The 61,216-nt window shown below is 42.6% G+C and overlaps 3 protein-coding genes across 3 annotated transcripts; 1 reads left to right on the forward strand and 2 right to left on the reverse strand.

Annotated features, from left to right (window-relative positions):
• Positions 1-15,602: 15,602 nt before the first annotated feature.
• LOC121533088 (CST complex subunit STN1) lies at positions 15,603-18,639 on the reverse strand. The gene is made up of 9 exons (XM_041838853.2): positions 17,853-18,639; positions 17,667-17,762; positions 17,475-17,537; positions 17,223-17,399; positions 16,923-17,049; positions 16,644-16,794; positions 16,363-16,500; positions 16,081-16,153; positions 15,603-15,965 (listed from the first exon to the last, which is right to left on the reverse strand). Exons 1-9 carry the CDS (start codon positions 17,998-18,000, stop codon positions 15,808-15,810), a joined length of 1,131 nt encoding a protein of 376 aa, XP_041694787.2. The 5' UTR covers positions 18,001-18,639; the 3' UTR covers positions 15,603-15,807.
• A 151-nt stretch (positions 18,640-18,790) lies between these two features.
• Positions 18,791-54,023, forward strand: LOC121533089 (serine/threonine-protein kinase 10). The gene is made up of 18 exons (XM_045218378.1): positions 18,791-19,595; positions 21,237-21,401; positions 25,203-25,251; positions 25,682-25,831; positions 32,765-32,837; positions 33,171-33,365; positions 33,658-33,739; positions 36,944-37,075; positions 37,346-38,203; positions 38,438-38,568; positions 38,966-39,089; positions 39,648-39,827; positions 44,810-44,939; positions 47,589-47,713; positions 48,098-48,289; positions 48,645-48,770; positions 50,799-50,912; positions 51,381-54,023. Exons 1-18 carry the CDS (start codon positions 19,443-19,445, stop codon positions 51,525-51,527), a joined length of 3,126 nt encoding a protein of 1,041 aa, XP_045074313.1. The 5' UTR covers positions 18,791-19,442; the 3' UTR covers positions 51,528-54,023.
• An 83-nt stretch (positions 54,024-54,106) lies between these two features.
• On the reverse strand, positions 54,107-56,540 carry LOC123487220 (collagen alpha-1(XVII) chain-like). The gene is made up of 6 exons (XM_045218379.1): positions 56,400-56,540; positions 55,806-56,000; positions 55,329-55,490; positions 55,052-55,132; positions 54,816-54,887; positions 54,107-54,601 (listed from the first exon to the last, which is right to left on the reverse strand). Exons 2-6 carry the CDS (start codon positions 55,978-55,980, stop codon positions 54,555-54,557), a joined length of 537 nt encoding a protein of 178 aa, XP_045074314.1. The 5' UTR covers positions 55,981-56,000; positions 56,400-56,540; the 3' UTR covers positions 54,107-54,554.
• Between the last annotated feature and the right edge of the window lie 4,676 nt (positions 56,541-61,216).

Raw genomic sequence — 61,216 nt, forward strand, 5'->3', positions numbered from 1 at the left:
ATCTTTCTGTTGGTAACTGAGTGGCTCTGTGTCAAACCATCCACAACCCATTAGAGGCCATTAACTCCCAAGCAGCAATTTGAAACCCTTGTGTGTGTGTGTGTGTGTGTGTGTGTGTGTGTGTGTGTATGTGTGTGTGTGTGTGTGTGTATGTGTGTGTGTGTGTGTGTGTGCACTTTTGTGTGTATGTGTGTGTGTGTGTGCGCGTGTGCTCACCTACAGTTGAAGTCGGAAGTTTACATACACCTTAGCCAAATACATTTAAACTCAGTTTTTCACAATTCCTGACATTTAATCCTAGTAACAATTCCCTGTCTTAGGTCAGTTAGGATCACCACTTTATTTTAAGAATGTGAAATGTCAGAATAATATTAGAGAGAATGATTTATTTCAGCTTTTATTTCTTTCATCACATTCCCAGTGGGTCAGAAGTTTACATACACTCAATTAGTATTTGGTAGCATTGCCTTTAAATTGTTTAACTTGGGTCAAACGTTTCGGGTAGCCTTCCACAAGCTTCCCACAATAAGTTGGGTGAATTTTGGCCCATTCCTCCTGACAGAGCTGGTGTAACTGAGTCAGGTTTGTAGGCCTCCTTGCTCGCACATGCTTTTTCAGTTCTGCCCACACATTTTCTATAGGATTGAGGTCAGGGCTTTGTGATGGCCACTCCTATACCTTGACTTTGTTGTCCTTAAGCCATTTTGCCACAACTTTGGAAGTATGCTTGGGGTCATTGTCCATTTGGAAGACCAATTTGCGATCAAGCTTTAACTTCCTGACTGATGTCTTGAGATGTTGCTTCAATATATCCACATAATTTTCCTTCCTCATGATGCCATCTATTTTGTGAAGTGCACCAGTCCCTCCTGCAGCAAAGCACCCCCACAGCATGATGCTGCCACTCCCGTGCTTAACGGTTGTGATGGTGTTCCTCGGCTTGCAAGCAACCCCCTTTTTCCTCCAAACATAACAATGGTCATTATGGCCAAACAGTTGTATTTTTGTTTCATCAGACCAGAGGACATTTCTCCAAAAAGTACGATCTTTGTCCCCATGTGCAGTTGCAAACTGTAGTCTGGCTTTTTTTATGGCGGTTTTGGAACAGTGGCTTCTTCCTTGCTGAGCGGCCTTTCAGGTTATGTCGATATAGGACTCGTTTTACTGTGGATATAGATACTTTTGTACCTGTTTCCTCCAGCATCTTGACAAGGTCCTTTGCTGTTGTTCTGGGATTGATTTGCACTTGTCGCACCAATGTACGTTAATCTCTAGGAGACAGAATGCGTCTCCTTCCTGAGCGGTATGATGGCTGTGTGGTCCCATGGTGTTTATACTTGCGTACTATTGTTTGTACAGATGAACGTGGTACCTTCAGGCGTTTGGAAATTGCTCCCAAGGATGAACCAGACTTGTGGAGGTCTACAATTTTTTTCTGAGGTCTTGGCTGATTTCTTTTGATTTTCCCATGATGTCAAGCAAAGAGGCACTGAGTTTGAAGGTAGGCCTTGAAATACATTGACAGGTACACCTCCAATTGACTCAAATTATGTCAATTAGCTTATCAGAAGCTTCTAAAGCCATGACATCATTTTCTGGAATTTTCCAAGCTGTTTAAAGTCACAGTCAATTTAGTGTATGTAAACTTCTGACCCACTGGAATTTTGATACAGTTCATTATAAGTGAAATAATCTGTCTGTAAACAATTGTTGGAATAATTACTTGTGTCATGCACAAAGTAGATGTCCTAACCGACTTGCCAAAACTATAGTTTGTTAACAATAAATGTGTGGAGTGGTTGAAAAATGAGTTTTAATGACTCCAACCTAAGTGTATGTAAACTTCCAACGTACATTTACATTTTACATTTACGTCATTTAGCAGACGCTCTTATCCAGAGCGACTTACAAATTGGTGCATTCACCTTATAGCCATTGGGATAACCACTTTACAAGATGTTATTTTAAAAAATGTTCAACTGTATATCTCCTCATAGCCTACATTTCAGCAGTGGAACCAAGATACAAACTTCCTCAGTCAACCCTGTTTATTATTCTACCTTTGCTTTATTCCACATTGGGAGTAATCACTTCCAAGGGGGAGGCTATTTTCCGTTGCACCCACTGGTTATCAATAGGACCTTTGAGGGTAGGAACCTGATTGAAACATAATTTCCTGCCAGGCTGCACACTAAGGCTATTGAGATCAACCCAAGTCTTTCTGTATGTATGGCTCTTTCATATTGACCAGAATGACCGGGAGACCCCAAGACCTCTGTTGCTATTCAGCCTATCAGCTTGCAAAAAGCTGGGGTGCAGAGAGTGTATGTACACACACACATACACACACACAAACACACACTCTCTCTCCTCAACCTGCAGGGTTTTTACTGCAGCAGCCCAACTCCCATTCCAAAGAAAATACAGGTCTAAACTGAAGGGTAGTCTTGGCATGTTAAACATAAGAGTCATGTAAGCTTATATGTGAAACACTCCAACAGTCACCACACACACACACACACACACACATCACCCGAGAGTCCCTCGGCAGGCCGCTATAAAACATGCTACATTCAATTGATTTCCATGTGGATTTCTCTTATACTATAAAACAGCCTGTCAGCTCCTTGACGTTTTGGGGCCAAGGCAGAGATTAGTGTGTGTCCTGTGTGCGTGTGCGTGTGTGTGTGTGCGTATGTGTTGTAGCACTACTGTGTCTCTGAGGCTACAAGAGATACAGACCATACCTCTCCCCCACTCCCCGACCAATTACTAACACTCACATTGATTCACTGACTCAACCATGTGTGGAGAATACTAGTGCATGTTCTTAGAGAATAATCACTCACAACGCTTGGAGTATAATCCCCCAAAAAGGGACAGTGTTCTAATCTGTTATGATTATGTCTCAACAACACCAGATGTTTGGATATAAATACATATATATCCACTAAAGAGTGTAGGAGAGGACAGGACAGGAGAGAGTTAACATTACCTGAAGGTCAAAGAATTTGCTGTATCTCCTGTAGATTATGTGGGAGGTGTTGTCAGAGTATGTGACGTTGATGAGATACACCTGCAATGAGAGAAAACGAATGGTTAACACTGTGGTCCCGACACACAGCATACCAAGACACCAACCCCTGCACTTCAAAGGTCAATGACACGCACATACATCTGTCAAGGTGTAATAGTGGGTGAACATAATGGTGATCTCATTCACCTTCTCCACACATTGACCCTCTGCCCTTACTGCCTCAGCCATCAGTTAGAATTAGAACAGACATTCCCATTCAAGTGGACGGGGCTTTGTCTGAGGGGCTTTGTCCCTTCTAGTAATTATATTGATATGATAGATGACGTATAGAAACAGACCCTTATGTTCCGGACCCAGAGGGTTGGTAATGTAATTGATGCTGATATCATCTCAGCTTTAATCTAATATTGGAAACATAGGAAAGATATCAAGGAGTCTGGAAAATTCCCATAAAAGAGGTCAGTCAGGAGGGTTGAATGGGTTGGACCTCAGTTTAGGATGGATATCTAGAGAGGAAGTGTTGTGCCAATATAAAGTAAGATATCTGGTGAAATGCCTATTTGAAGTCACGAAATAGCAAGCAACAAACATAACTTTGAAACTTGACTGTTAAAATCAAGGCTAACTGCTACTTTCACAGTTCTAATATGCTATAGTACTGAGGACATTGAGGTTAAGTCACAAACCTAAACCATTGGCCATTTGGCTTAATTGTTCTCAGCCTAATCTCCACTACAAAAACACACACAATTTGTTGAAGTTCATAGAGTTTCCAAATACTTCATAATCATAAAGCATGTCAAACATGTTTACATCTGTTGTTTACTCAAAATGAGGGCAAAGATTGCTAACAAAAACAGCCATTGTCAAATAATTTACAATCAAATAAGATTTTGTCAGCCATCAAAATAGGCTAATTGAAGCTACAGCACTGTGTAGGCCTATGGTTCCACTTTGAGAACTAACTGTTGTCGACTTGTCAATATAGGAACAATTCACCTTATGCAGTATCACCATCTTGAATATGCCTAAAGCTGAAATTCACCTCATGATATGTAGGCCATTGAAAATCAAGTTCCCCTTGTGATGTCTCAGACACAGGCGTTTCCCTAATCCCCTGACCTAGTAGCAAAGGTTAACCCACGTCCTAATATATCTTACACATTAGTCCCTGCAGCAACCTGCCAAGAACAGTCATGACAGCTTGCCTCAGAAGAATTAGCCCAAATGAAAGAGACCTGACGTAAGAGAATCAGCCACTCGAAACAAAATACTCTCCCAAGAACAAAGCTCTGTGTTAAAAGGCCTTGTTGCTCCTGGAAAGACACCAGCTATTGCTGGCTAGCTTCCAACACTAGTGTTTTCACAATTCAATCCCATGGAAATGTTACGCTAACATCCAAGCCACTGGAAGTATGTCATGCTAATGCTAAGGTAATGACGTGATAGTGACTCCATAGGGTTAGTTTCAACGGCTTGGCTTGGTTTTTATTGTGTTCGCGAGTAGCGGCTCCAGCACTAGCCTTTTCACTCCCATGTAAATGTTGTGCTAACATCAAAGCCACTGGAAGTCTGTTATGCTCTGCTAATGACCTGTTAGCGACTCCCATGACCATGCTAGCATGGTAAACCACTTGAAGTCTGTCATGCTATGCTATGCTAGCTAATGATGTGTTAGTGACTCCATAGGGTCACACTGTCAATGGCTTGGCTTGATTTGTATTGTGGCTGCCAAGGTCAGTGGTACCGGAGGGGTGGTGAATTTACAGAGTCTGTAGTCAGACAGTTAAATTATTCTGTAAGGACTTTACATGTTGTGTTCTGAAGGTGGAACACTATACATCACCAAACATTAAACCATATTTTTACAGCTCAAGGCCGAACAAGAAACTACGTAATCAATCAAAAGCCAAAACTAAGGGAGGTTAGATGAATGAAGGAACTGGTGAATGAATGAGGTCAAGCAACAAGCGTGCATACAACGTCAGTCAGTCTGATACTGAGTAAAGGCCTTATCCCAAATACCCAAAATATCTTCATGCTGTTAGTGCATAGCAATCCACATAGATATGGACTTTATCTGACACGATTTGCCTTGGAGGGGCTGGAAGAGCTGCATGTCCGCCTGAACTTGTACTGGTGTGTGTGCGTGCCTAACGCCTATGAGCGTGTGTGTACCCCACAAGTGTGTGTGTGTGTGTGTGTGTGTGTGTGTGTGTACGCCTCAAGCAAGTGTGTGTGGGCTTGCCCTGACTTCCAGCGAGTGGGTGTGTTGTTCTATAAATGCTTTTGACCTGAATGGCATGTTGTCATCCTCCCTCCTCTACCACCCGATGCCACTTGGCCGCTTAATTTGACTGTGGAGCAAAACCTCTCTGGGATGGGCCAACGGAGCGAGGGAGGGAGGGAAGAGGAAGGAAGATGCGGACTCAGTTAAAACGATCCAATCCCAACCAACAGAACAGATGGATCTGTCCTCATAGCAACCACAATGGAAAACAGAACTAGTCTATCCACACCACACACAACCCACGCCCAAAATATCAAGTTTAAACCTAATGCCCTCGTCCAACCTAAAATAGACTATATCATCCCTCAGGGATTGAATGTGAGTTAACAGCCTAGTACACCCCATCACTACCTAAAAGCAAAATAAACCTATACTGTAGGTGTCACCTCAATGATATTTCTGGATTGATATAAGATTGACTGTGAAGAATAGTGCTGTTTGACAGCTTGAAAAGTTATTTTTTGGTCGACTCTCAGATCAGGGTAAAACATGCCAGCAACATTTTAAAATAGCATCTTGATGCTTTGTGGGTTGACTCATGGTTCAAGTACAGCCAGTTGTGAGCGGCTGTCAGTCCACACAGCCAAAACGCTCTGAATCCTGCTTTTAGGGAACCAAACACACACACACACACATAAAGTTACTCACTAATTGTCAGTTAGAGGGAGTTAGATTTGTTTTCTAATGTTACACAGGTTAAACACATTTGAACAACACGGTGTTATAAGAGTGAGTTGTCTTCACAGCAACAGAAGGTGTGCTGACGGAATCCCAGATGGTGTGTAGTCAAGTGTTGCTGCACCGTTCAAATCAAGATAAAATCCTGGCCTTGCCATACGTTTAGACATTCTTGAATGGTATGCATGTCTGTCCAAATCAAACAATGTTGCAATTCCAAAACAGAAAACAAAAGTGACAAAGTAGACAAAACAAAAAGTTTACAACATCTATAAATAAGTCTATACATTACCCAACATTACCTTTACTGTATAAAACTCTCTATTCTACTATACTGTACTTACAGTACACAAAGAACCAAGATTTAACACCATTAAACATTTCCTGCATAATCACTTTTGGCAATCCAGTCGTAAACCTGTACTGGCTGGCACGCTAGCCCTAGCTTCTAAAGACCACCTGTTACCATCAGACCCACGTCTGGGTTTGGCAACAGGAACATTTAACAGCTAAATGGGTGGGGGAGATTTATGGAAACAATGGGCCCAACCTAAATCGTAAATCACTGTAGCAGACTACATAATCTAGGTAGAGAGTCATATAAATACGAGGTTAAGGTAATTAGATCTGATATAAATGGCGATTCAGACATTTATTACTGTTATTTTAAGTATTTACAGTAGTTTATTACAATATAATGACATTTATTACTCTCTGAATACCCTGTGACATCAGCAACTAAAGGAAATACAGAAAATATATATTCTGTTCTGTTCTATTCCATTTCTATTCTATTATTCTGCACTCATGTCAACAGCCAAAGGGGTTTGATGATACATTCAAAAACAAAGAGAGAAAGTACATGCATGGACAAATACAAATGAATCCAACAAGTTTGTGTCCCAGACGCCCAGTGTCCCAGATCTAGCAAGAGAAAGCCCTTGTTCGTCATCATCTCTTGTTGTGATGCAGATGGTTTCAGCTTGGGAGACAAACGTTTCATTCATGCCCGAGATTTGGGAGAAACGTGAATAAGATCAAATTGGATCTCTGATTATTTAAATGAATCAGCCATGAATCATAGGCTATACAGCTATGATTAGGTTAGCTATTGTTTGACAGCTTTTATTCAGCTTTTCACTAATTACTCACCTTTTCCTACCACATTTAGTGACTAGTAACCACAATAGAAGACTCTAAATAAACCAAACTACAATAGTTTATGTCTATGAATGGAGAAAATGACTTACTGTCTCGGTCTCTGTAGAACCCTTGTGTTCCCCAGTTTCCCAGTTCAAGACTGAGGAAGGCTAAGCAGAGTGCTTGGTGGAGCATAGACTGTGGGCCTAGCCACAAAATTACACTGAACCCCGCCTAAAACACTATACTTAACCTAACTTATAAAACAGAAAGGCATTACATACTGCTAACCAGATGACTTTTATATGGATTATGCGCAGGGATTGAATGAAGTACAAGGATGGAAAGACTACCAACTTTCCATAGTAACCACAACTAAGCTAAATATGGTTATTTTACATTTACATTTTAGTCATTTAGCAGACGCTCTTATCCAGAGCGACTTACAGTTAGTGAATACCTTCTTTTTTTTTTATACTGGCCCCCCGTGGGAATCGAACCCACAACCCTGGCGTTGCAAACGCCATGCTCTATCAACTGAGCTACATCCCTGCCGGCCATTCCCTCCCCTACCCTGGACGACGCTGGGCCAATTTTCTAATAGAGACAGATTTATGAATCTAACCGGTAAAAATAGGTTACGGACAACAAAACAGCTTGAAGATGTGTGTATGTGCATGCGTGTCTGTGGCACCTTAATTGGGGAGGACGGGCTAAAGGTAACGGCTGGAATGGAATAAATGGAATGGTATCGAACTCATCAAGCACATGGGTAGAGGAGATACACACACATGGACCACAGGAGGCTGCTGAGGGCGGCTCATAATGGATGGAATGGAGTGAATGGAATGGTATCTCATTCCGTTTCATTGACTCCATTCCAGCCATTATTATAAGCCTCCCTCAGCAGCCTCCTGTGGTCCATGTGTGTGTATCTCCTCTACTCATTCACAAGGTCATACTGTACCAAGAGAACAAAAACGACCAGCCTGCCTTCCAAGTCAAAGTTTAACCAGACCAAGGGCTTTGGTTTGGTAGTGGCTCTATGGTGGGAAACCCCTTTAATACAGGTTTGCATAAGCTCTGCCAATATACTGCCCTTGATCGCCCAACAACCCAACCACCCCTCCTAAAACTGTGGTCTCTTCCAGTATTTACGTCCTCCCCCTCTCTCTACCTTCTCTACCCAGGCAATAGGAAGTGCAGGCCTCCTTTCTCTCTCTCTTCCGCTCTCTACCCACACTCTTAGAAAAAAAGGTGCCATCTAGAACCGAAAAGGGTTCTTCAGCTGTCCCCATAGGATAACCCTTTGAAGAACCCTTTTGGGTTCCATGTAGAACCCTTTCCCCAGAGGGTTCTACATGGAACCTGAAAGAATTCTACCTGGAACCAAAAAGGGTTCTCCTATGGGGACAGCCGAAGAACCCTTTTGGAACCCTTTTTTCTAAGAGTGCAGCAGCCAGCAGGAAACAGGAATTGCAGGCATGGACCAGGCAAACAGAGGTTTTTCTGAGAGGGATAAGGAAAAAGAGGTCATTTCCTCCTCTGTCTCTCCCTCCATCTCTCTCTCCCCCTATCTCTCCCACTCACTGCTTTCAGTCTTGTCATGTAGAGTTGAACAATTCACATAGAGTTGTCCATTGTATCCTGTTTCAATCAGTACAGCTCGGTTACGCAATCCTAGAGGCCTCACTTTGAAATTGCCACATTGCTAGACTACACACACAATGAGGTACAGTTATGGCCATTTTCTCACGGTAAGGGCAAGGACTACCATTGCAAGCCCCACATATTGCCCACACATGTTGTCCGTTTTCGCATCGTGATTCCTGAATGTGTCGACATACAGAAATAACATGGAGCCAGACGCAATGTTTCATGTGGTTTACTGGATATCAAAAGAATAGGATGTGCTACATATTTTATATTGTAAAAAAACGGTTTGTACAGGTTGGTGATGATTAGGACGTGTTGCCTAATAGACATCCCATCATGAAGACATAGGTTGAAGAAGACTTTCCACTGTTCCAGACATGTAAAGTTCTCCACAGTCATTAGACAACATCTGTCTGTTGTTGAGCCATTCAGCAGCATGTGTTCAGGGCTCCAGTAATAACTAACCCCTCCTTTTTATTTTATTTATTTAACCTTTATTTAACCAGGCAAGTCAATTCAGAACAAATTCTTATTTATGCTGAACAAAATTATAAACGCAAGATGCAACAATTTGAAAGATTTTACTGCGTTACAGTTCATATAAGGAAATCAGTCAATTGAAATAAATTCATTATGCCCTAATACAGATACATTATATATAGAAAAGTATGTGGACACACCTTCCAATTAATGAATTCGGCTATTTCAGCCACACCTGTTGATGACAGGTGTATAAAATCGAGCACACAGCCAGGCAATCTCCATAGACAAACATTGGCAGTAGAATGGCCTTACTGAAGAGCTCAGTGACTTTCAACGTGGCACCGTCATAGGATGCCACCTTTCCAACAAGTCACTTCGTCAAATTTCTGCCCTGCTAGAGCTGCCCCGGTCAACTGTAAGTGCTGTTATTGTGAAGTAGAAACGTCTAGGAGCAACAACGGCTCAGCCGCGAAGTGGTAGGCCACACAAGCTCACAGAACGGGACCGCAGAGTGCTTTAAGCCCGTAGCGTGTGAAAATCGTCTGTCCTCGGTTGCAACACTCACTACCGAGTTCCAAACTGCCTCTGGAAGCAATGTCAGCACAATAACTGTTCGTCGGGAGCTTCATGAAATGGGTTTCCATGGCCAAGCAGCCGCACACAAGCCTAAGATCACCATGTGCAATGCCAAGCGTCGGCTGGAGTGGTGTAAAGCTCGCCGCCATTGGACTCTGGAGCAGTGGAAACGCGTTCTCTGGCGGGATGAATCACGCTTTACCATCTGGCATTCCAATGGATGAATCTGGGTTTGGTCGGATGCCAGGAGAACGCTACCTGCCCCAATGCATAGTGCCAACTGAGAAGTTTGGTGCAGGAGGAATAATGGTCTGGGGCTGTTTTTCATGGTTCAGGCTAGGCCCCTTAGTTCCAGCGAAGGGAAATCTTAACGCTACAGCATACAATGACATTCTAGATGATTCTGTGCTTCCAACTTTGTGGCAACAATTTGGGGAAGGCCCTTTCCTGTTTCAGCATAACAATGCCCCTGTGCACAAAGCGAGGTCCATACAGAAATGGTTTGTCGAGATTGGTGTGGAAGAACTTGACTGGCCTGCACGGAGCCCTGACCTCAACCCCATCGAACACCTTTGGGATGAATTGGAACGCAGACTGCGATCCAGGCCTATTCGCCCAACATCAGTGCCCGATCTCACTAAGGCTCTTGTGGCTGAATGGAAGCAAGTCCCAGCAGCAATGTTCCAACATCTAGTGGAAAGCCTTCCCAGAAGAGTGGAGGCTGTTATAGCAGCAAAGGGGGGACCAACTCCATATTAATGCCCATGATTTTGGAACGAGATGTTCGACGAGCAGGTGTCTACATACTTTTGGTCATGTAGTGTATGCATCTGTTGGTCACAGATACCTTAACAAAAGTAGGGGCATAGATCAGAAAACCAGTCAGTATCTGGTGTGAACACCATTTGCCTCATGCAGCGTGACACATCTCCTTCGCATAGAGTTGATCAGGCTGTTGATTGTGGGCTGTGGAATGTTGTCCCACTCCTCTTCAACGGCTGTGCGAAGTTGCTGGATATTGGCGGGACGTGGAACACGCTGTCGTACACGTCCACCCAGAGCATCCCAAACATGCTCAATGGGTGACATGTCTGGTGATGCAGGCTATGGAAGAACTGGGACATTTTCAGCTTTGTTTCAGAACATTACATTATCCGGCAACAGCTCTGGTGGACATTCCTGCAGTCAGCATGACAATTGCACGCTCCCTCAAAACTTGAGACATCTGTGGCATTGTGTTGTGTGACAAAACTGCACATTTTAGAGTGGCCTTTCATTGTCCGCAGCAAAAGGTGCACCTGTGTAATCAATGACCATGCTGTTTAATCAGCATCTTGATATGCCACACCTGTCAGGTGGATGAATTATCTTGGCAAAGCATAAATGCTCACTACCAGGGATGTAAACACATTTGTGCACAAAATCTGAGAGAAATAAGCTTTTTTGTTCATTGAACATTTCTGGGATCTTTTATTTCAGCTCATGAAACATGGGACCAACACTTTACATGTTCCGTTTATATGTTTGTTCAGCGTACAATGACGGCCTGGCAAGAGTAAAAAAAGCTTCATGTGGAGACGGGGGATATGGTTAAAGACTATGTAAGACAAAACAGACAACACAGACAGAAGTCACTGGCAACAGCACAAATACAACAGCAAACAAACATTAGATGTATCTGTGTGCATGTAGGCATGTGTGTTGTGTGTGTGATTTAAAACCACATGCTTCCTTACAAGGCAATGCAAACTAGTGACAACTAGAAACAACTACATGTCATAACTATCTGTTCATCTCTTTGTCCTTTGAACCTCTCCAGGGACACCAGGTCCTGGAGTTTTAGGTTGGCTTGGAGGGAATTTTAAGACCAGCGGGCTGAGTAATGAAAGGACCTTTTTCCATGCTTGGTTCTATCTTTCGGGACTGTTAGCATAAAACAAGATTGAGATCTGAGCTTGTATGTGTTTTCATTTTGAGCTGGAAGAGAGGATGGATAAAATGGCACACATAATCAAATGTAACGCACGCACGCACACACACACACACACACACACTCCCCCACCACACACACACTTCCAAGGCATCTTGTTCAGTGACAGGGTGAGCCTGTGTGAAGTGAACAGAGTACAATGACTTCACTGATGACAGCCGTCAGCACAGCCCCCTGACTCACACACATACAGACAGCTCGCTCTTTCCTGCTGGACCCTATCGTCATCAAACTGAGGAAAACAATGGGCCAAGCCAAAAACCCTTCCTAATAAAAACCCTCAAACGTGATTCTCACAGTGAGCAGTAACCATTCGAAAACAGAGACCTTTTCACTCAGATCATCATTCTGTTTTTGATGGCTCAATAAATATTTGAGTAGGAAACAACACCCTGAAGGCCTGTTTTATGATGCTAAACAACAACTAGCACCGCTGGTTCTGACTAAAGGGACATCCGAGGGGTTTCCAAATGTTGTTGGGCTTATTGAGCAGCGGTGGCTGCATTTTAAAAGTAAACTATTTGGATTGCTACCAGCTCTTTTAACACTTGTCTCACCTGAAAAATAAAGAAGCGGTATTGGAAGATTTTCTGTGTCTAAGCAGATATGTGTCCCGTCCCCCCCCCCGGGTCAAATGATCACTTCACCCCTGACAATGACTTGTGTCTCATTCCCCCCCTCTCTCTCTCAGTCTGTTTTAATAGGATAAGCATTTCCAGCTGTTTTCACAAACATAGTGTTGAGATTGGTGGAGGGAGATAACATCTCTCTCTCTCTCCCTCTCCCTCTCCCTCTCTCTCTCTCTTTCACACACACACACACACACACAGTGAGACACGGTCTGGGCATTACTCCCTCCAGTTTCTTCTCACAGTGACTAGCTAGCGGTGATCCCAGGGGCACGGTAGCTACGGAAACTAGGCCAGAGACAGGCCCATGAGACTGCACAGCCCCAAAACACAACTGAACACAACCCTGGCCTGGGAAGCACCAGCAACAGCTAACAACTTGCAATACATGTAGGATGCCTAATGGTTGAGTAGGTCTATGTGGATCTGATGGCTATTGGTGCATTATGTTCCTTGCAGGTTAGGTATAATAACTTGTCTGTAAGCTTGGACATCCCAAAAGTCTGCATGTGTGTAAATCCTAAAGAGATATTGATTTATAAGCACACTACAGGGAAATTCTGAAAATATAATATATTTGCCTGAGTGCATGATTATGTTTGAGTTGACAACATATAGTATGATCGTATTTAATGAGTGTTTATAATAACTTGTTTGTTAGCTATGTATAGAGTCCCACGAGTCTGGAGTGAAATGAGATATTGATTCATATGCCTGCTGTAGGCAAAGTTCAAAGATATCACTTTCCCAAGAGTACAGTAAGCTGCCTTGAGGGACCCATAGGTAGACTACAGTAGCTCTGTGTTCAATTGTACAACACAGAGGATGACCACTAAACTAATAGATTAGTATATGATACACATATAAGGGTAGCCTATCCAATCATTCACTTTGGCTAATACTTGCATGATTCTAGAGGTCCTGTACTAACAGTAAATCTGTCTAATCAGATTCGTTTTAGCTTGAATTGGCAATAAACTATGTCAGGTCTTGTGATTTATAATATAATATATGCCATTTAGCAGACGCTTTTATCCAAAGCGACTTACAGTCATGCCTGCATTCATTTTTAGACTGGGTGGCCCCGGGAATCAAACCCACAACCCTGGCGGTGCAAGCGCCATGCTCTATCAACTGAGCCATACAGGACCACTTATGTCATAAGTAGTATGTCACCCACCATTTATGACACAGGTTGTTATCATTCTCATGACATAGTCTCTACAGATGTGGTATTCTAAGAAACTCCCAGATATACAAACTAGGCTATATTAGTTCCAGTTGAATAATGCATTACTGTTCGGTTCCCATGTTATTGAAAAGGACGTGCCACAGTTGTAACCTGTCATTACTTATATTGTGGGTATTGTCACTAGTTATAATCCTTCTTTATATTCATTGGTTAGGCTATAACACATTCAAATGAATGACAAGAATAGATATGTTCTAAGAGGCCAGTGCCATACACAGAATATCCCATCTCCTACACCATTTGATAAATGGAGATATTGATTGCAGACTGAATCAATAACTCGTGAATCATAGGCTAGTTGAATCAACACTGTGATGAGCTGCAATGACTGGTATATGCTATAAGTGGTGAAACCTTTCCTCGTGTATTATATTCATAAATAGATACAGAATAGATTACGTAGTCACTGTAGTTCGGATTTTGAATGGACCCAGGTAGGTAGATAAATGGTGAGGGGGGTATCCTACTCACGTAATGTTTGGATGGATTGCGCCGCTTCTCCACGTCCACGACTTTTACATCCAACACTGTCCGAAACTGCATCTTGACGTTGGAAATGGCTACAGCATACACACACAATAAATGCAATATTCCAGTTCCTGTAGCAGGCTATAGCCTCTGCAGTTCAAAAAACGTTGGAGAAGAATATAAAAAGAACATTCATTGAGTGGGTTGTCGATTATAGCTAATGTTCCGGCGCAAGAAATCAAATGTCTTGCCTTGAACATGCGTAATATACCCAAATGCTGAATATATCATAGTCCCTATCAATTCAGAATCTATCTTTATATCCCTAAAACATTCTGCCAGAAATCCAAAAGGCGAGATCTTCACGTTGGACAACAAGGCAGGCTGGCCAGCGGTCGCATGCTGAGAAGGAGGTCACCTCAAATAGGAAAGTGGAGCGAGTTCCTTTGTGTGGACCACAATACCTTCGGCGAGGGGTGCATACCTGAAGGCTATATAGGGTTGGGGTAGGCAAAAAAAAAGCCACCGAATTCACCGCCAAATGCCTCCGGAAGCAAGCAAGGCGCAGAGCAATTTGGGGTGGGGGGGGTCGATCGAGTGGGATGGGCTTGCTTGTCGTGCCTCCTCCAGTTGGATGAAGCACTTGGGGTAAACTGTGTTGTAGAAGGTTGAAGTCCCATTCCAACTCATAGTTTATGGAATACTTGCATGTAGTTTTGTGTATTTTGGCATTGTCTATATGTTTGTAAACATTTAGATTTGATTTTGGAAAAGATGTGTAATCATTGTAATAATATTTACGCAGCTGTAATGTTTCCTTAAAGTGCCCCGAAGAGTGGCTACAATGTAGTTAATTACAAACAAATGTTGGACATCACACTGCGCTTGGACCATGTAAGGATAATTTTTATTAATGTGATTGGTTTCAGCATTACAATTAAATTATCTCCATTATCCAAAGCATTTATGTTAAAATAACCATTAAAAAGGCTACGAATAGCTATAACAACCTATTTGTTCCTTAGGCCTAAATAGCATAAACTATTCCATATTGCTTCTCATGGCTCGCAGTTTATTTGACAGCGGTGGCAACTGAGTCATAAGCCGCTATAGGCTGCTCTCATCAATAGCTTGGACGTATGGATACAGATGTTTCAAAGTGGACCAATCAGCGACGCGGGAGCATATAAACGACGAAATACTGCCCCCGTGTGCAGAATGAACATATGCTCCAAATTGAATTCTAAATTCAGGTATTATCCACATCATTTACACAACTTTAGCACATTTATTTAAAAAAAATATATATATATATATATTGTACAAAACAGCTTGTCCTGTACTCTTTAAATATACATTCATACATATGTACATAGCTCTAGCATGATTGATAGCAACTGATATCTTGAAGATGGCCATGTTTATTAATAATCAAATGTAGTAAATATTCATTAAGCCAGGGTCATAATTATTAGGGCACACAGTATATATCTTTTTGCAACAGAAAACGAAAACATGCATTTCTTATTGGGCAAGTTCGGATAGTACCTCCCCGTTTCACTCCATTTCAGACAGTTTGTGGAATGTCCCAGAATGTCTAAGTCAGCATCAGAGGATAGTGTAATGACTGTCGCTGGTGCTGATAATGTCACTATTACACTCCAGAGCTTTGAGGACCAGCTCCAAGGCTGCCTTGCTCACATTGCGACTGTAACTCTGTCTCACACTGGACAGGACATGCAGGATGTGGCATCCCTTTTCCGCATCTGGCAACGTGAGAGAAAGACCATCAATACATATTATAATACACTGGTATAGCACTGGTGGAGCAGTATATTGTAAAGTACTCTACAGAAGTAAGAAGAGGGGAAATTTCCTTACATTTCTCTCGTCTGCAATCTTCCCTAAGAATGTCTCTGATGGCCATGAGAAGATCTTTGTCCTGTTCCGTTACCTAAAGGGGAGAAACATAGTAAAACTTGTGTTATTCCTTCAGTCACCACAATACAATGAAAGATCAGTCTCAAAATCTTTCATTCTGGTATGCTGAGCACTTTGCTTGTGTCCCACATCCCATGAGCGTTAGCGTTAATGTGTTTGATGAGCTTCACATAGCAATTAGTTCCTCTGTGATATCTATCTTCATGTGCTGCTGCTGCTTACATGGTAGACTTCATCCTGAGATTTGACCTTGCGGAACACCAAGCCTTCGTCCTCCAGGATCTGAAGGCTCTTCTGGAGGAGCTCCCTGAGCTGTTTGAAGGATGTTGATGGACCTGATGATGGACCAGCCTCAGGCTCCTAGCATCAAGTCAGATTTCAAAAAATACGGTCCCACTTTAAATGAACAACAACTTAAAAGCTTAATGATGCCTTCATAAACTCTTTATAAGGCCTACATAGATGTTTCACAAATGATCAAGGCTATATGCATATATGTGTACTTGTTCTGCTGCTATCGTCTGAGGTTGTCTGGAGACCAGAGGCTGTAGAAGGTCCTGGACATCATAGGGTCTGAACCTGGTGACATCTTTCTCTTTCAGGAAGTCCTTCAGGATACGAGTGGCTCTGCCAAGCAGGTAGGAAGCAGAACCACTGCAGGAACGCCAAATAAGCCATAAAGATATTCACAAAAATGTCTATAAATCAAAGTTTTAATTAAATATCATATATAATAGCCAAAATGATGCTGCTCCTTACTGACCAGCAATTATTCAGCCTACCCTTTAATGTTTGGGTTCTGTGCACTGCCGTCCAGTTGGAATGGTTTATCATAGCACTGTCTGTAGAGCTGAGGAACCTCCATCATCCAGGATATCTGGACCGCCATCACCGGGTCTGACACTTTATCTACAACCAACATATTGGGGGGCCAATAAAGATTGTATGGACAAAAATGTCAGGTTTAATAAACTGTTTATAGTTGCGAAATGCACAAGTGTGTGTGCGTGTCCATATGCGCATGACTGTGCATGCCTGCGTCTGAGTGACCATATTCATATGCGTGTCACCTCTCCACTCACAGTAAGTAGAGGCCATTATCTCTCTCTGTTGTCTGGAGGTCTTGACGGGCCCTCTCACCCTGAGCAGTTCTCCTATCTCCAGGTGGGAGCTGCTGTGTTGGGCTTGCCGTAGTTTCTTCAGCTCATTGGCTGGGTTGAAGTCTCCACGGGCGCTGCTACCGAGAGACCTTGCTCCTGCTGAAGATGATACAGCCAACAATGAATATGAACAGGGCTGACACACACAGTTAGAATGAGAATACCTGTACTTACATTGATCCCTCCACTGTTCATCTTTCCAGCAAAGGCTGTTTATAACACCAGTACCATCATCAACTGTAAAGCAATTATAACACCCAACCATATTAGATTTACATGTACTCAATATTTGCATGTGAATAACAGTTTGATATGAAGAGGCTAAGTAGGAACATTTAAAATGAATAAATTGAGCTTCATCATTACCTCCATAACAGAAGAAGTCTTCTCTCTCTCGCTTGTACACCACAGTCCCAAGCACATCAACTTTGAATATCGGGTGAGAGTTGTAGAAGTATATCCCTAGGATAGAGGAAATGAAATGTGTTAGCTAGTAAAGTTTAATAAACATGACAGTAGCATTAATGTTGTCAAAACTGAAGTTAACAATACCTGGCACTTGACAGGACTCTCTCATCTGTAGGATGTCTTTGACATAGAGCCTGGTGAATGAGTTGAACATTGGGTCCAGTCCCCACAGCATTGAAGATGGTTCCTCCCATACACTATCCTCCTCTGGATCCTTCGCTTCAGGCTGCATACCATCATCGGCCACTCACCACACGCGACGAAAGACAACCAAAAGTGGCAAGCTAACCTACTTACGACAGCTTACTTATCTCTCCCTCGCTTGATTAGTTTGTTTCGCATCATTTCCCCGGGAAATGCTTTGAGATTTGAGCAAATATTTGCACAGCTTCCGCAAAAGTCCAAGTTTCCGGTCACGTGAATTTTCCACACGTAAATGTATACATAAAGAAATGAAAATAGAACAGATTAAATAAACCATGTATTTATGTAAACATATTTTAACCGTGAATGACGATTATTAATAGATGTACATGTGGTAAAGACAACAATGTTGAAAAGTTTGCTCCTGTACGTGCGAGTGCACGTCTCGCATGGGTATCTGGGACATGTCGTTTTAAGCAATAGAACGAGAGAAGAAAGAAACCCATCACTGTATCTGAGACTGGACTCTCTCTCATATTGATGCAATTAGAATTTAACATTTTCAATATTAGGGGAAATGTGCAATCATTTTTAATGAGGCTATATGGCTTTTCTTTCTCGTTTAATTTAACTTATGATTTACAAAATGTTGCAGGGCTGAACAATAGGCCTAGGCTAGAAATGCATTGAATAGGCTTCTACAAAATGTCATACTCTTTAAAAGTTTTCTTGAAATAATGAATAATTTATAACACTTATCATGCTGGCCTCCAGTGCTGACGATGGAAGCAACGCGCTCTAGATGCTCTTTCTTCCACCGTCAATCAAGAGTGAAGCGAAAGAACTACAGTTGCGCGCTCATGAACGCGCATTTGACACCAAATCCGCTAGATTACTGGACCCCGTGCCTCGCCAAGGGAAAGAAGATTGTTTTACCATACCAACGGTGTTTTTATTCGCTATATATACATTCAAGAGACTTTGGGCGATCGAAATTCAAGTTCATGGATATAATTATTTGGAAGGGTTGTTTCTTTACCTTCTCTATCTGCTCTTTGGTTGAGGAAAGAGCCCTGCCGCATGCGTTGTCAGGCCAGTGTTGGTTGTTCTGAGTTAAGGAACAACAGCAGCTTCCCGTGCTTACTTTGCACTGTGGAAGTCTATTCTTTGGACGGAAATACAATGCCAGGAGACATCAATGTGAATATTGTTGTTGTAAGAATCAACAATAGCCCATGATGTGGACTGAACTTCATTTTGTTATGGGATAACGGTGATATCGTTGCCATAATAACGGGTTGATCAAGAATGATTTGAGTTTAACAGTATTTGAAAGAATTCTGAATTGTTATAATACTGTAACATATTGAATATGCCACCTCAGGGTCTGCTTGACTCACAAGAACACACCAAGGGACCTAAGTAAACACAACAATTCAAGTCCTATGCAGTAGAATGCACTGGTGATCTTCGTATTGCTGGATATTCATTCCTTTGTCAACTATCTATCTGAAGAAGGCAGGCTTGAAAATGGCATCCTTTTTCAATTTCCGTAAAATCTTTAAATTGGGTGCTGAGAAGAAGAAGAAACAGTATGAGCATGTCCACAGAGATGAGAACCCAGAGGAGATATGGGAGATCATTGGAGAACTGGGGGATGGAGCCTTTGGAAAAGTCTACAAGGTATGAAGGGTCCTTTTGGGTCATTGTAGATCTCTTCTGATTCATTGTAGCAATGATGATGACACGTTACAATTACAGTTTGGTACCATGTTTCAAGAATCATCAATCATGTCATGTGTGTGTTCATCTCAGTCCACTCTCTGCTGTAACCAATTGGAGTAAAATAGCCTACATCCTGTTCCTTGGAATTCCTCTCTTAGGCTATAACAGGATGTGTTACCCCTTACACTATGTTTAGGACTAAACCCAACATTGGATTAATGACTGCCATTCTTTTCATTTTGGTCAACATTGTCAACTACACTGCCTCCAGTCCACACACATGCACACACACACACACAGCTATTTCTTCCCTAACTCTGATTGTTAGGCCATTCACAGCAGCCCTTAACCATGTTAGATGAGTCCCTATAAATTATGGCATTGTTTTCACCGAGCTCAATGCATGGGCAGAGCAAAAAGCATAATTTACATGAGTGACATTGAATTTGATCACCCATGAGTGGAAGGCCAAAACCGGTAGCAGGGTGCTTTGTCAAAACTATTCCAATTAGCGTGTTTGTTTTTTCGGTAGCCACAAGCCTATTTTTGGGTATGATATTATAGTATAATAATAGCTATCTGGATCCCTACCATGAATGTGCTCCGTTTTCAATTTATTTCTGATCTAATAATAGGACTGTGTGTGGTCAGTTATGGTTTCTAAATCTAACTATTACTTGTTGTAGAGAATCCATATGCCTTAGTCAGTTTAGTAACATATGCCATGTGAAGTTGCCTACTACTACAACCAAACCATAGGCTGCTCCAGCAGCAAAGCACAACAACATGTACTATAATACTACTCCTAAGAATAGTAAATGATTGACCTTTCTGGCATTACTAGGGATACAACAGGCCAATCGAAGCACATCTATGGGAAGTACATTTCAAAGTAAAATTCAAACATCCTGGGCTGAGAGTCATCTCTACGAAACCAACTATAACATGCTGCAATCTCATGATGAGTCATCCTATTGGAACCGGCCTCTAAACTCCCAATCGATTCATAGTGAAAGAGAAGTGTGTGTTTGTGTGTGTGCGTGTGTGTGTTGGTGTGCGTGTGTGTGTGTGCGTGTGTGCATGCTGAATATGGATCCATGCTGTGAATGTGATCATGTGTATTGTGATAATGCAGGATAATGCATTTAAAGCATTTAAATGGCAGACGTGACCTGAGGAACACACTCAGGTTAAGAGGAAGTGCCATATCCCATATCACCGCGGGCCGCATCCAGCACATCCTGCTATGAGACACAACCAAAACAAACAGCAGACAGTTCCACTTCAAATGGAATTGGGACTTATGCTGTGATGGTTTTCATCAATGATGTGACAAATACATTTGAAAAAAGTGTCAGTTGGCTGCTTTTAGCTTTTTGTGAACATCATGTGAAATCTGATATCAACTCTCTCTTGACTCCTATTATGAGAGCAACAACGGAACCCATTCTATTCTATCATTTCCATTGTTATGAAGCCCCCAAAATAACACTCTCACTCAACGTTGTATGTCTTCTGCGAATGTCAACAGAACTCGGTCTATTCCATTGTCAGAAGCTAGCATAATAACCCTCTCACTTCTTCCTGTTTGTCTCCTAGGCCCAGAACAAGCTGACAGGCATTCTGGCTGCAGCTAAAGTGATCGATACCAAGACGGAGGAGGAGCTGGAGGACTATATGGTAGAGATCGATATCCTGGCCTCCTGCGACCATCACAACATAGTGAAGCTGCTGGACGCCTTCTACTACGACAGCAAGCTATGGGTGAGTAGGGTTTGGGGTTCTCAGTGGAGGCTGTGCTTTGTTAGCAGTACTGCTGTAATAGTTTATTGATAATAGTAATAGCACAAACTCTGAAGGTCTATTGACCGAAACATTGGTTGTGAGATTAAATGGTTTATGGAGCATCAGCTAAGATCAGCAGTGTGCTGCAGTGTCTTCCTTTGTTGGGGCATCTTAACTAGGCTAAAACGAGTTGTGAGGACTGACCTGTGTCATGGCTATCAGTACAATGGAATGTTTATCCTCCTCTCACACTACCTCGCTTATCGTCTTCCTTGGTCAAAGTTCAAACTAGCACAGATACTAGCAGCATTTATTATAGGTTATCACCCTATTTGAATATTGAAATTCATTTTTGTATTACAGTATATTATTATGTAGCCTTTTTCGTCTTCACAATATCACTGAGTGATGTTTCTTTCTGTCACCTCCCAAAATAACTAGAGTCAATCCCCCAAAAAACTAATTTTTATTCAACAAATAATACATTATATCAAATCTAAAAAGTCAGTGCTTCTAAGGTGTTACCTGATAGGTTACATACCCTAGCCTCCCAAGAGTTCCAAAGGAGAACACGAGACAAAAGCTCCCCCACTTTTTTCAAGCTGGGAAATAATTAATGGTATGACATGGTGGCGCCCTGTGTCTCCTTCCTTGCTGACATAGAAATATCCACATAGACATATATTAGTAATCCGACTCATCAAAAGCTGTGATGATGACCTGCAGTATTTGGTTACACTGCAGCTCTGTTGAGTGCTCGGCCCTTTCCTCTCCGTTGTCTGCCGAACAATGGCTTCTAGCCCAATGGAGGTTGTGTATTGATTATTATCTAGGCTTACATGGTAGCTGGTGTGTAAATAGAGAGAGCGATAGATTAGCACAGGAGCTCTTACTGTAGATGAAAGACTAGAGGTTCTAAAAGGTTGTGTAGAAGTTAAGTCTCTGGAGAAGGCTTTATTTTGTATTCCTCATCTGATATGGCTCTAATAACAATGTGGTAACCACATTATGTTTTTTAAGGATTAAGGGTTAGATTAATGACAGTAGCAATTGTATGTTTCCTCAATTTCACTTAACTTCAGTCTCACATTGTGGACACCTAACTCTTTTATCATGCACGTACCCACTTTGCAAGTTATTGGATAGACTAGAGCTAGCCCTATATATAATGCAGAGTGGCTGCGGATCCCACTTTTCTGGACCCCTCTTCCCGGCAGCTAAACGTCCCGAAGCTTCTGCACATGTACAGGATTCTCTACTTTACGCACAGTCTCTGCTCTACTCGTAGAGAACAGGCTACTCTGGCGAACGGTGCTCGTTTAATAATGTTACTTCAAAGCTGAATCAATGTCTGCAAGATCACATAATGATAGTATTCTACATAACAGAACGCGCCACTAGGCAAAACATGTGCTTTGATTGAAACTAAACACATGTAGGCTATGCTACAGTTTGTGACCACCATCTGGTCTAACATGCGCTCACTGTACATAATTCAAAACAACACTGTAGGCTACCTCGAAACAACACTATATAACTCAAGAAGATCTAAAGGCATATCCCCATGAAACTGATTGAGATCAAATGGTTGGATGCAGATGCTTCATGGACGTTTCACCAGTAAAACTTGAAGAATGATCATTAGCGATTGACTGTGAGAAACGTGAATGGAGGGTGACCAAAACATTATTTGCGTAAAAGTAAAGGTAAAGAAACATGCGCAGAACATGATTCAGATCTTCAGCTCTGGGGAAAAGGGACGGAACTGTTACCTACGGATCCGCAGCCTCAGCCATTCTAATATGGTGCATACACAGCATGTTTCCTATCCTAACCACAATGTACTTGACCTTAAGACTGTTGGTTAGGCCTAATCATGGGTCAGATCATAGGCCTATATTTTCATATGTTGCATATCTTTGTCTCCCAAATCACAATTTACCTGTCCTTTTAACTGTTGGTTAGCAGCTGTGTGGCTAAGATCCTATTAAAGAGTTGTGTCCTCCCTCTCTCTCTACACCACATGAATGGCTCCTCAGAGGGCTGTGTGTGCTGGGAGAGGAAGTCATGGCGACAGCCCTGTAGTTCCTCTCTACCCGCCTGCCACTGTAAAGACCCACTGTTTGGTCTATTGTACACTATTGTACATGCAGCTGGACTGAAATAACAGCTCGCCTACCAATGAAACAACACTACAAGGGCCTGTATGAATGACAAGACTGTTTCAAGGCTAGGCGGAGCATACTGTCTTATTTTAGAAGAGTTTTGTTGGGGAGGGTAAAATGGTCTTGAAAGGTTTTTTATTGAATTTTATGTTTGATGTGGTTGTAATAAGGCCAAACTAAGAATTGGTTCTTCTTAGAAAGGTCACACGGGTCATTGTTCCCATAATTATGTTTGGCTCAAAAGGTGAACAGGTGAACTGCCCTCTAAATACTCGCCAAAAGGAGAATAGAGAGTACCAATAATTTCTCAATGACTGTGTTACATTGAGGAAGTGTGTTTTGTCTTCCTCTTCTTGGCACCAAATATGTCTTCCATTGTTTCACTGTCAGTAGCATTTCTCTATTCTACTCAGTCCTAACTAACTCAATATTTACTGTATTGAGCACAGTAGGGCCGTGGATAACTTGAGCTTGTTATTTTGTTTTTGTTAGCCTAATTGTTTCTCTGTTGTATCCCTAATGTTAGCAGCATGCTAGGCTAGGTTAGGCTATAGCCCTGATACAGTCCAAAGTCTATTGACATATCAGGACTATGCTAGTCTAACGATACTACCTCCCTGCACTGAATGGCTAGGTGTCTCTCTCCTCCAAATACCTAGCCTTACAGCTGCTGCAGCTAAAGCTAGCGCCCTCCCTCCTGAGGCGTGTATGGAAACTCCTAATCCTATTTGGGGAAAGGGCTACGTTCTAGCTAGCTACGCTAGGCTAGGCTACATGTGTATACCATGAGAAAGCCTTCAGAGCAGAGCAAAGCAACAGAATGGCTCCTCTCCGGCCAATCCTCTTACCTCAGCGGCGCAAGGCGGCCATATTGAGAGCTCCTTAAAACCATTTAGGGCTCAGCAGGTTTCATTCACTGAACCTGGGCAGGAGGAGGTTCACTGTTAAACTCACTCTGAAATTGTTATACACAGCAGGGCCTGTATTCACAAAATGTCTCAGTATGAGTTCTCATCTAGGATCAGGTCCTCTCTAATGTCCATATAATCAAATTCATTATGATCTAAAAGGGAAAACTGATCCTAGATTAGAACTCCTACTCTGAGACACTTTGAGAATACGGCCACAGGCCGGGGAGTTTGGTCTTTAAAAGAAGGAGACTTTTAACGTTTTGTTTGGGTATGAAGCAGGGGACGGGGGACGGGGGACGGGGGGGACGGGGCTTTTAAGTATGGAGGGTGGAAGGTTGCTGGTCCATAGTGTAACGACTTAGGCCTGATTGATGGATTGGATAGGTAGAGTTAAGTGTGTTGCGTCTTGTTGTCATTGAACTTGATACCCTTTAAGACCCTCTCTGCATTGGATTGTAAGGCTACTGGATCCAGACAGGACTCCATTGACAACGACCACATGACACAGTTACATGTTGGCCTATAGTACGATGGAAATGGGGCTTACTTTGTATAGCTGTAAACACTCAAAAGTACTATTGTTTGTTGTAAATGTATGGTATGTTTACCTGTTATGGTATTTTTACCACATTAGATGAATGCTGTGAGTTTTCTTTAATCCACTGTAATGGATCTAATGTAACCATTCTTCTCTTTTTTTGTAGATCCTGATAGAGTTCTGTGCAGGTGGAGCGGTGGATGCCGTCATGCTGGGTGAGTCAGCCTTCCTACATCCTACTTCTAAATAATATGATAAGCAGATGAGTGATAAATCATTTGTAACAATGGTAAATGTATTTCAATGTATTATGTGACTGAAATGTGAGAGATATAACAGTATAGCAACAGTTAACTGATATTGAACTACCAGTGATCAGCACCAACAAGATGTAGACCAACCACATACTACATTGATAAGGTATCAGCATTAACATTCTTCATTGATACAGCCGTAAGCCAGCTCAGTCCTTTTACTACTGTTAGTCCTATTACTGTGTGAAAGGACTGAGGGAGTGTGTGTGCGTGTGTTTACCCTGTGTGTGTGTACCCTGTGTGTGACCGCATGAGTGAAACCCAGTGTGAGTGAAACCCAATGTGTGAGAAGGAATGCTAAGTATGTGTTTCTGTGGCCCCGGCCCCTCAGAGCTAGAGAGGCCCCTGACGGAGCCCCAGATCCGGGTGGTGTGTAAGCAGACCCTCCAGGCCCTCCTCTACCTCCATGACAACAAGGTGATCCACAGAGACCTGAAGGCTGGGAACATCCTGCTATCCCTGAACGGAGACGTCAAACTGGGTAAGAGACTGGGGAATAGGGACTGGGAGTTTCCTAACCCAGTGTTTCCCAAACCTCTCCTCGGGGAACCCCAGCCATTCCATGTATTAGAACTATTCCACAGCTAGCACACCTGATTCAACATGTCAACAATCAAACCCTTGGATAGGTGTATCGGTGATGTAGTTCAGGGCTACAACAAAATTGTGAAACGTCCAGGGGTCCCCGAGGAGAGGTTTGAAAACCACTGTCCTAACCAACTATCCATGCTTAACATTTACGTTTGGTCCTTTAGTAGAAGACACTCTTACAGTCAATGCACACCACTAAGGTAGAATGCACTACCATACACTCTTAGAAAAAGGGTTCTTCGGCTGTCGCTCCACCATTTCCTGGTTGCTAAAATTGTAATAGTTCGCCTAATTTCAGTTTGTGACAAAACAAGCAATGTGTAGAGAATCATTGTACCATCTAAACCGCTGTGAAATATATTTTCTTGTTATTTGTAAATCAGGTTCCCTTTATCTAATATTAGGTTTTGGTTGAAGATTTGATAACATTCAGTATAACACATATGCAAAAGTAGAAACAATTTGAAATGGGGCAAAGACTTTTTCACAGCACTGTATTTTCAGCTGTTTGAAGTTGGTGTACAAAACCGAAAGAAAAATAACACAAAAACAAAAGCATAGAAATAGCACACATAGAACAGATCAAATCAAATCAAATCAAATCAAAATTTATTGGTCACATGCGCCGAATACAACAGGTGCAGACATTACAGTGAAATGCTTACTTATAGCCCTTAACCAACAGTGCATTTATTTTAAACAAAAAAAGTAAGAATAAAACAACAACAAAAAAAGTGTTGAGAAAAAAAAGAGCAGAAGTAAAATAAAGTGACAATAGGGAGGCTATATATACAGGGGGGTACCGTTGCAGAGTCAATGTGCGGGGGCACCGGCTAGTTGAGGTAGTTGAGGTAATATGTACATGTGGGTAGAGTTAAAGTGACTATGCATAAATACTTAACAGAGTAGCAGCAGCGTAAAAAGGATGGGGTGGGGGGGCAGTGCAAATAATCCGGGTAGCCATGATTAGCTGTTCGGGAGTCTTATGGCTTGGGGGTAGAAGCTGTTGAGAAGTCTTTTGGACCTAGACTTGGCACTCCGGTACCGCTTGCCGTGCGGTAGCAGAGAGAACAGTCTATGACTAGGGTGGCTGGAGTCTTTGACAATTTTGAGGGCCTTCCTCTGACACCGCCTGGTATAGAGGTCCTGGATGGCAGGAAGCTTTGCCCCAGTGATGTACTGGGCCGTACGCACTACCCTCTGTAGTGCCTTGCGGTCGGAGGCCAAGCAGTTGCCATACCAGGCGGTGATGCAACCAGTCAGGATGCTCTCGATGGTGCAGCTGTAGAATTTTTTGAGGATCTGAGGACCCATGCCAAATCTTTTTAGTCTCCTGAGGGGGAATAGGCTTTGTCGTGCCCTCTTCACGACTGTCTTGGTGTGTTTGGACCATGATAGTTCGTTGGTGATGTGGACACCAAGGAACTTGAAGCTCTCAACCTGTTCCACTACAGCCCCGTCGATGAGAATGGGGGCGTGCTCAGTCCTCTTTTTTTTCCTGTAGTCCACAATCATCTCCTTTGTCTTGGTCACGTTGAGGGAGAGGTTGTTGTCCTGGCACCACACGGCCAGATCTCTGACCTCCTCCCTATAGGCTGTCTCATCGTTGTCAGTGATCAGGCCTACCACCGTTGTGTCGTCGGCAAACTTAATGATGGTGTTGGAGTCGTGCCTGGCCATGCAGTCATGGGTGAACAGAGAGTACAGGAGGGGACTGAGCACGCACCCCTGAGGGGCCCCCTTGTTGAGGATCAGTGTGGCAGATGTGTTGTTACCACCGGGGGGCGGCCCGTCAGGAAGTCCAGGATCCAGTTGCAGAGGGAGGTGTTTAGTCCCAGGATCCTTAGCTTAGTGATGAGCTTAGAGGGCACTATGGTGTTGAATGCTGAGCTGTAGTCAATGAATAGCATTCTCACGTAGGTGTTCCTCTTGTCCAGGTGGGAAAGGGCAGTGTGGAGTGCGATAGAGATTGCATCATCTGTGGATCTGTTGGGGCGGTATGCAAATTGGAGTGGGTCTAGGGTTTCTGGGATAATGCTGTTGATGTGAGCCATGACCAGCCTTTCAAAGCACTTCATGGCTACAGACGTCAGTGCTACGGGTCGGTAGTCATTTAGGCAGGTTATCTTAGAGTCCTTGGGCACGGGGACTATGGTGGTCTGCTTGAAACATGTTGGTATTACAGACTCAGTCAGGGACATGTTGAAAATGTCAGTGAAGACACTTGCCAGTTGGTCAGCACATGCTCGGAGTACACGTCCTGGTAATCCGTCTGGCCCTGCGGCCTTGTGAATGTTGACCTGCTTAAAAGTCTTACTCACATCGGCTACGGAGAGCGTGATCACATAGTCATCCGGAACAGCTGGTGCTCTCATGCATGCTTCAGTGTTGCTTGCCTCGAAGCGAGCATAGAAGTGGTTTAGCTCGTCTGGTAGGCTTGTGTCACTGGGCAGCTCGCGGCTGTGCTTCCCTTTGTAGTCTGTAATAGTTTTCAAGCCCTGCCACATCCGACGAGCGTCAGAGCCAGTGTAGTATGATTCAATCTTAGACCTGTATTGACTCTTTGCCTGTTTGATGGTTCGTCGGAGGTCATAGCGGGATTTCTTATAAGCGTCCGGGTTAGAGTCCCGTTCCTTGAAAGCGGCAGCTCTACCCCTTTAGCTCAGTGCGGATGTTTCCTGTAATCCATGGCTTCTGGTTGGGGTATGTACGTACGGTCACTGTGGGGACGACATCATCGATGCACTTATTGATGAAGCCAGTGACTGATGTGGTGTACTCCTCAATGCTGTCTGAAGAATCCCGGAACATGTTCCAGTCTGTGCTAGCAAAACAGTCCTGTAGCTTAGCATCTGCGTCATCTGACCACTTTTTTTATTAACCGAGTCACTGGTGCTTCCTGCTTTAGTTTTTGCTTATAAGCAGGAATCAGGAGGATAGAGTTATGGTCAGATTTGCCAAATGGAGGGCGAGGGAGAGCTTTGTATGCGTCTCTGTGTGTGGAGTAAAGGTGGTCTAGAGTTTTTTTCCCTCTGGTTGCACATTTAACATGCTGGTAGAAATTAGGTAGAATGGATTTAAGTTTCCCTGCATTAAAGTCCCCGGCCACTAGGAGCGCTGCATCTGGATGAGCGTTTTCCTGTTGATTAATGGCCTTGTACAACTCATTCAGTGCAATCTTAATGCCAGCATTGGTTTGTGGTGGTAAATAGACAGCTATGAAAAATAGAGATGAAAACTCTCTTGGTAAATAGTGTGGTCTACAGCTTATCATAAGATACTCTACCTCAGGCGAGCAAAACCTCGAGACTTCCTTAGTATTGCTTTTCAATGCTTCTTAGACTTGCTTTCAATGAGAACGACAGATTTATAACTCACATTTCTATGTTAATTTGGTTGGTTCACCTAAAAAGTTACATATTGCAGCTTTAATAGAGCGAGGGGGAGGTCTTTGGATAGACTATGCAAGCTTGGATGTTAGAGACATCTGTTGGTCCATTTAGTCAAAATAAACACATTTTATCATCGTTATGAAACACCAAATATGTTTGGCGCAGATGTGGAAGAAATAAAAGAGGAATAAGGTGGTATTTGTTTGTTAGGTTTATCATAACATAACACAATATACAGACAGAAATGTTCAATGATGTTATATTGTAGCCGTCATCTACGAATCAGTTATGTCACTCAGTTATGGCAACACTAACTGCCTTCAAATCGATTGTGTATTTGGAAAGCCTGGATGTCATCATTGTTCAGTCCTATTGGTACCCAGTGAGTGGTGCTCCACACAGTAAGCTCCAGGCTCATCATGCAGTAGGTTGTGGATTAGGATGAGTCATAACTTTGTGCATGTAACAGGCTAGGGTTTGTATCAGTACAGTGACATAACAAAGGTGGCTGTGAAAGTGCCTGTTTGCATGTCAGTGACAGGCAGTGAGAGCCTTTGTGTGAAAGATTAATCACACACAAATACACGTGCACACACACACACTCTGTTATAAACAACACATGATGTCATCGTCCAGATGCACGCATTACGTAAACATATGTTTTGTTGTTGCATGTTGTTCGTGTCGCTAACATGATTACTGTTATGGTTTTTAATAAGCCTGGATTTGTCGGAAGACCTATATGTATTTCAGAAACAATTGTCTAACTTGTGGGACAACATGTATAGATAGGCTTAGGCTTAGGCCGGGGGTCTTCAACATTGTCTTGCCCAGGGACCCCCTCCCAGGCAAACCAGCGACCCAGGGACCCCTATCATACAGTGGGGGAAAAAAGTATTTAGTCAGCCACCAATTGTGCAAGGTCTCCCACTTAAAAAGATGAGAGAGGCCTGTAATTTTCATCATAGGTACACGTCAACTATGACAGACAAATTGAGAAATAAAAATCCAGAAAATCACATTGTAGGATTTTTTATGAATTTATTTGCAAATTATGGTGGAAAATAAGTATTTGGTCACCTACAAACAAGCAAGATTTCTGGCTCTCACAGACCTGTAACTTCTTCTTTAAGAGGCTCCTCTGTCCTCCACTCGTTACCTGTATTAATGGCACCTGTTTGAACTTGTTATCAGTATAAAAGACACCTGTCCACAACCTCAAACAGTCACACTCCAAACTCCACTATGGCCAAGACCAAAGAGCTGTCAAAGGACACCAGAAACAAAATTGTAGACCTGCACCAGGCTGGGAAGACTGAATCTGCAATAGGTAAGCAACTTGGTTTGAAGAAATCAACTGTGGGAGCAATTATTAGGAAATGGAAGACATACAAGACCACTGATAATCTCCCTCGATCTGGGGCTCCACGCAAGATCTCACCCCGTGGGGTCAAAATGATCACAAGAACGGTGAGCAAAAATCCCAGAACCACACGGGGGGACCTAGTGAATGACCTGCAGAGAGCTGGGACCAAAGTAACAAAGCCTACCATCAGTAACACACTACGCCGCCAGGGACTCAAATCCTGGAGTGCAAGAAATGTCCCCCTGCTTAAGCCAGTACATGTCCAGGCCCGTCTGAAGTTTGCTAGAGTGCATTTGGATGATCCAGAAGAGGATTGGGAGAATGTCATATGGTCAGATGAAACCAAAATAGAACTTTTTGGTAAAAACTCAACTCGTCGTGTTTGGAGGACAAAGAATGCTGAGTTGCATCCAAAGAACACCATACCTACTGTGAAGCATGGGGGTGGAAACATCATGCTTTGGGGCTGTTTTTCTGCAAAGGGACCAGGACGACTGATCTGTGTAAAGGAAAGAATGAATGGGGCCATGTATCATGAGATTTTGAGTGAAAACCTCCTTCCATCAGCAAGGGCATTGAAGATGAAACGTGGCTGGGTCTTTCAGCATGACAATGATCCCAAACACACCGCCCGGGCAACGAAGGAGTGGCTTCGTAAGAAGCATTTCAAGGTCCTGGAGTGGCCTAGCCAGTCTCCAGATCTCAACCCCATAGAAAATCTTTGGAGGGAGTTGAAAGTCCGTGTTGCCCAGCGACAGCCCCAAAACATCACTGCTCTAGAGGAGATCTGCATGGAGGAATGGGCCAAAATACCAGCAACAGTGTGTGAAAACCTTGTGAAGACTTACAGAAAACGTTTGACCTGTGTCATTGCCAACAAAGGGTATATAACAAAGTAGTGAGAAACTTTTGTTATTGACCAAATACTTATTTTCCACCATAATTTGCAAATAAAATCATTAAAAATCCTACAATGTGATTTTCTGGATTTTTTTTCCTCATTTTGTCTGTCATAGTTGACGTGTACCTATGATGAAAATTACAGGCCTCTCTCATCTTTTTAAGTGGGAGAACTTGCACAATTGGTGGCTGACTAAATACTTTTTTCCCCCACTGTACGTTAGCAAAAAAAAAAAAGTAATGTCTTGTCTTATCATCAGGTGAATGATACTGACAAGGAGAAGTAATTAGCATGTTTAAATGTATTGATTTGGTAGATCGTTTTTCATTATTTTGACTTCCGCACATCATAATCAAAGATACTGGTATCTAACCCAAGATACACCACCGGTGTCGTTTCCAATGGGAGCAAATGAAGCGTAGTGGGCAGAACAAGCAAGAAGGTGGGCAGAGCCAAGCACCAGCTAGCGCAATCCTATTGGTGCATTCTAGCATGTATTTGCATATTTCCGGTGTGACATCTGTGTTTATAATTGGAAGAGGAAGTGTAAACTCTAACATCATTTTTTGTTTATTAATTCGGCCATATTAAAAAACAAGCACACATAAAACTTGAAAAAGCCATACATGCACTTGAGTAAAATCATTGAGGATAACACACAAAAAAGTCTGGGACTTATTTCCATTGTGGTCCTAAACATAGCCTATTAGCTAGAATGGTAACGCAAAACACATTTCCGCTAAGAGCAGCAGTTTATTTGGTTAAACAAAGGTTAGCCATGTGTTGGCAAAAATGTATGTCCAAGTCAAGAAAGCTTACCAGCAGCCAGCGGCAATTGCCGCACTGGTAGCCTATTCGCAGATGCTTTTTCAAAGCCTATGTCAGATACTCCAGTGAGTGTAATTAGCTCCAATGAGTGTAATTGGCTCAATATTAGGAGTTGAGAAATAAAGTTGACATCATTAGAAGATAATATCCTCTTTTCTACTGTAGGAATGTAATTTACAATGTGTTTATTATGTTGTTGCTAACGATACACATAAAAACATTAGGGAGCCGCGGACCCCTGGGTGAATACCCCTGGCTTAGGCTATTTGTTATGAACAACAAAACATGTTGTACCCTAGTCGCTAATAGCAGCACTATTTCCCATCTGTGTTTCAGCTGACTTTGGTGTGTCAGCCAAAAACACCAAAACACTACAGAGGAGAGACTCTTTCATCGGGACGCCATACTGGTGAGTCAAACATATAAACCTGTCATATTGTTGTATTTCATCAAATTACTATTTCTCCCCATTCTTCTGAAATGGGCAGTCATCATGGTTGACTTTTTAATATATTCAAAACATTTTTATTTACTTGCATTTCAATTTATAGAAACCCTAATGTATAGCCTACAAAATGCCAATATTACCATACAAAAATACTACAATTCCACACTTCCACACAATTCGTTTCATAGTCATTCATATTTAACCGAATATATTTTGTCCCTTTCATTGGTCATTCATATTTCACTGAAACATCTCCTTTCCTCTGATTGGTCGTTTTTTATCTGTTCTTCCCAGGATGGCCCCGGAGGTGGTGATGTGTGAGACATTTAAGGACCGGCCGTACGACTACAAGGCTGACATCTGGTCCCTGGGAGTGACTCTGATCGAGCTGGCCCAGATCGAGCCTCCCAACCACGAGATGAACCCTATGAGAGTCCTGCTGAAAATAGCCAAGGCTGATCCTCCTACCCTGATGCAGCCGTCACGCTGGTAAGTCTGGCGTGTCAGTCAGTGATGTGGCAGCCTGGCAAACAAGGTATTTCTGTCTATGTTTGGCCTCAGGAAGAAATGACCTTTTGATACACTGTCACTTTGCACAATGCTCCTTTTCTTGCATAGAGAGATTGTATCACTCTTATTCACTCCTCTCTGCACCTGTTGAGATGGTTCTACCTATTCTAATTTACCTCAATGCCTTTGAGAGGAATACATGACACTGTTGAATTGTAGCCCATTTTCAATGTTGTAGTTATTACAAATGATCTCCATTCACTCTCTTCAGGTCTCCAGAGTTCAGTGATTTCCTAAGAAAGTGTCTGGATAAGAATGTGGACAACAGATGGAATGTGGCACAACTTCTACAGGTAATGGTGACACCCCTTTTGCCCTCACTTTCCCCTTTGTTCCCTCACCCCACCTCCTCTTCTCCTCACCCCACCTCCTCTTCTCCTCACCCCACCTCCCCTTCTCCTCACCCCACCTCCTCTTCTCCTCACCCCACCTCCCCTTCTCCTCACCCCACCTCCTCTTCTCCTCACCCCACCTCCTCTTCTCCTCACCCCACCTCCTCTTCTCCTCACCCCACCTCCTCTTCTCCACTCACCTAACAACACCCCCTCCTGTTTTTCCCCTCGCCCCCTCCGCCCCCTAGCACAGCACTCCACCCCACGGCCACCTGTCAAATTAAATACATGGCCATATTGTCCCCTGATCATGATCCGATAGCTGCTCATCCGGTACATCTAAGGTACATCTGTGTCAACCAGGTACCTGGTGTGCTAGCTAGCGAGCTAACGACACTTACTTATCCCCTCTGCGCCTCCGTCAGCACAACAGGCTTTTCTTTCCGAAAGGGTTTAAGGAGCGACCGCCAAGCTAGACAGAATGACTTCCAGACAGACAGTAAGAAGATAAGGCGTACGGAGGACATAAACACACATGAGCTCAGTGTGGGACAGTACAACAGGAGTATGGTTGGGATCTTTTAGCAAAAGGCCAAATGGCCGTGAACATACAGAACAGTAGTCTACCACCGATGAAGGTGTTGATAGCGTTGAAGCTGCATATTCTTAGGCCGGCGATTGATTATGTTCAGCAGGTGTCCTGGCAAAAGGTAAGACTTTGGTTTTGGTGTTTGAAAGAGGGATGCATTATGACTGCAGGACCTTACAGTAGGGAAGACAGTGTGCTTTGTGTATCAATCAGATTGTTTTGAGTTGTTATGAAGATTGTACTTCCAATTTTTTACTAAATAGACACTGAGTGTACAAAACATTTGGAACACTTTCCTAATATTGAGTTGCACCCCCTTTTGCCCTCAGAACAGCCTAAATTCATCGGGGCATGGACTACAAGGTGTCGAAAGCGTTCCACAGGGATGCTGGCCCATGTTGACTCCAATGCTTCCTACAGTTGTGTCAAGTTGGCTGGATTTCCTTTGAGTGGTAGACCATTCTTCATACATACTGGAAACTGTTGAGCGTGAAAAACCCAGCAGCGTTGCAGTTCTTGACACACTCAAACTGGTGCGCCTGACAGCTACTACCATACCCTGTTCAAACGCTTTTGCCCATTCACCCTCTGAATGGCACACATACACAATCCACATCTCAAAAATCCTTCTTTAATCGGTCACCTCCCCTTCATTGACACTGATTTAAGTGGATTTAACAGGTGACATCACTAAGGGATCATAGCTTTCACCTGGATTCACCTGGTCAGTCTATGTCATGTTTTGTACACTGTGTATTTTTCTTAATTTATTTTTTCTTGATTTGTGTGATTTGTCCAAATTTTGACTGCAATGTTGAAATCGCGCAAATATTGATGTTCTCTTTTCAGATGCAGTGTAAGTAGTGCACTTCAAGGGGACATACAGTGGCTTGCGAAAGTATTCACCCCCCTTGGCATTTTTCCTATTTTGTTGCCTTACAACCTGGAATTAAAATTGATTTTTTGGGGGGTTTGTATCATTTGATTTACACAACATGCCTACCACTTTGAAGATGCCAAATATATTTTTTGTGAAACAAATAAGAAATAAGACAAAAAAACAGAAAACTTAAGCGTGCATAACTATTCACCCCCCCCCCCAGAGTCAATACTTTGTAGAGCCACCTTTTGCAGCAATTACAGCTGCAAGTCTCTTGGGTTATGCCTCTATAAGCTTGGCACATCTAGCCGCTGGGATTTTTGCCCATTCTTCAAGGCAAAACTGCTCCAGCTCCTTCAAGTTGGATGGGTTTCGCTGGTGTACAGCAATCTTTAAGTCATACCACAAATTCTCAATTGGATTGAGGTCTGGGCTTTGACTAGGCCATTCCAAGACATGTAAATGTTTCCCCTTAAACCACTCAAGTGTTGCTTTAGCAGTATGCTTAGGGTCATTGTCCTGCTGGAAGGTGAACCTCCGTTCCAGTCTCAAATCTCTGGAAGACTGAAACAGGTTTCCCTCAAGAATTTCCCTGTATTTAGCGCCATCCATCATTGCTTCAATTCTGACCAGTTTCCCAGTCCCTGCCGATGAAAAACATCCCTACAGCATGATGCTGCCACCACCATGCATCACTGTGGGGATGGTGTTCTCGGGGTGATGAGAGGTGTTGGGTTTGCACCAGACATAGCGTTTTCCTTGATGGCCAAAAAGCTCAATTTTAGCATCATCTGACCAGAGTACCTTCTTCCATATGTTTGGGGAGTCTCCCACATGCATTTTGGCGAACACCAAAAGTGTTTGCTTATTTTTTTGCTTTAAGCAATGGCTTTTTTCTACCCACTCTTCCGTAAAGCCCAGCTCTGTGGAGTGTACGGCTTAAAGTGGTCCTATGGACAGATACTCCAATCTCCACTGTGGAGCTTTGCAGCTCCTTCAGGGTTATCTTTGGTCTCTTTGTTGCCTCTGATTAATGCCCTCCTTGCCTGGTCCGTGAGTTTTGGTGGGCGGCCCTCTCTTGGCAGGTTTGTTGTGCCATATTCTTTCAATTTCTAATAATGGATTTAATGGTGCTCTGTGGGATGTTCAAAGTTTCTGATATTTTTTTATAACCCAACCCTGATCTGTACTTCTCCACAACTTTGTCCCTGACCTGTTTGGAGAGCTCCTTGGTCTTCATGGTGCCGCTTGCTTAGTGGTGTTGCAGACTCTGGGGCCTTTCAGAACAGGTGTATATATACTGAGATCATGTGACAGATCATGTGACACTTAGATTGCGCACAGGTGGACTTTATTTAACTAATTATGTGACTTCTGAAGGTAATTGGTTGCACCAGATCTTATTTAGGGGCTTCATAGCAAAGGGGGTGAATACATATGCACGCACCACTTTTCTGTTATTTATTTGTTAGAATCTTTTTAAACAAGTTGTTTTTTTCATTCCACTTCAACAATTTGGACTATTTTGTGTATGTCCTTTACATGAAATCCAAATAAAAATCTATTTAAATTACAGGTTGTAATGCAACAAAATAGGAAAAACGCCAAGGGGGATGAATACTTTTGCAAGGCACTGTAATAGTCTTTATATCTAAAAGTGTCCTCAATATTGTATATATTTTTTATATCGTTGCAGCATCCATTTTTGAGTACTGTGACAGACAGCAGACCGTTGAGGGAGCTGATTGCTGAAGCAAAGGCTGAGGTTTATGAGGAGATTGAGGAACACAAGGAGGAAGAGGAGGAGGAGGAAGGAGAGACTCAACGGGTATGTTACACCACAGACTGCTCAGTTAGAAAAATAACCACATGAAAGAGTGTGAAATGCTATAGATGGACAGTGTGTATTCTTTATCATTTATTATAAAGAACAGGCTACAGGCTGTACTGATTTGACAAAAATAAGGAAAGTTATTGACTATTGGTTAGAAGGATATATTTAGAATCATTCCCACAGTTCTATTAGTTGAATGATAATCTAGGCATTATTTGTTGATTATTTTAACCTACATTTAGATTTTTATCACTTCTTCTTCAGGGTCACAAACGTGCACTGTCCGATGCCAGCGTTGCCAGCTCGGAGGATGAGAAATTCCCTCAGTCTCCCTCAGCTTCCATCTTGGAGTCTTTACCGGAGAAGGCTGAACCGGTTATCCCAACACCACAGATAGTTGAAAAGATCCCTGAACCAAGTGTCGTCAAGCCAGAGGAGAACCATGTTGTGGACACTAGCTTCGTTGAGGAGCCCACTGCCCCTGCAGAAGTAGAGAAAATGGATGAGACCCTTAATGTTTCAATAAATGGAGAGACAACAGAAACCAGTGAGAAACTAGTGGAGGTGAAGGAAGAGGAGGAGAATGTTCCAGAAATATCAGAGGTTACCCCAACAGAACCCAGTGAGATAGCTTCTTCAGAACCAGCTCAGAAACCAGCAGAGCCCCACCCAGAAGGAACCATTTCCAATGCTGAAGTCACCACAGTAGACAAGGAGATGGAACAACTGGCCATATCCAATCAGGATGAAAAGGAAGTGGACACAGCCGAGGTCCAGACGATTGAGGTCACCGCAGAGGCCAAGGACGAGCCAACGGAAGACAAGATGGAAGTTGAGGAGGAACCAGCTAACGAGGAGCCTAGCAGGGAAGCAAAGGTTACCGTGACAACCCCAGAGGAGACTCCTGCATCTCCGGCAGTCCAGAAAGAGGAGGAAGGAAAGAGAGTGGTGTATAAGCCAACTGCGGAGGAGACAGGGACTCCAGTGAAGTCTAAGGATGAGAAGGAGAGGGATTCGGACTCTGGGAGTAGTTCTGCTGCAGATAACGGCAGCATAGACATGAACCTCTCCATCTCCAGCTTCCTGACCAAAACCAAGGAGCCAGGAACCCTCTCCATACAGGTACGGCATCACAATATACTCTCTTTAGAGAATGTCTTTGATCAAATCCATTGGTAATAACTAAGTCATCCAGTAATAACCCTCATGAATACGCCATTCTAAATGCTTCATACATTATTCTAGGTGTTATAAATGCTTATGAATTGTAATGTTTATAATGACTGCTTTATCCCATAAAGTAGTCAAACTATGGTATGTTGATGCTATATTTATTGCCACCATTTTGTTTTTCAGGAAACCAAGCGCCAGAAGAAGACACTGAAGAAGACCCGTAGGTTCATGGTGGATGGAGTCGAGGTTAGCGTGACGACGTCGAAGATCATCACCGATAATGACACCAAGAATGAGGAGATGAGGTTCCTCAGGTAAAGATTCATTTACATTAATTTGCATTTTGAGCATTATGCATTGAAAATATGCCAGTACTATGCAAGGATATAATCCATCTCTCCTGCAGTATAAGCTCAAGCTTAGGATCTAACTGAACTGAATGAACTAGCGAATGTAGCTATTAGTACACTGAGTGATTAGTACACTGACTGATTAGTAACAACTTCCTAGTATTGAGTTGCACCCCCTTTTGCCCTCAGTTCATTTGCATATCAAAGTGCTACTTAGTTGCATGCACAGAGATATCTTGTTATATAACGTTCTCATTGTTCTCTTGAGAGACTCTTCCTTCTGCATTGCTTTGGGTTGGTTAATCTCCTTTTGGGGAAAAAGATGTTCCTCTCTCATAGTTTTTTCCTCCTCCTCTCTCAGGCGTCAGGAGCTGAGGGAGCTACGTTTCCTGCAAAAGGAGGAACAGAGGGCCCAGCAGCAGCTCAGCAATAAACTGCAGCAGCAGAAAGAACAGATATGCCGCCGCTTCGAACAGGAGACGACCGTGAGTCACTGTCCATTTTGTCAAAGCCTCAATGGGAGGTGCTTTGAGACCTATTGAAAGGTGTCATGTATTACTGTAATTCCATGTAGTGCTATAGTACTTTAATTGCCTATTCATGACCCAGGTCCCAGTTATACTGTGTCCAACCTAGCACAGTGACAGCTGATTGCCTACTGGTGTGGTCACAACCAATCCTGAAGGAGCATGCTAAACCACACATGACTTTGAAACACTAAGCTGAATGAACCCAGTAAGACCAGTTAGTCCCTGTCCAGTATTGCAGAGGTGTGCCCCGTCCACACCACACCACAGCTTCCATGTGCCTTTTGCTCCTTTTACGTCATGACTTATTTCTGGACTAGGTCAATCCTTCTGTATGTCAGTTAAACTGAACTGAATCCACTAGCCAGCCAGTAAATCCATGGCAGACGGGATGCCACTGAAATGCCATTGCTTTCTGTAATATTCCAATCATTCAATGATGACCAGTGTTTGGATACTAGTTCTATTTCTAGTGAAAGTGACGAACTGACACTGAATCAAAATGACATTCTACAGAGTAAGAAGCGCCAGTACGACCAGGAAGTGGAGAACCTGGAGAGACAGCAGAAGCAGACCATCGAGAGGCTGGAGCAGGAGCACACCAACCGGCTGAGGGACGAGGCCAAGCGCATCAAGGCCGAGCAGGACAAGGAGCTGTCCAAGTTCCAGAACATGCTCAAGAACCGCAAGAAAGAGGTAAGGAAGAAGGGGGTAGTGTGTGTTAGTGTTGCATGGTATACCAAAACATTGTTACTTTTTCGAAACTAGAACATGAAAAATGGTTCAGTACTAGAATTTTTGGTACTTTCGATACTTCTGTCAAATGTGTCTCACGTCGTCTACTGATTGAGAGAGGATCAAGTCTGTCTATCAGCACAGCCGATGTCCCCTTATAGTGCGAGCGGACCGTGCCAGCTCCACTTACTCATTGCTAGCTCTAGCCTGTCCTGAGGAACCACTGCACTCACTGGGAATCTGGGCTGCATCATGTTAGCTCCCCACTCATGCTGCACAGAAGTTAATATATAATGCAACACTTGAATAATGCAAACCAGCATGTAGAAATGGTGCAACTGTTAATTACTGTTTGCAAAACAATGTTAATTACAGGCTAGAACACTTTACAATGCAAGATGATAACGGTAGCTTCCAGCTTTGTAGGCTAACTTTTCTTGCTAGCTTACAGCTTAAGTTAACATCAATTCACTACCCTAGTACTTTGTTTGTGATAATATGCAAACCATAACGCAAAATATGCTGATTTCAAAGCTGATTGTCACCAACAAACCATACAGTCATTGCCAAAAACGTTATTCATTCACTTCGTCTCCCTCGCATCTTATTTTATAAAAGTACGCGCTGTGTCTTTAAGACTTAATGACAACATTCATACACAGTGACAGAGACAGGAGAAACCTGAGGCGAGGGAGACGAAGTGAATGAATAACGTTTTTGGCAATTGCTTCTTCTGTGCAAATGTTGTTGAGCAGTACAATAAAATAAGTCCCAAATGGAAGGGAAACTGATTGTTTTTCATCTGTAACTCCATGAAAACAGCCAAAACAAGCATGCACACACTGCCAGGGCCTGATTAATGCAGGTGCTTACAGGGGCTGAAGCCCCGGGGGCCCAAGCACATATTTCTTTTAAATATTTAAATGTTTACAGTTAACTATAAAATATCTAGGCCTATGATTTCTTAATCCGGCCCTGCACACTCCTGTTGAATATGTATTCACCTGTATTGTGAATAGGCCTAGGCTACATCTTGATTTACCCAGTTTATCAATAGAGATTTACCATTCAAATAAATGATTACCATTATGTTGTTATGTATTTAGATTGGTAAATACAAAGTCAAATTGTATGATTGTATAATTGATTCATTAATTCATACATGGCTATCTTGATCAAGTGCCATTCTGTAAATTTGGCTAATACGCCTGTTTTAGCCGTGGTATCGTTTTGATATCGAGGATCGTGATGGTATCGAGTACCATGATACTAAACTTGGTATCGGCATCAATTTCTTTGGTATCGTGACAACACTAGTGTCTGTGGTATGTGTATGTTGTAACTGAAGCTGTAAATGTCTGGCTGTGTGTGTGCTTGTGATATACAGTACATTTGTGGAAAAGAAACATGTTGATCCGTTTTAGATTAGATTAAGCAGCGATTGGACTCTCATTGGCTGTGTGTGATTTGCAGGGTTGTTTTCACTATAAAGTCTTCCTGTTACGTTTTACATTTACATTTTAGTCATTTAACAGACACTCTTATCCAGAGCAACCTACAGTCATCTTAAGATAGCTTGGTAAAAAAACACATATCACAGTTGTAGCAAGTACATTTTTCCTCAATAAAGAAGTTATCAGCAAAGTCAGTGCTAGTAGGAAAAGTCAACTAGGAATCGTTTTCTTTTCAACAACAACACTAATTGAAAGACAAAAATATACTAAGCTACTCTTGCAGAGATGAGTTGTCTTCCCAGGCTATAGATGAGCTATGTTGAACTGGATCACTAAAAGTATTTTAATATGCATGATGTACTGTTGAACTGGATCACTAAAAGTATTTTAATATGCAGCTGACAAAGATGATATATTCTCAATATCTTGTTTGGAAGGATTTCCCTTGTTGACCATTGACAGTGATGTGAATGTTTAGATGTTTATCCAGGTGCACCCCAGTTCCTCCTCAGTATTAATCCCTTAGTGTGCCCTCGTAAGAGGATAGCCCAATCAACACGACAATCCAATGCCTATTTATAGCGGCTAGCGTTTTACTGACACACCTGTGGTTACAGTAGATCTCTCTCATAGGGGTTTATATAACCTGTGTCTAAATCAGTCTGAAACTGCCACTTCTCATCACCTGATCCCAGATCTGTAGCCTATGTGCTGTAGCTAAATGATTCTGACGAGGCTATAGTCAGAGACTTTGGCTTATGCAGTACATATACACTACCGTTCAAAAGTTTGGGGTCACTTAGAAATGTCCTTGTTTTTGAAAGAAGAGCATTTTTTTTGTCCATTAAAATAACATCAAATTGATCAGAAATACAGTGTAGACATTGTTAATGTTGTAAATGGCTATTGTAGAATATCTAAATAGGCGTACAGAGGCCCATTATCAGCAACCATCAGTCCTGTGTTCCAATGGCACGTTGTGTTTGCTAATCATTTTACATTTACATTTTAGTCATTTAGCAGACGCTCTTATAATAATAATAATAATATCCAGAGCGACTTACAGTTAGTGAGTGCATACATTATTTTTTATTTTTTCATACTGGCCCCCCGTGGGAATCGAACCCACAACCCTGGCGTTGCAAACACCATGCTCTACCAACTGAGCTACATCCCTGCCGGCCATTCCCTCCCCTACCCTGGACGACGCTGGGCCAATTGTGCGCCGCCCCATGGGTCTCCCGGTCGCGGCCGGCTACAACAGAGCCTGGCTTCGAACCAGGATCTCTAGTGGCACAGCTAGCACTGCGATGCAGTGCCTTAGACCACTGCGCCACCCAAACTAATCCAAGTTTATCATTTTAAAAGGCTAGTTGATCATTAGAAAACCCTTTTGCAATTATGTTAGCACAGCTGAAAACTGTTGTGCTGATTTTAAAGAAGCAATAAAACTGGCCTTCTTGAGACTAGTTGAGTATCTGGAGCATCAGCAATTGTGGGTTCAATTACAGGCTCAAAATGGCCAGAAACGAATAACTTTCTTCTGAAACTCGTCAGTCTATTCTTGTTCTGAGAAATGAAGGCTATTCCATGCGAGAAATTGCCAAGAAACTGAAGATCTCGTACAATGCTGTGTACTACTCCCTTCACAGAACAGCGCAAGTGACCCCAAACTTTTGAACGGTAGTCTGCCATCAAGCTACTTCTCATAGACTTTGGCTAATGAGTTGAAACACAAATCCATATAAAATTCTTGCTGTTGTTTCTGTGTTGTTTCTGCTGTCACGATCGTGTGTTTGTTTGTGGGCTGCCTCGTGCCATAGTTCAAACAGGAAAGGCGACTGTCGCCCAGGCACAAGAGAAATGCTATCGTGAAACGGAGAAAAGAGGATATAATCACAACTCCACGTGAAGAGGTAGTTTGGTGTGGAAAACTTCTGGTGTGGCTTTCCTACTTGGACTGTCCCTTCAATGCCAGTCTACAATGCTTCTGTTGACTGCTTTCAAGATCACTGTCATTTGGCCCCTTTGGGAATTCTTGGGCTACTCTTTTTTCCAAAACGTGTCTTTTGTGTGGTTTGTTTTTGGTCAAAAATAGTTTGTATGTATTATTCTACAGTAGATAATTTAATTAAAAACATTAATCAAGTAGGCTTACAGTATCTTCCAGCGCAAGTTACAGCACAGTCTAACACTATTGATGTGTTTTCTAACAATCCACCCACCTGTGAATCATTGTGGAACACATTGCCTGTATATTACGGGGGTGTAACAGTGTGTCAGTGTAATGGTTAACTTAGCCAGCAATGTTTTATGGTTGAGTGGCTGATAATTAGTAGAGTATAATCTGTTCTGGTCTGCAATGTGTGGCCCAGGTTACTGTACTGTATATAGCCTGAGTGCCAGTCTGTTTGTGCACTATTGCCAACTCCTTTTCCCTTACGGTCATACCTAATAATGAGCGTTGGCAGTAATGCACAAACAGACTGGCATTCAGGTGATATGTTATGATTTAGTAGAGTATAGGTCTAATTTGTTGTGATCTACAGGGAGTGGCCCAGGGTATGATTAAATCTTTTCAGTTGTCCTCCTGCACTCTCTTCAACGCCCCCATGCAGGATGTAAGTTGTAAGATTTCCCCCTTGGTTTGAAATGTGTCCTCTTCCTGCTCTCTCACATGCCAGTGGATTCACTCACTGACTTTGAGACGGCAGTGTTTATATTGGTGCGTTTGTGTGAGTGGAATACCTTGTGGAATACCTTGTGTGTGTTCTCCGTTCTCCTTTCCTTAACACCTGGACTGATCGGTATGTGGAGGGCTGGTCTAAAGGGAATGCAGCAGTATTCTGTTTTGGGATTTGGCCTACACATTTCTATAGAGGAAACATCATCAATCCTAAACTTAGCATTTCAATCAACCTGGAATTTAGCAATGAACAACAACATTCACAGTGCACTGCCTATAAACTTATCAAGTCTGCCAGTCGACATCCGGTGCTCTACATTTTCGATGAACCAGCACATCTAGTCTATGTCCTATCGCCACATTGTTGCCAACTTCCACAGTGTGGTCCATTAACTCTAGCCATACTTATCCCCAGGTAAACTATTTTTTTGAATGGAAACCCATAGCCCAGACCCCATACAGTAGGGTTGGCCAGATTACATGCCTGTCCTGATGAGGGGGGTTACATCAACGAGATAGACCTGTCTGCCAGCCTCAATACTCAAAGGTGACTCTCTCTCGTGCTGTTGGAGTCGACTGGTGGAACTAGAGCAGTTGAGGTGAGGTGAAGACAGCCCATTCCAAATTGACGGACAGACATGTGTTGTTTGGCATCGGCAGCCTGTGTTGTTTTTTTGCCGTGCGATTACTGTTGGTTTGAATTGAAAAAATGCAGTGGAACTGGCTTCAAGGTCCAGAGTTGAGTTTGAGGGGTATAGAGATATTCTTTACTTATCCAACTGTCTTTCCCTCTTCTTCCTCAGGAGCAGGAGTTCCTGCAGAAACAGCAGCAGGAGCTGGACTGTGCCCTGAAGAAGATCATCCAGCAACACAAACACGAGCTGGCCACCATCGAGAGAGACTGTCTCAACCACAAACAACAGCTCCTCAGAGGTGAAGATACAGTGGGGAAAAAAAGTATTTAGTCAGCCACCAATTGTGCAAGTTCTCCCACTTAAAAAGATGAGAGAGGCCTGTAAATTTTCATCATAGGTACATGTCAACTATGACAGACAAAATGAGGAAAAAATATCCAGAAAATCACATTGTAGGATTTTTAATGAATTTATTTGCAAATTATGGTGGGAAATAAGTATTTGGTCACCTACAAACAAGCAATATTTCTGGCTCTCAGAGACCTGTAACTTCTTCTTTAAGGGGCTCCTCTGTCCTCCACTCGTTACCTGTATTAATGGCACCTGTTTGAACTTGTTATCAGTATAAAAGACACCTGTCCACAACCTCAAACAGTCACACTCCAAACTCCACTATGGCCAAGACCAAAGAGCTGTTAAAGGACAGCAGAAACAAAATTGTAGACCTGCACCAGGCTGGGAAGACTGAATCTGCAATAGGTAAGCAGCTTGGTTTGAAGAAATCAACTGTGGGAGCAATTATTAGGAAATGGAAGACATACAAGACCACTGATAATCTCCCTCGATCTGGGGCTCCACGCAAGATCTCACCCCGTGGGGTCAAAATGATCACAAGAACGGTGAGCAAAAATCCCAGAACTACACGGGGGGACCTAGTGAATGACCTGCAGAGAGCTGGGACCAAAGTAACAAAGCCTACCATCAGTAACACACTACGCCGCCAGGGACTCAAATACTGCAGTGCAGACGTGTCCCCCTGCTTAAGCCAGTACATGTCCAGGCCCGTCTGAAGTTTGCTAGAGTGCATTTGGATGATCCAGAAGAGGATTGGGAGAATGTCATATGGTCAGATGAAACCAAAATAGAACTTTTTTGGTAAAAACTCAACTCGTTGTGTTTGGAGGACAAAGAATGCTGAGTTGCATCCAAAGAACACCATACCTACTGTGAAGCATGGGGGTGGAAACATCATGCTTTGGGGCTGTTTTTCTGCAAAGGGACCAGGACGAACCATCCGTGTAAAGGAAAGAATGAATGGGGGCATGTATCGTCAGATTTTGAGTGAAAACCTCCTTCCATCAGCAAGGGCATTGAAGATGAAACGTGGCTGGGTCTTTCAGCATGACAATGATCCCAAACACACCGCCCGGGCAACGAAGGAATGGCTTCGTAAGAAGCATTTCAAGGTCCTGGAGTGGCCTAGCCAGTCTCCAGATCTCAATCCCATAGAAAATCTTTGGAGGGAGTTGAAAGTCCGTGTTGCCCAGCGACAGCCCAAAAACATCACTGCTCTAGAGGAGATCTGCACGGAGGAATGGGCCAAAATACCAGCAACAGTGTGTGAAAACCTTGTGAAGACTTACAGTAAACGTTTGACCTGTGTCATTGCCAACAAAGGGTATATAACAAAGTATTGAGAAACTTTAGTTATTGACCAAATACTTATTTTCCACCATAATTTGCAAATAAATTCATTAAAAATCCTACAATGTGATTTTCTGGAATTCTTTTCTCAATTTGTCTGTCATAGTTGACGTGTACCTATGATGAAAATTACAGGCCTCTCTCATCTTTTTAAGTGGGAGAACTTGCACAATTGGTGGCTGACTAAATACTTTTTTCCCCCACTGTACATCTCTCGGCGTGATACATAAACTATAGATAGGTACTCAGTCATAGCTCCTTTCAGAGGGGAGAAACCTGCCTTAACCACAAACAGAAGATGCATGGCTCTGTGTGAGATGCAAGTAGCACAGATGCAAATTGCAGTAGGAATGATACACGACCTTACAAAGGTCATAGTCACTACATAGAAACAGGCTACCCTAGCCGCTATCACCAGCATACTTGAAGGAAATATGGTAAACCTTACTGTTTGTGTGTGAGATGTAAACAGCAAACACACAGTGACATAGTATATAACTTAAAACAGAAGCTCTACAGAGTTCAACCTAAGGCACCGTCAGGCCTTGACTCTAATTGAGCAATAAGGCACGAGGGGGTGTGGTATATGGCCAATATTATGCACGACGCAACATGGAGTGCCTGGATACAGCCCTTAGCCGTGGTATATTGGCCATATACCACAAACCCCGAGATGCCTGATTGCTATTATAAACCTGTTACCAATGTAACATATATAAGTAAAAATAAATGTTTTGTCATACCCGTGGTATACGGTCTGATATTCCACGTATTTCAGCCAATCAGCATTCAGGGTTAAAACCACCCAGTTTATAATACCTATTAATGCTGAGAACCTATCATGAACTGAACTGAACAGCGGCCTACTAACTCTGCCTGATCAGATTCCAGTCATCCCACACTTCATACACATCAGCTTACAGAAATAGCTTCACGGAAATGTTCACCAGCTGGAGGCCTTTATGACTTGCTGGTATGAGCCATGTCGTTAGAAAGTGAAGGAAAATGAATGTCTGAAGCAAGTGTCTCACAAACACATTTCAAGCTAACCAGTTAGTCAAATCTAGTGTCCCATGACATGGTTTTTGGGTACCAAGATTCGTCAACATCAAATACAAAGGAATGCAGATGAATGATCTGATTACAATGGTGGGGTATTGTATCTAATAATAATATGCTGAACTTCCGTGTAATGCAGTGTTTCCTTGTACTGAGTGTGTGTTTCTGTCTTTGGTCCTTGCAGCACGGGAAGCAGCTATGTGGGAGCTGGAAGAGCGTCACCTACAGGAGAAACACCAGTTGTTTAAACAACAGCTCAAAGACCAGTACTTCATGCAGAGACACCAGCTGCTCAAGAGACATGAGAAGGTACAGTGAGGCTTCCAGATAGACAAACAACAGCTGATTCAGGATCAGATCTCATAAGCCTAATCCTGAACTGAACCACTAGGATCAAAATACCTGAACAGGTTGGGGGATAGAGTAAGGCATAATACTGAATGACTACAAGTTATGACTCATAACAGCTGATATTAAATCAGATTGGAAATATGCCTGGGTATATCTGTTTCTACATTCAACAATGATGCGTCATTGTTTTGCCAAATGTGGACTGTAACGTTGACAAGACAACTATTTGGCTAGCACTTTGGCAACTACTCTAATATCTTAAATATCTCATTTCTATGACAGCTAATGATGTGTTTCTGCCCCACCCCCCCACCCTTCCTCCCTCCCTCTCTCCCTCTGTAGGAAATGGAGCAGATGCAGCGCTACAACCAGCGTCTCATCGAGGAGATGAAGAACAGGCAGACTCAGGAGAGGGCCCGCTTACCCAAGATCCAGCGCAGCGAGGCCAAGACACGAATGGCCATGTTCAAGAAGAGCCTCCGAATCACTGGGGGCCCCATCACACCCGAGCAGGAGAGGGAGAAGGTCAAACAGGTAAAAGATAGAGGATATTCATAAAATACTATTAATGGCCATTTTGTTGGTCAAAAAATTAATAACTGTGAATGGAAACCTATGTATGTAGATGTTATTTTCAAAGTATAATGAGGGATTATAGACATTGTTTTCAGTGGAGAAAGAGGTAAAGTCTCTGAGCTTGTTGATCCAAGTCAAAGGGACTTTCCCAGGCACTGAAGGATTTAGTTGGATTTATAGTACTTTTGGCAATGCTAGGTCAAGCTTGAGACTGCTAGTGCAAATTAAGCATGTATCAAGTTCCAACTGTAATTGGGCCTATTTTAATACTCATGTGAGTTGAGTAAGTGAGATATTTCTGTGTGTTTGACAGTTTGCAGCCCAGGAGGAGAAGAGGCAGAAGAATGAGAGGCTCCACCAGCACCAGAAACATGAGAACCAGATGAGAGACCTGCAACTGCAGTGTGACGCCAACGTCAGGGAGCTGCAGCAGTTACAGGTACACTCTCAGAAATAAAGGTGTAGATTTGTTCCTAAAGGGTTACAACCGCTTGTCACTGGGGTGGTACCCTGTAAGGTCCTCCTTTGTACTTTTAGTTATAGGTACATAATTGTACCCAAGTTCAGACCTCAGATAGTAACTTTCTCCGCAGGTACAAAAGCATGCTTTGTGCCTTTTATATAGTGCCACCACAGTGACAAAGCCATTTGTTCCTTGTAAGTGGCAAAAATGGACCTCTACCATAGACCACTTAAAGTAGTACAACACTTCCACTCACGGGTGGCCAAAAATAACTATCTGAAAGCCACTCCCCCACTATGCCACGCCTCCAATACAATTTCCCAGTGTGCCTTGCCTTTTTGATTGAATTGTACAGTTACCATCCATGACTGTAGTTGTTAGTGACAGAAACATTGTTGTTAAGTTCATTCATTTTCAGACCTGTGGCCTTCACCAAGTGAGTTCCTAAGCATATATTATAATTTAAATGAAACTCTTTATGACAATACATTACATATCTCATTAGGGCTTATTTTGATGACTAGTTTTACCCTAATACAGTGTCCTGAAACCCTTGGTTTACAGGCCACATCAGGCCTGCTTGCAAAATTCTGGTAACATACCCAAAATTACCAGATTCTTGGAAAAACCCTGGTTGAAGCATTTCCTGCTTATTCCCTCCCGTTTCCAGTAATCTTCCAACTGGGATTTCTAGAAAATCTTGGAAATGTACCAGAATTTTGCAACCCTACCTGCAATTCATTTTATGCTGGCTTGCAAAGTGATTTGTAATTCCTATTGGAATCCAACCAGAGTTAGGATATCCAACAGTTAGAATTTTTATTCACCTGCAACCTGCATTCATAATGACTGCCAGAGTTAGGAAAATTTTGAGGAGACTACCTAAGCCATTTAAATTGGAACAACTATTTCAGTAACGGGAGAAACAAATCTAACTAACTGATTGGATTAGTTTAGAAAAATGTATGTTATTTATCTTTGTGTAGCATAAGATTAATCAATCAATGTACATGCAAAAACACAAATTTTAAAAATAATTCTTAAAAAATCAACCTGCAGTAGAGCATGCTGGGAAATATGATGATAATAATTATGGTACAAATGTGCCTTTTTGGGGTACCACCCCAATGACAAAGCAATTAGTTCCTTTTAGGTGGCAAAAATTCATTGTACCCTATGGTGGGTATTAAGTGTATTGAGGGTACACAAAATATGTTTGTACCCTGGGAAATTAACCTTCACATTGTACCCCATTTTTGAGAGTGTGATGATTATACATTTTATATTCATAATATAGGTTATAAAAATGTACCATTATACTCTTTATCTGCACATGTACCCTAAAAGGTACCGAACACATGTACCCTAAAAGGTACCGAACAGTACCATGTGAACTCCCGAGTGGCGCAGTGGTCTAAGGCACTGCATCGCAGTGCTAACTGTGCCACTAGAGATCCTGGTTCGAATCCAGGCTCTGTCGCAGCCGGCCGCGACCGGGAGACTCATGGGCAGCGCACAATTGGCCCAGCGTCGTCCAGGGTAGGGGAGGGAATGGCCAGCAGGGATGTAGCTCAGTTGATAGAGCATGGCGTTTGCAACGCCAGGGTTGTGGGTTCGATTCCCACGGGGGGCCAGTATAAAATAAAAATAAAAAAACATGTATTCACTAACTGTAAGTCGCTCTGGATAAGAGCGTCAGCTAAATGACTAAAATGTAAAAAATGTGAGATCATTATGTGTACCTCTGAAGGTACATTTAAGCATTTTTTCATCTTGTTGTACTCCAGGGAACAATACTGTACCCTTCTTTCTAAAAGTGTACGGTATAACATATACTGTATAACACGAGCATGCATGCAGGCACGCATACACACACACACACATATCAGGGAATCTGCAATCGCACGAGGTGCAATAGAAAACGCACACATTAACACACACACTTGGATTCATCTATGATTCAGTACAGCGTGTAACACCCAATGTGTGCGCTGTGTGTTTCAGAATGAGAAGTGCCACCTCCTGATAGAGCATGAGACCCAGAAGCTAAAGGAGCTGGATGAAGAGCACAGCCTGGAGCTGAAGGAGTGGAGGGAGAAACTACGACCCAGGAAGAAGGTAGCCATTACACCAGTTAACCCCTGAAAGGAAATAATCTCTCTTTCTGTTGAATATTAGGCAGAGAATATTTGGCACATGTTTTGTTTCTGAGGTGGAGGTACTTGTAGTTCAAACACATGGCGGTAGGTAGGGCAGGAAGTAGCCTAGCGGTTAGAGCATTGGGCCAGTAACCGAAACACCGCTATTTCGAATCTCCGAGCTGACTAGGTGAAAAATCTGTCCATGTGCCCTTGAGCAAGACACTTAACCATAATTGCTCCGCTGATAATGCCTGGCTGTGACCCCACTCTCCGAGGGTGTCTCAGGGGGAATCGAGATATGTAAAAAACACATTTCGCATTTCCATTCCACAAATGCGTATCTTGTACATGTGTGAAACAGTACAAATATAAGCAGCCACCAAATTATTATTATGTAATCTCTTGCTTGTGATCCACTCACCAACCATATGTCTGTTGACCTTAGGCTCTGGAGGAAGAGTTTGCCAGGAAGCTTCAGGAGCAGGAGGTCTTCTTTAAGATGAGTGGAGAGTCAGAGTGCCTTAACCCCTCAGCCCAGAGCCGCATCTCCAAGTTCTACCCCATCCCCAGTGTCCACTCCACTGGCTTCTAGAGGTTAACCCTATCATGGCACTCCGGATGGACATAAACATATATGCACACCCACATATTGAAGGCACACACAACACACGATGAACAGATATACACACTCCGGATGGATACACACACACACACACACACACACAAATAGACGGGCACACACACACACACTAATAAGACTGAGCCTCTGCTGCCTTGCCCCGTCTCCGCTGATGATAATCAGGGGGACGAAGGGGGATATCTCCAAGGGGTGTGTTTGTACCCCTCTAAGGGTGTGTGTACCCATCTATCGGTTTCTGGAAGAGGATGGGACAGTACCCCTCAAGCTACAGACTGTGTTAATCATGAAGACCCTTTTAATGGTGATCTGTTATATAATTTACCCCTTTTTCATTGTATAGGGTCGTGTTCAGTCGGGCACACCGTAGCAAAAGTTTGAATCTGTGTTCTTATTGTAGAAGTAGTACCTCCCCGTTTCACTCCATTTCAAAACGTTTTCCACTGACTGAACACAACACGTTTTATTATTACTGTCTTATAGCTTCCTCTTTTGAAATGAGTTATGAAGGAGATTCCTGACATTATGCATTTTCAAATTCGATACTTTGGCACCATGTTACTCCAATCCTTGCCTCTAAGTCACTAAAGTGTCTCAGGCAGATTTAGTATTTTAATTGCTGATTCTTTTTAATTTGTGAATCTTATTTTTTTCTTGAATAATCTAGTGCCTGAATAATTTTATTTAAATGGACTGGCTTTTCAAATGTAAGCTTCCTCTGATAAAACAATTGCTGCTCGATTTTTATTTCATTAGTTATTTGCACTAAATAAAAAGGATAAAGTAAAATGTTATACCACTGAAGTCCAGTATAATGTACTTATATATTCAATATCTATGGTGATGTTTGAGAGAGCTAATGATATGATAAGAATGTACTTTTGGTTAAAGATGAGCAGCACATTTTTTATAATGAATTTTGACATAGGCATGATATATTTTATATGCATCACACATATCTTCATAAGATATTGAATTTAGTTTCCAATGGACTAGGGAGTGACTGCCTGAAGTTGTGCATGGATTTGAATGCAAGTTCAACTTCTTATGCTATAATTATGGTATCAAATGTTATTTTTTGGAGCTTATAAACAACAGTTTGGGATTTCTATCTTGTCGGAAATGGTTCCTTTCTTCTAGCCTGGGAGTCCAAACTGAATCACTACTTTCACTGTTGTTTTACTTACGGAGTGATTCGGTTGAGATTCTCAGGCTAGTATCTTTCTTCAGGTTTCATGAGCATGCCTTTCATCTTCAGCACAACTCTTGAGATTTGTTTTGCTCTTTTTGTAATTTGGCGTAGTCGGCAAGTGCCCATTTTGTTTTAGCATATCAAGGAGGGGGTATTAAAATGGTGTTTGTTTATATCCAGACAGAGACAAGGTTTTCACTGTGGTTGCTGAAATGGCGTTGTTATATAATTCGATAGAAATCTTTGAGGACCTATAAGGAGGTCTGTTTTGTTAAACTTTCATGGCAATTTTTGGTATGTCTGTGTATTATTTTAAAAATTGCCTCCCAGTAATAAGGTATTATTTCATTACCATATTCATCAGTTGACCTGCATGGCTTTTGGGTTTGTTTGTAAGGAAATTATGATACTGTTTTATTATCATTCATACTAGCTAATAGCCTTAATGTTTTCAACAAAATGTATGAAGATATGGTATTCATGTTGTGGCCCTCTGTGTAGTTATTTTAATCAGACTTAGTTCAAATCCCGCCCCAAGTGATCTTTATATTCGTATAGCCTACAGTATCATATTCAAATGTTTGGTTCATTACTTATTTAATCTAAAGATAATGAATGACGTTATCATGAGTTTAACAGTTTTGATAACATTTTCAGAACTACAGTTTTACCCTATTTTATCATAGATATGCACCTTCAATACAGTTGAAAATAATTTGTTAAAAAGGAACTGTTGGACCTGACTGGTTTAGGCCATCATGACCTCTGATTGGTCTATTTGTCATCTCGCCCTTTTCTGATTGGCTTCAGGAACAACAATCAATCAATGCTATTTTATTTTAATTGGTCTGTAATAGTGGCAAATAAAGACAAAACATCATACACAATGAAGGAGTGCTGTGCACCTTTCACAAAATGAAGATACTCTGCCAGTAGCTATTTATGTGGAAATGTATCTTTACTAAAGTACAGTATTGTAGTTTCCTCAATTGTCAAAAAGTTCATTTCAAATCTGAAATTTAAGCTGAATTGAAAATATAATTGAATACCAATCATATCACTATGTGTTATGTTATTAGTGTCATGATTTCATTCTGATTTTCACATTGTATCATGATTGATTTCAGAATGTTGTTTGAAATTGAACTACCATGATAAAAGCATGTGCATTTTTAAGACGAGTTTACTTTATAGTTTATAGAATGCCTATGTACTGTAGATTTGCATTGTTCTGTAAATAAACAATTTCCTGTATACAATATTGTGTACTTGTTTGTTTCTTGAGTGAGTCTATAGCAACAATGAACAATGTGAACCTTACGTTCCACTTTGAATAAATAAGTTAAAACTAAGCTTCATTTTGTATAAAGTGATACCAGTACATTCAAAGGAGATTTTGACGATGTTTTTGGTTTTGTTCGATATCAAAGTCCAATAACGATAATAGCACAATAGCTATTGAATAGAAATAGCACACCCTGTCATATTTTTCACCACATAATTGAACTATTTTCACTATCAACATGCAAGGAGGTGAATTGGAAAGAAACCCCATATCAAACACTATAGTAAAAATAGATCATAAATACATATTTACACACAAATCAACAACACAATACATCAGTGCATGGAATACTACACTGTTCAACAGTCTATCCTATAGAAAACTATACATTTAAATCAGTAATGTCTCCAAGGCATTAGGCTCCAAACATGTATGCTCATGAGTCATGACATATTTCGTCGGACTTTCATTCACCTTCAATGAGCATTTATCAATAATTTGTTTCTCAAACACCGACATTCCTCCTTCTGTGCGTCACAAGTGTGTATTCTCCTGAGGAAAAATGTGAAATCATAATGAATCCGTATTCTCTCTTTTGCATAACTAGGTCAGATAGACACAGCATGCATAGCAGGGACACTTGTATTGAGGGTACTATCATCATAGAATTACATGTAGTATCCCTAGAATGGATCCTATTGTAGCAACTTAAGTATGTTGGTAAAGAGAAAACTTGAATAGGATCTCTGTGATTAACATGACCTACCTTTCTCTCCCTTTTCCCCCATTTTCCCCTCCAGACCAGGGAGGCCTGTCCTTCCTGGGATGCCATCCAGTCCTGGTTTACCAGAATTCAGAGTGAAAGTGTCACAATGGGACTTATTTTATGACTTTGTCTCGCCTGATCACCAAAGTGGCTTAACACAATGGTTTACGAAGACCTGGCAAATAATCAAGAGCGCAACTCTAATGATTTAAAAGGTGTAATGGTTCAAAAGGTACCTCTCTCTCCTTTGTGACCTATATGTCCTATGTCCCCTTTCTGTCCTGGCCTCCCAGGGGGTCCCACAATGTTTCCATGGGCTATGGAGGATACATTATTATTATTAATTTCATATACAGTTAAAGCTGCAAGCAGCATTTGGGGTCCAAGCACAAAGGCAAAGCCCCACAATGTTCAATTGTAAAAAAATTGGACATGACAACTAGTACGGTTCTTAATTAAAATGTATAATTTGATATTCGTTAATGAATTGCATTTATACTGTATTATTCTCACCTCTGATGTATTCCACAAGGTCAGTGGCGTTACTATGGGAACCAAACACATGGCTGAATCCTGGAGCACCGGGTGGGCCAGGGGGTCCTGGGGGTCCTTGAACAACCTGTGACTTCTCCAGCTGAGAGCGGTTCTCAACCACGTCCCTCAAAAGACCATGGGCTACGGGATGGGATACAATCAAGATCAGAGATAGCATATGCATTTACATCCAATGACCAGCAAAAGTAGGACTCTTCATTCATTGTCGATGGTCGCTATCTTTACTTATTAACATGTGTGGCCCATTGGCATATAAATGGAATTACTAGAACTGGCATTCCCATTCAAGTCAATGTGCCATTCCGTTGATCCATTGTCATTGGAAACAAATAAGATTTGAAGAATTTTGTTGAAATGTTGAGTTTAAATGTGTCTAGCGCTGAAGAGTATATTGTAGCACTGCGATGACAGTATTGGATATTCAGTTTCACTTACACTTGATGTAGTCAGTCACTCGGACCGCTATATTGGAGTAGTCTGTCTCAGTCTCAGCCAGCCTTCTTCCCTCGTTGGTCCTGTGGTCGAAGACGTAGCCGTTCCCAGAGTCACCCTGCTCTCCCTTGTGTCCCTGGGGTCCAGGGGGACCTGGGTGGCCTGGGGGCCCAAACATGCCCCCTCTTAGACCATCACCTGGAGAAGAAAATACAATATGCCAGTTATACCTACTGATACCCACTGATCTGGGGCAGTTACTCAATGCCAATGACAAATGATTGCTTTGAAATGAATGGGAGTCTGTAAAATCTCCTGGCAATGTCTATTTTTCTTTTTAATAAGTAACCTTTTTATCTTGGGGCGGACATCCATAAAGTGATGTAATTAGGCTAACCTATTGTACAGGCTTGAGGCGTTTCAAGTAATCTATTCACTTTTATTTCCTGGTTTAGACCTACAGGGTGGATAATGGTAAACTAACTATTTCTGTACTGCTGTAACTCTATGAATCTTTGGAAAGTACTGTAATACCATATCATTATCCACTCAGTAGAAAACCATTTATGAAACCGTTATTGATTTGACCATATTCACTCTGTATGTAGTCCTTGACCTCCTCCAGCCTGTATCCAGAGCCGCTGTAGGGGGCCAGTCCTGAAGGACCGGCGGGGCCTTGAGGGCCAGCGGGGCCTGGGACACCAGGTGGACCAGGAGGCCCCTGAGTGCCCAAGATGCCTCTGTTGATTCCAAGATGGCGAAGTAGTGCAGTCCTGTTTCTGTCGTGTGTCTGTAAATAGCCTGTAAATACCCAGTTTTTTTTGTATTTTTCGTACATATTTCCCTATCAGACTTTTCATCCTTCTACAAAATATACTTTCCTGCAACCCGCCTCACTCAATGTGGAACGGATTCTATTATTGACTTACCTTTTATCTAGAATCTAGAATCTCCAGTTGAAACTAGCTAGCCAGCTAACTAGCTACTTGCTATTAGCCACAGCTAGCGGTGCTAGCGGTGTTTCACCCAGAACATTGGATTTTTTAACCGCGGGATTAATTTTAATCACTGGACATTGATCACCGGATATTCGCCAGTCTGCACAGCGCGTTATCGACCCAGAACATAAAGGATTCACTGGACCTTTAACTCCGGATTCATCGCTACCAGCTGGCTACAACAAAACGGACGCTGTGGTCTGGCTAATCAACCTGAGCTAGGCCCATCTCCCGGCTATCTACCTCTCTATCAACCGGACGGGACCACCTAGTATTGCCCCGCCGATCCTACACGACTGGTCTGCCGACGAAATCGTCTGATGTGGTTACGACGTAACCACGAAGATTCCATCCATCTGCTAGCCCTGGCCCGTTAGCACACGCTACTCACTAAACTGAACTAGCTACTGAACTAGCTACTTGCTATTAGCCACAGCTAGCGGTGTTTTACCCAGAACATTTGATTTTTTTCCGCTGGGATTAATTTTAATCACTGGACATTGATCACCGGATATTCGGCCAGTCAGCACTGCGCGTTATCGACCCAGAACATATCAGTTTTTCGCCGGCATCACTGAATCACTGGACCTTTAACTCCGGATTCATCGCTACCAGCTGGCTACAACAAAACGGACGTAGCACACGCCAGCCGTGGCCTCTTACTCACTAGCGCTTCACCACCGGACCTTATGATAACTCAGCTATACAGCTGATATCTGCTGGACTGTTCCTTTTTACGGTACTACATCCTGTTTATGTTTAGCCTCAGCCCAAACATGGTTAGTTTATTGTTGTTTCGGTTATTTCTAATTGTACTATATCACTGTAGACCCCCAGCCTAGCTAAACCTGCCTTGGTTAGCTCCTTTGTCCCCTCCACCCATACACTCAGAGACCGACTCAATTGATGCCTCTAGAGATACTATCTCTTTCAGTGTTACCCAACGCTTAGGTTTACCTCCACTTTACTCATATCCTTCCATATCCTTTGTCTGTTCATAATGCCCTGAATCTTTTCTATAACACCCGGAAATCTGCCCCCTTTATTCTATGTACCCAACGCACTAGAAGACCAGTTCTTAAAGCCTTTAGCCGTATCCTTATTCTAGTCCTCCTCTGTTCCTCTGGTGATGTAGAGGCTAACCCAGGCCCTGTAGCCCCCAGTATCACTCCTACTCCCCAGGAGCTATCATTTGTTGACTTCTGTAATCGCAAAAGTCTTGGTTTCTTGCACATAAATATCAGAAGTCTACTTCCTAAGTTTGAGTTATTCACTGCGTTAGCACACTCTGCCAACCCTGATGTTCTAGCAGTGTCTGAATCCTGGCTCAGGAAGGCCACCAAAAATTCTGCAAATTTCCATCCCCAACTATAACATTTTCCGTCTAGATAGAACTGCCAAAGGGGGTGGAGTTGCAATCTACTGTAGAGATAGCCTGCAGAGCTCTATCATACTATCCAGGTCTGTGCCCAAACAGTTTGAGCTTCTACTTCTAAAAATCCACCTTTCCAGAAATAAGTCTCTCACTGTTGCCGCTTGCTACAGACCCCCTCAGCCCCCCAGCTGTGCCCTGGACACCATATGTGAATTGATTGCCCCCATTTATCCTCTGAGTTTGTACTGCTTGGTGACCTAAATTGGGATATGCTTAATACCCCAGCCATCCTACAATCCAAGCTAGATGCCCTCAACCTCACGCAAATTATCAACGAACCTACCAGGTACAACCCTAAATCCTTAAACATGGGTACCCTCATAGATATCATCCTGACTAATATACCCTCTAAATACACCTCAGCTGTCTTCAACCAGGATCTCAGCGATCACTGCCTTGTTGCCTGCGTCCGTAACGGGTCCGCGGTCAAACGACCACCCCTCATCACTGTCAAACGCTCCCTAAAACACTTTAGCGAGGAGGCCTTCTAATTGACCTGGCCCAGGTATCCTGGATGGATATAGATCTCATTCCGTCAGTAGAGGATGCCTGGTTGTTCCCTTAAAAGTAATTTCCTCTCAATCTTAAATAAACATGCCCCATTCAAAAAATACAGAACTAAGAACCGATATAGCCCCTGGTTCTCCTCAGACTTGACTGCCCTTGACCAGCACAAAAACATCCTGTGGCGTACAGCATTAGCATCAAATAGCCCCGCGATATGCAACTTTTCAGGGAAGTTAGGAACCACTATACACAAGCAGTCAGGAAAGCAAAGGCTAACTTTTTCAAACAGAAATTTGCATCCTGTAGCACTAACTCCAGAAAGTTTTGGGACACTGTAAAGTCCATGGAGAATAAGAGCACTTCCTCCCAGCTGCCCACTGCACTGAGGCTAGGAAACACTATCACCACCGATAAATCTACAATAATCGAGAATTTCAACAAGCATTTTGCTACAGCTGGCCATGCTTTCCATCTGGCTACCACTAACCCGGCCACCAACTCTGCACCCTCTGCTGCAATTTGCCCATGCCCCCCCCGCTTCTCCTTCACACAAATTCAGACAGCTGATGTTTTGAAAGCGCTGCAAAATCTGGACCCCTACAAATCAGCTGGGCTAGACAATCTGGACCCTTTCTTCCTAAAACTAGCCGCCAAATTGTCGCAACCCCCCCTATTACTAGTCTGTTCAACCTCTCTTTCATAACGTCTGAGATCCCCAGAGATTGGAAAGCTGCCGCGGTCATCCCCCTCTTCAAAGGGGGTGACACTCTAGATCCAAACTGCTACAGACCTATATCCATCCTGCCCTGCCTTTCGAAAGTATTCGAAAGCCAAGTTAACAAACAGATCATCGACCATTTCGAATACCACCGTACCTTCTCCGCTATGCAATCCGGTTTCCGAGCTGGTCACGGGTGCACTTCAGCCACGCTCAAGGTCCTAAACGATATTATAACCGCGATTGATAATAGACAGTACTGTGCAGCCGTCTTCATCGACCTGGCCAAGGCTTTCGACTCTGTCAACCACCGCATTCTTATTGGCAGACTAAATGGCCTTGGTTTCTCAAATGACTGCCTCGCCTGGTTCACCAACTACTTCTCAGATAGAGTTCAGTGTGTCAAATCGGAGGGCCTGTTGTCTGGACCTATGGCAGTCTCTATGGGGGTGCCACAGGGTTCAATTCTTGGGCCGACACTTTTCTCCGTGTATATCAATGATGTCGCTCTTGCTGCTGGTGACTCTCAGATCCACCTTTACGCAGACGACACCATTTTGTATACATCTGGCCCTTCATTGGACACTGTGTTAACAAACCTCCAAACGAGCTTCAATGCCATACAACAATCCTTCAGTAGCCTTCAACTGCTCTTAAACACTAGTAAAACTAAATGCATGCTTTTCAATCGAACGCTGCTAGCACCCGCCCACCCGACTAGAATCACCACTCTCGACGGGTCTGACCTAGAGAATGTGGACAACTACAAATATCTAGGTGTCTGGTTAGACTGTAAACTCAACTTCCAGACTCACATAAAGAATCTCCAATCCAAAGTTAAATCTAGAATCGGCTTCCTATTTCGCAACAAAGCCTCCTTCACTCATGCTGCCAAACATGCCCTCGTAAAACTGACTATCCTACCGATCCTTGACTTCGCGATGTCATTTACAAAATAGCCTCCAACACTCTACTCAGCAAATTGGATGTAGTCTATCACAGTGCCATCCGTTTGTCTCCCAAAGCCCCATACACTACCCACCACTGTGACCTGTACGCTCTTGTTGGCTGGTCCTCACTACATGTTCGTCGTCAAACCCACTGGCTCCAGGCCATCTATAAATCACTGCTAGGCAAATCCCCGCCTTATCTTAGCTCATTGGTCACCATAGCAGCACCCACCCGCAGTCTGCGCTCCAGCAGGTATATCTCACTGGTCATTCCCAAAGCCAACACCTCCTTTGGCCGCCATTCCTTCCAGTTCTCTGCTGCCAATGACTGGAACGAATTGCAAAAATCTCTGAAGCTGGAGACTCTTATCTCTCCCCCAATAACTTTAAGCATCAGTTGTCAGAGCACCTTACCGATCACTGCACCTGTACACAGCCCATCTGAAATTAGCCCACCCAACTACCTCATCCCTATATTGTTATTTAATTTGCTCTTTTGCACCCCCAGTATCTCTATTTGCACATAATCTCTTGCACATCTAGCATTCCAGTGTTAATACTATTGTAATTATTCTGCACTATAGCCTATTTATTGCCTTACCTCCATAACTTGCTACATTTGCACACACTGTATATATATTTTCTGTTGTATTTCTGACTTTATGTTTTTTTTACCCCATATGTAACTCTGTGTTGTTTTTATTGCACTACTTTGCTTTATCTTGGCCAGGTCGCAGTTGTAAATGAGAACCTGTTCTCAACTGGCTTACCTGGTTGAAATAAAGGTGAAATAAAAAAATAAAAAA

This window comes from Coregonus clupeaformis, unplaced genomic scaffold (assembly GCF_020615455.1).
Source record: "Coregonus clupeaformis isolate EN_2021a unplaced genomic scaffold, ASM2061545v1 scaf1535, whole genome shotgun sequence".
Classification (NCBI taxonomy): Eukaryota; Metazoa; Chordata; class Actinopteri; order Salmoniformes; family Salmonidae; genus Coregonus; species Coregonus clupeaformis.

Bases quoted from the DNA above. Each gene is read 5' to 3' on its own strand.
- LOC123487220 (XM_045218379.1), bottom strand. From the start codon at position 55,980: ATGTTTGGGCCCCCAGGCCACCCAGGTCCCCCTGGACCCCAGGGACAC. The intron at 55,491-55,805 runs GTAAGTGAAACT...CCCATCCCGTAG, and splicing joins AGTGACTGACTACATCAAGT to CCCATGGTCTTTTGAGGGAC. The intron at 54,888-55,051 runs GTACCTTTTGAA...CTGGTAAACCAG, and splicing joins AGGTCACAAAGGAGAGAGAG to GACTGGATGGCATCCCAGGA.
- LOC121533088 (XM_041838853.2), bottom strand. From the start codon at position 18,000: ATGCAGCCTGAAGCGAAGGATCCAGAGGAGGATAGTGTATGGGAGGAA. The intron at 17,050-17,222 runs GTGAGTGGAGAG...TGTTGGTTGTAG, and splicing joins GATAATGGCCTCTACTTACT to ATAAAGTGTCAGACCCGGTG. The intron at 16,795-16,922 runs GTAGGCTGAATA...GCGTTCCTGCAG, and splicing joins CAGAACCCAAACATTAAAGG to TGGTTCTGCTTCCTACCTGC.
- LOC121533089 (XM_045218378.1), top strand. From the start codon at position 19,443: ATGGCATCCTTTTTCAATTTCCGTAAAATCTTTAAATTGGGTGCTGAG. The intron at 38,204-38,437 runs GTACGGCATCAC...TTTGTTTTTCAG, and splicing joins CAGGAACCCTCTCCATACAG to GAAACCAAGCGCCAGAAGAA. The intron at 48,771-50,798 runs GTACACTCTCAG...TGTGTGTTTCAG, and splicing joins GGGAGCTGCAGCAGTTACAG to AATGAGAAGTGCCACCTCCT.